The sequence below is a fragment of the Perna viridis genome, chromosome 5 (assembly GCF_037379345.1).
Source record: "Perna viridis isolate PV_CMFRI_1.1 ecotype Kerala chromosome 5, ASM3737934v1, whole genome shotgun sequence".
NCBI classification, from domain to species: domain Eukaryota; kingdom Metazoa; phylum Mollusca; class Bivalvia; order Mytilida; family Mytilidae; genus Perna; species Perna viridis.
In genome coordinates this window covers 45,429,441-45,487,715 of record NC_142449.1, presented here as the reverse complement: position 1 = coordinate 45,487,715, position 58,275 = coordinate 45,429,441, and the positions used below count along the sequence as shown (strand labels likewise).

The 58,275-nt window shown below is 33.5% G+C and overlaps 1 protein-coding gene and 2 pseudogenes across 2 annotated transcripts; all 3 read right to left on the bottom strand.

Moving 5' to 3' along the window:
• Positions 1 to 2,993: 2,993 nt before the first annotated feature.
• On the bottom strand, positions 2,994 to 10,989 carry LOC148617906 (uncharacterized). Of its 2 annotated transcripts, none has more exons than XM_088585558.1 (7): positions 10,877 to 10,989; positions 9,674 to 9,753; positions 7,400 to 7,477; positions 4,982 to 7,024; positions 4,562 to 4,660; positions 4,150 to 4,253; positions 2,994 to 3,195 (listed from the first exon to the last, which is right to left on the bottom strand). In XM_088585558.1, exons 2-7 carry the CDS (start codon positions 9,720 to 9,722, stop codon positions 3,163 to 3,165), a joined length of 2,406 nt encoding a protein of 801 aa, XP_088441684.1. In that variant the 5' UTR covers positions 9,723 to 9,753; positions 10,877 to 10,989; the 3' UTR covers positions 2,994 to 3,162. The 2 variants fall into 2 exon arrangements, with proteins under 2 accessions (XP_088441684.1, XP_088441685.1); XM_088585559.1 differs by lacking the exon at positions 10,877 to 10,989 and adding an exon at positions 10,677 to 10,797.
• A 3,235-nt stretch (positions 10,990 to 14,224) lies between these two features.
• On the bottom strand, positions 14,225 to 17,258 carry LOC148617905 (uncharacterized; annotated as a pseudogene).
• A 34,803-nt stretch (positions 17,259 to 52,061) lies between these two features.
• On the bottom strand, positions 52,062 to 53,796 carry LOC148617904 (uncharacterized; annotated as a pseudogene).
• Between the last annotated feature and the right edge of the window lie 4,479 nt (positions 53,797 to 58,275).

The window sequence follows — 58,275 nt, the reverse complement described above, 5'->3', positions numbered from 1 at the left end:
AAGTAAAAAAACATTTTAATGCTAGTTGGCACATAGTAAAATACTGACGAAACAAACACTGAAGCATGAACAATGACAATGGGATAATTCAAATACGTCAACATCCGGGTGAAAACAAGAAACAAAGACGATCTACATATACATTGTAGGAACCAATTAAAAATGATAACATATAAAACTGAAAACAAGATTTACAAAACGAACAAGGTGGCAAGCGATTCAGGCTCTTAGGAGCTTTCATCGGTTTCGCTTATGATTTCTTGAATCCTATTTTTCTGTTTAAAAGTTTTAAATTTTTATTTTTTCATTTATTAGCATCTATTGACTAACCGAATGCCATGCACATAAACACTGCCATGTTTTAATATCAGATCGTATCAGTCTGAGGTTGACAAACAGAAAAACGACAAATTATCCTTTTACGATTCATTACAAAAAATTATTTTAATCTGTTTGATAACTTGATTGCTAACACAAAAAGGGTGGTTTGGCTTGGTCCGGGTGAGGCGCGTCGAAGGAGGCGATTGTAATGTACCATTTCGATGCAAGAATAATGTGCATGATTAAAACAACATGTACAAAACTTCTTAACAAATTCCAAGTGCCCATACTAAATTAGGCCTTAATGTGTCAGAAGCCAATAAAACAAAAATAGAAAATGGGATTAAAGAAACATTTGTAAGATAAAGTAAACGTATAGAAAGGCCTGAAAAATTCCCAACGATGTTAGAACTGTCAAATTTGCGATGCAAAGTTTTGGTCGTTCCCTCCCTCGAACTCGTACCGATGCAAAGTTTTGGTCGCTCCTTCTCTCGAACTCGTACCGCTGTGACATCTATGGCAACACCGCCTGCTCAAAGTCCAGCGCCCTAGACCACTCGGCCAGCTAGGCTATATGAAATATAGCATTCGCTGACCGGGTCATTCCTCCTCGTAGGGTTAATCTAGGGCTGTAACTTAGTACACGATGCATGGTAGTACGGGACAGTTCACTTAGATGTTATTATGTAGGATAGAGGATCAAATTAATGATGCATGTCACAACAAATCAATATTATACAGACGTCTCAGAATGTGACGACTCTATTCACTACACTGCTCCATCGGATCAAATTGATACAGGGAAGATATGTAAACGCATAGAAAGGTCTGAAAAATTCCCAACGATGTTAGAACTGTCAAAGGAGGAAATTCACTAACTTTAGTTTCAGGCCTACTATTTTCCCAAAGTTTCAACTTACAAATTTTCTATTTGCCTTTTTTAAAGCTAAAATATTATCTGAATACTAATATACAGAAAATACAAACTCTTGTGTCATAATTTAGTCACAAGGAGGGTACAAAATGCTATTTCCACACAGTTTTCAAAGAATTTTCACAAAAAATGAGAGGATTAGGGGTAGTTTTTTAATCCAAAAATATAGAGCGCAAGCTATAAACAACAAAATCTTTTTTAATAGTATAGAAGGCTATTTTTGCATTAATATCAAAGAGTTCGACAGATGCGCTCTATATTTTCTAAATAAAAATGTCTCATTAAATTAGCTATTTTAACAAAATTCGGCTTTTTTTGCTGATTTTCTTTATTTTCATCCTCAATTTTAGTGAAACACAGTCATTAACAGCAATGAAACTTTATTTTCAACGAAGGCATATTTTCAAATAGTAAATTTTGCAATTATCAAATTTATTTGAAACACTTTAGTTTTGGGGGCTGATTTTGACATTTTCTGAACATACTCCTTTGCGATGCAAATTTTTGGTCATTCCCGGGGAGGGAACGACCAAAAATTTGAATAATATTGATTTGTTGTGACATGCATTATTAATTTGCGAGGAGGAATGACCCGGCCAGCGAAAACTATATTTTATTTAGCCTAGCTGGCCGAGTGATCTAGGGAGCTGGACTTTGATCAGGCGGTGTTGCCATAGATGTCACAGCGGTACGAGTTCGAGTCCCGGGGAGGGAACGACCAAAAATTTGCATCGCAAATTTGACAGTTCTAACATCTTTGGGAATTTTTCAGACATTTCTATACGTTTACATATCTTCCCTGTATCAATTTGATCCGATAGAGCAGGTAGTGAATAGAGTCGTCCCATTCTGAGCCGTTTGTATAATATGGCTTTGTTGTGACATGCATCATTAATTTGATCCTCTATCCTACATAATAACATCTAAATGAGCTGTCCCGTGCCACCATACATCGTGTACTAAGTTACAGCCCCTAGATTAATCCTACGAGGAGGAATGACCCGGGCAGAGAAAGCTATATTGTATATAGCCTAGCTGGCCGAGTGGTCTAGGGCGCTGGACTTTGAGCAGGCGGTGTTGCCATAGATGTCACAGCGGTACGAGTTCGAGTCCCGCGGAGGGAACGATCAAAATTTAGCATCGCAAATTTGACAGTTCTAACATCGTTGGGAATTTTTCAGACCTTTCTATACGTTTACGCATCTTCCCTGTATCAATTTGATCCGATGGAGCAGTGTAGTGAATAGAGTCGTCACATTCTGAGACCTTTGTATATATATATATGCTATATTTCTCTGCAATTCTAACAATCATGTCACTTTAAACAGTATTGAAATCACCAAATTCTAGAAACTTTTATTCATAAATTAGAAAATCTTGTTTCTAGAAAAAGAAACATCGAAGCGAATTTTTATGTGCACAATGTGTATTTAACTCCAACGAAATTTGTTGAATATTCAAATACAACAGTGTCTATCTACTCCAATGTAAATAAGTAAATAAACATCAATTTTATTGAAGTTTTTTTTTTCTAGAGAACGCTGTAAAAAAATAGGATGGTGCTATCATCATTGTCGTCGAAAACATTTTTAGCGCTATAAGAAGGCTAAACAGTTTGCTGTCGTGGATACATGTACTAAATATGCTGGTTTTAGTCTTATTCGTTGTTTTCAACGATAATTAAGAATCATTCATCACAATATACGTACATACTCACAGAAAGTATCAAAAGTGGCAATGCGAGTTTGATATTTTTAATATTGCATAATAACAAATATCATCATTCAAAGCTAGTTCTAATCAGCGGTTAAGCTACATTTTCCGAACAATGTCCTCGCTTCATTTTAGGGACATTCAACTAAATTGCAGGAGGTGATTGGAATTGATCTCGATTTTCCCTTGAGCTTCTAGCCAAGCTTTACCTTGTACCTTCCCAATACCTAAAATATAACGAATATTTTAACTAACTCATTAACAATTTAAACGTCTAACTAATGGAGATTCATTAAAGGAAAAAGACCAAATCGGGAGTTACAGGTTAGCACCAAAAGAGGAGAAGCGTAAATGATAAAACAAAGAGATAGAAACAGAAACTTTAACTGTAAAGCTACATTGAGCCATAAAAATGAATACTAAAAAACAACAAACATACTAAAAAACAAACCAAACCAAAACAAAACAAAAAACAAAACAAAAAGAAACCTCAAGAAACAGAAACAAATGAAATACAAACAAAAAATCAAAATAAAAAAAAATCAAACGGAAAGTTAAAAATAAATCAGAAAATGTGAGTTTTGATCGGCTCATGGACAATATTTTAGCTAGTGTCTTCTGATTTGAATTGATTATTCCATGCACTGAATTTTAGACCTTGCTTTTTATTTGTTGTTAATGTTACATTGGCCTTGACCTACATTAACAGACGGAAAAATATATTCAAGTTATTTCATACAAAGTAAACTTAAAAAAACCCATCTTATTGACATTTATGTTTGTGAGCAGGAAAAAAAGTCAATCACTGGTACATTAAATTAAGATCACTAAAAGGGGTATGATATATAACCGCGCAATGAACGTTTACAGTTTTAAATAAATTCTAACTAAAAAAAAAACAATATCAATGAAGAAAAAAGGACAAAAGACGAACATACAAAACTATTTGTTAGGGTTTAATTTGAAAAAAAAGAATGACGATGGAACATTCAGTATCATAAAATAAATAACACATAGCCTGGACTGCTGTTTATTGGAGTTTCTATACGTATTATTTTATTTATTTGTGTTATTTATGGTGATTTGTCTCCTCGTCCCATCGTTTAATTCCAGTTTTGTTTATTGGTAAATTTTTGAAGTGTAAGTGTTCATTATTTTCAACCTTGCATGTTCGATTTTACCTTTAAACAGGAATGAATTCCGTCTCCCCAATATTCCTTTCGGCATTTACACCGTCCATTTCTACACGTGGCGTTTTCATGACATTTGCGTGGACAAGTTTTTCCTGCAATACAGTCATTTCTTGTAATTTATGAAAAAAAAAATATTGATGCATCGACATTTAGTGTGTAAACATTAACTGCTAATGTTAACTATGATTATTAATCCAGCACTAGAAATAAAGGTTGAACATGATCGAACCTGGCCTTAACGACCGAGTTATGGTAACAAAAATAACAGTTCACTATTTTCAAGTTGTCTGCTGAAGACCTTTTGGTGATCTCTGGTGTTCCTTTTCTCTTTTTTTTCAAATATTTCAAATACTAAATGTTACTCCAACATTGGTCTTAAAATAACTGTGTAAATTCTTACGTTTACATGAAGATATTCCATTCCCGAAGTAACCTTTTCTGCATACACATCTTCCATTCTCACAGACAGCGAGACTGTGACAGAGATCGCACATTTTAGCTGAAAATAAGTTAGTTCAATTATTTTGCTAGATTTCTAAGCATGGAAATAAAACAATATTAAGATTGTGAACTAAAACGAAATGTATTGTTTTTTCGACTTACTGAGGATATTTTAAAAAAACTTAAGATATATTTGATCAATTTCCAATTAAAGAAACTTCGGCGAAATTTTAACAATAACTGTTTGCACACTTCAAATAAGATTCGTTACAATTTCAACGTAAATCAAAGTGAAGTGGTTATTGTACTATTCAAATGTTCACAAACACATCTTATATATGGTTACTGTGCATTTATAGTAAAAACGTAGTTTCTGTACCTTTTGTTTTAGTTACAGAGGGTCCTGAATCCTCCCACTGCCACAAAGTCTTCCTCCTTCTAGGGTTTATTTTCCAAGTCTTTGGAGGTTTGGTTATTGATTTTGTATTTGCTGGTGTTTTCATAATCGGAAAATAATCTCCAGATCGAAGATTTTTTAATCTTTGAAATAAACTCCTTATGTCCACTGGACTCTCTTTTATAAAAGACTCATTAGAATCATCGGATTGTTTCCTCTTTTTCATCAAAATTTCACTTTTCTCTTCTTTTCCCTCATGTGAAGTGTCTGTTTCTGTTGATTCAGAACTTGCATCTGCATCAATTTCTTCCTTATTTTTTTCTAAAGGTTGCTCACTGTCAGCGTTTTGCAGCCTACTGCCTGTCTTTTCTACTGACTTAAAATTCAATTTCCTTTTGGATTTAATCGTTCCATGTAGACTAGCTTTGTGCCTGGGAAATATTTTCCGTATCTCAACTGATTGCAAATTTTCTGGTTTCATCTTCTTGTCGATAAACGATGTGCCCTTCCTCCTTAATTTTGAAATGATATCAACCGTTTCCGAAGCTGTCACAATGGGTTTCGTATTTCGAAATGAAGAATTTACAGCGTTGATTTTTTTCACTTTTGACAATGATGTTCCTCTATGCTTTGCTTTTGAATTACTTGTTTTGTGATTCTTAGTTTCACGAGTTTTTGCTGTTAATTTTGATAGCGCTGTTGCAATTTTGCTTAATTTTTCTTCTAAAGCTTTCAAATTCTCTTCGCCCGTTTTCTGTGGGGTCCCTAATTCCTTATGGAACAAGTCTGATTTCCCAGTGTTTCTTAAATTGTTTTTTTTTATTACTGGTTTTGGTTCTGATTTCTTTGCAAAGGAATTTGTATTGCCCTTTTGTACCAAAGAATTTGGGGTTTGGTTTGATTTATGGTTTTTTTTCCTATTTAACTGGGCTTGCGACCTTCTAGGTATCAGTTTTGTGGCCCTAACTCTCTTTATTTCTGAAAAAGTTTTTCTGTTGTCTACCTTTTCCTTATCTACGTTTTCGTGTGACAAACGTTTTGGATTCTTTCTAGTAAGCGTTAATTTGTTCTCACCTTTGCTTGCTACAAAAGGGAAAAAAGTTTTTCGCGGTCGCAAATTATTCCTGTTTACTTCTTCGACAGATGGAACAGTTCGTATACTTATAAAATTTTCTTTATTGGTATTAGTTGCCCATGGAAAAACTCTTTGCTGAGGTCTTGGTTGTTTGGCTTGATTAGCTATTGGAACACTTAGTGTTATGGGCGACTCGATTACATTTAATTTTCTCCGAGACCATGGGATCAAGGGTTTTGTCAGTCGGTCGTTCCTACGATTGACAATTCCTTGGCTTTGTTGTCCCATGGATGTCGATAACAGTACTGTTTGTTCAGTTGCTTTCTTGACTGCCCAAGGAAATGTTGCTGTCGGTCTCAATTTCCTGGTGGCACTTGAGGATCGAGTCATTGTACGTCTTGAATTTTTTCCATTAATATTATTTACTGCCCACGGAATTGCGACCTTTTTTGAATGTGAATTCTGTCTAGTCAACTCTCTTGGAACCGATGAAGGTTGGGTATTTGACCTTTGCTTTGTAACGTCTTTACTTGCTTGCCGAACTCGCCATGGAAATATAGTTTCTGTCTTTCTTGTTGCGGATTGCATATTAGTTCTTTGCCTGTTTGCTTCCCATGGAATAGCATTTCTTTGCATTTGGTTATTTTCCCTTATAGTGTTTACACCAAATGTCACTTCTGTATTTTTTCGAACGTTCACATTATTTGGTCTTCTGACTCTCAAAGGTGTTGGTATATTGTTTTGATTAAATTTAAGTGAATTTGAAGCTGGCGATTGTCTTTGGAATGCCTGTTCCTTAATAACATGCCTTCCTGCCCATGGAAATACCGTCTTTTCAGGCAACTTGTCATCCTCTTCTTCGTCACTAAGGTCTCTTTCTTCTTGTCTTCTTTCAAGGAAGTCATTTCCATCAAGACGTTTTAAGATATCTGTTTTCAATCTATCTGTGCCTGAAAAAAACGATGTTGTGTAATTGAAATTAAAAACTTTGATTTGAATTGTTTACCAAAATACGCAAATATAGTATTTATATAATTATACAAGTTATTCATTTTCTCCGTTTCAAAATATGGTTAAAATGTAATTCACAGAAAATAGTCCTCTTCCTTTTTTTTTTATCTATGCCATTTTGCACTTTTTTCCTTTCCTTGACTTTATCATGTTGTCTTGATGGATGAGGTTGGAGTGTTATGTTAAAAATAAAAAAGTAGATGTAAAAGTGATTTTGCACGTTTCAGTGAACGTAATATTCCTGTCAACACGATTAAGAGTTTAATGACGGAACAAAACAGTAGTGTTCTTTTAAATTTTTGGCTTTACTTTACCCCCGATGAAAGATGTTCTGTCAAATCTAGAATTGAAGTTGTTGTTTAGACGGTTGTCTAGTTGTCCAGTTGCGGTTTCTAAAAAAGAAGAAAAAAAAACATAACAAATATGGTTAAATGCTCGACAAATGTACTCCCAATTAAACTATTTTTATCAAATCAATAATCTGCAGTTGCAGTAACCAGAGAACGATGACCCTACACGTATATCTGTTTGAAGTTCATAACATTGTTTCTGCCCCTGTTTTTCTTTCTTGCGTTTTACATATAAAGTTTGAATATAACTCAGACTGTAGCCTATATTACTTCACTATAAAACAAACATGTAAAATATCTGCCATTTATAAATTATATGCTACAACAAACTGTATTTGTATTCCAATACATCAACAGAACCGAGCACGAGTTGTTTATACTTTGGCCCTCTTATATAATATCATTCTTGAAACATGTTTCTTTTTGGTTTTGGTTTTGTATTTGTTTTTGTTTTGTAAATGAATCACAGCTTGAATGGAGAAACTATCTACATCAGAAATACATTCTCTATTTAGGTTTATTTTTCGGTTTTTAGGTCTTTGAATTTAATCTTATCAATTTAACCTTTACCATTTTGTTTTGTTTTTGTTGTTGGTTATTTAAAATATTTTATTTTAAAATATGAATAAATGTTCAACTTATGTTCTATTCATAATATTTTTTTTATTTCTTATAATTTATCTAATATGGAGAATGAAACTTATTTCTATTGCAATAGAGTGATTCAAACATTTTATATTGCATTTATTTACGCTCAAACATAACATTTATTTCAATGTTGATAGTTCGTAATACGTTCGCTTATGTTCGTTTAATACACAACCACAGACGTTTAATAAAACAACACTCAATCATTCCATTTGTAAAATTAATAATCCAATCGTCCATTATTTTATTAGATAAGCCAACATGATTTTGTTGTCGTAGAACAATTTAAAACAGTTTTGACCAGGTAATTCACTACTCAATCATTACCACCTTTTATTATATCTTTTGATGGTTGATTAATGAGAATGTAGATGTAAGAGGTGATACGATATTTCATGTACTTTTTGTTAATGAAATGAATTATAATGGATAGAAATTAATGTACTTTCTGTTTCGTTTTTTTCTGTCGTAAATTTTAGAAAATTTACACACATGTCAGGTTATCTTACAAATTGTTCTTTTTCGTTTTAAGTTACATCTAATTCAAACAAGTAAACTGTTCTTCAAGCCAATGTAAAATAAATGATTGTGTGATCAATGGAAACTTACAAGTAGTTAGTTAACTTTACCTGTCCATTTATTTTGACAAATGTGAATGTCCTGATGTAACTTTGTGTACAAACAGTAGCAAACAGACTATAGTTAATTTTTGAAAATTGATAAATAGAATGTGTATTGACGATAATATTTTAATAAAAAATCTTTCTTCTTTGATTACAGTATACTTTTAATATAATATAATGTAATCAACTATTTAATAAAACACGGGAGAGAGATGCTGTGTTGGTAAATGGACGAATGGGTCATCCGGAATGATGTATAAAATTATACAGGAACTAGGAAATGGGCAATGATGCTTTTGTATTATGAAATTGAAAATAGTGATAACGTAAGGGACGGAACAATAGGGAACAAGAGCTGATATGTGATGGTGTGTCAGAGTGGGACTATATGATATAGGTAATGATGTTTCCTGGACAGAGTAATCACGGGAACCAAGGTTATAGCGGTAATCAAAATAATGTAATCCAGGGACAAAGACCAGACATTGAAAACAGACATTCACAACAAAGAATATAAAGTAACTAAAATCATACATAAAAAGTAACAAAAGCAAAAGAGTAACTCGGACTCGGAGCATGGACCAGGTGCACAGGTAGGGTAAGCGTCCTTTGCTTTTCTAGAAACACTAGGGAATGGAGTGTAAGTAATGAATGTAGTGATGTGGGTCAGCATTTTTGTGAATATTTATTTGATGGTATAAGGGAAGGGCAATAGGGAATGGTGAAAATGGATTTTGGGAAGACCAATTGGAAATGAATATTTTGTAGACTATGGGGATGAAAGACGTATTGTATGGGTGTGGAACAACCGTGTTGAAAATGTCTAAGACGAATCGTACCATGCTAAAAATGAGTAATCCACCATTTAAGAAGCGTATTGGTGTTCAAAGGTTAAAGTTCAAACCAAACAAAACATTTCAGAATATGCCAATAAAACGTTATGTAAGCATCTATAAATTCAACATACCTATTGAATTGAATAACACATTTAGGAGTACTATAACAGGTGTTACCATCTTTCTTGCCGCTAAGGGCTAAGCCAATAAACTGAAATATTAGGGTATATTCATACTTTTATTAAGCCTACAAAGCTATTTGTAATGAATGGTTGACACAAATGTTCGTTTTTAATTCAACGTACAAAGTCAGTAAGCAAACAAATATGAATCATTTCCATAAAAACAGATAATATACACATGAGTATACAACATTAACTAACACTTTATTCATTTCATATTTGAATTTAGAAAGTAAAACAATCCTTTGGTTGTCTTATGTAAATTAAAAAAGTAAGCAATAAATGTAACTGTAAAAACTAAATCTACAAAGACATTCAAAACAATATTGAAGTAGCAAAGAATTAAAATAACGATAATAGAAATAACGGTAACATGTATCATCACGTAAAACTAAGAAGAAAATGATATAATTATAATAATAAGGTAAGTACTCGAACTCCGACAAATGCTAAGCGCTTTGACTATACTTACGTTTTTCGTGGAACCTGACATTTTTGCGGGCTCTTAATTTTCGCTATATAAGCAAGGTTCGAGAAATCGCGAATACAAAAGCTCACAGAATTTAAGTCCTGATATTTAACATATAATTTCCATCCATTAAATCAATCTGAAAACGCGAAAAATAAAGACCATAGAGCAAATTGCAGTATTTTCACCCGCGAAAATAATCAGTTATACGGTATCTAACGTTTTAATTATATAACCAAGGAGAAAAAAAAATCCGAATAAAACTAACCAGGCTCCGAAACAGCGTCTGTCGTTCACTCTAGACGCTGCCGCTAGCCCTCTCAGAAAATGCAAGAACCTAGCGAATAAATGTACGCTAAGTTATTCGATTGTAAACCAACGTATGCTTTAAATAGAATAACGCTCAAATATTTCGAAAAGCCTGTTTACAGCAGCGGTAAGTAAGAGAGGAAACGAATGTCTCCGGCTGCATGGAAAACTAACCTGTATTCATTGTTGATGCAAAACTCATGATTTATCATAATACGACATGGAATCGAGATATACTTTTGTAGTAACTATCCTTTTTGAACAAAAAATGCCATGAAAAACAAATTATCCAGACAAACAGGTTCGAGAGTCTGTTGCATTAATTGAAGTCGGTAAACAACAATTTTCGTATTGTGAAAGGCTATAAAACATACCTTGTAAACACCAAAACTGTCTTTTGATAAAGACTTTAAACGGAATTATGTCTTCCACGCATACATTCTTTTTGAAGACAAATTAGATCGTGCAGGTTCAATGACTCAAATAGACAATGCATCACTTTAATAAGTTTTAATTTGTCTCTCTTTCCTTTTGTGATAAAAAAAATTCCTTAAATTCGTTTTCCCTACGTCATAATGGATTACACATTTTCGTAATTTTCGGACATCAAGCATGACATGGTACATATGATGCTTTGTCGATGTTACTCAATATTCGATTGTGAATTTTGTTAGAAAATTAAAGTCATTTTCAAGTGTCTTAGAGGCTTTAGTTTGCATCCAAGATTTGATTAAGAGGTGCATCACAACGAAAACCATCTATGCGTAAACATAGATAGTTATTGTTTGAAAATTGTATAACTTTATTTTTTTATTTGAGCCAAACATTGCTAGTCGGCTGTCCAGACTGATGTGCCCGCTTGTGTTTTCCTTTCCATTTGTAAATATAACTACTTAAATGGATTTACCCCCACATATTTGGCAACGTTAAAAAGACGTGTTATTGTTTCTTAAATTAGTCTTTTTATAATGAGTTTTAAATTGTACTGTAATTTAAATATTTGACCATTTTATGAGGACTTCAATCTTATTATGGAAGAATAAGACAAGTTGTCTTGAATATGATTCCATTTGTATTTTACACAGACGGAAAAGATAAAAGTTCTACAAAACGTGCCAAAGACCACGTACGTTTAAGGTTTCTCTGACGTCAAGGAGAAGATTGTTTAAATGCAAGCCATGTATAAGAATTTTACCGATTCATCTGCTTTGTACAATTCCGGATTTCTGTTTGTTTTTCTTCTTGTCTTGTGTAAATTGTTATTCCTCTTTTCGCTTTTATTTTTGCTTCAATCTCCATTACTTCATTTTTGGTTTTTGAATTTTCTGTTTAGTCGTCTGAATATAGCTGAAATATTGCTGTTCGAACGTTAAACCCTAACAAACAAACAAACAAACTGTTTAGTCTTTTAGTCTGGCTGTTTTGATTTTACAGCACATTGACACAGAAGAAATTTAAATGACAACAAGTTTAAAAAGGGATACAGAAATAATTTCATACCGGATTATTACAGAATTATTACCAGATTATTCTCACTTGCAATATGGCGGGTGCCGCTAGAGTAGCAAGACAAGCTTACCCTTCCGGAGCACCTGTTGTCACTTCCACTTTTTTTCGTGGAATTTCATAATTGCTAGTGCATTAGTTTTCCGTGTGACGTCTTGTCTCCCTTATCTTCGGTTTTTATGTGTAATATTTTTCATTTTGTTCGCCACATTGTGGATGTTTGTCTTTGTGTCATGTGTTTCTTCTTAGGCCATGTACTTGGACTTTGAATCATCACACTGGAGGCGCTTCGGTATTGTTTTTGAATAATCCCACTGCTGGCGCGTCGGTATTGTTTTTGAATAATCCCACTGCTGGCGCGTCGGTATTGTTTATGAATCATTCCACTGCTGGTGCTTCGATATTGTTTATGAATCATCCCACTGCTGGCGCTTCGGTATTGTTTTTGAATCATCTCACTGGCGGCGCTTCGGTATTGTTATGAATCATCCCACTGCTGGTGCTTCGGTATTGTTTTTGAGTCATCCCACTAGTGGCAATTCGGTATTGTTTTTGTCGATAAACGATATGGAGAAATACCTTAGCTTAACGTTGTATTTATATGTAAAACTAGTGTAATTAGGTTGACATTTGTCTGTGAAACGGTATATGTAGTACTTGCATGTTTTAGATGCTTAGAAAAACAAATGACCTTAAAAGTTTCAACTATCAATAGATGACTGTTTAAAACTACAAAATAGCATTATCAAGATTCATACGAGCAGTTCTTTTTGGTTTAATGCGGGTTATATTACGATTATTCTTTAACATCCACATTCACGACGTGATGCAAAAGGACAACAAACAAAACAGTCCATCAATCGTGGCCTCAATTAGTATTTGCAGGGTAATAACAAAAAGAGTAATCAAGGGAACCAGGATTCTTGAGGAAATAAAAAAGAATGTAATCCAGGGACAAAGACCAGACAGGGAAAACAGACACACACAGCAAAGAACATCAGATAATAATACGTACAAAGCAGCAAAAGTATATGACTAACTCGAACTCCACTTAAAATTGCACCGGTAGAGTAAGCGTCCTCTATTTTTCTAAAAAAAAAAACAATCACCGAGTTGCCTCATAAAACGTCAAGCTTGGGGTAGACCAAAGAGAAAAGGCACCGAACTGGTTAAGTATCAGAAATAACCAAAAAGATTAGTCAAATAGAAAGTCCGTATAACAAATGGCACATTATATTACGATGTGTAGATAAGTAATAGAAGAAATCGTTTGAATAAATGAAATTAATACTAGTGTACAGATAATCATTCATCATCATGTAAACACGGAGCACGTGACGTGAAGTGTCTTTTCCGTTTTACTTCGACCTTTCTGAAAAAAGTAGTACTGACTGGCATACATTATGCAGAAGAGCTTTTTCAGCATATTTGACTGTGACTAATTTACGTTGTTTTTTTCTTTTCTACCATTAATTTCTATAATTAAGCTATTGTTTTCACAGTTGGTACGCTTGTATTTCAAATATCGGTTTGACTCATAGATAATTTAGGCAACAAATATAATTGCTACCCCCTGCTGACCGGTTTTATCTTGTATTCACTTTCCGATGCTGGTTTTGTGCACCATATATAAGCAAGGCATAAAGAAAAATATATAACTATAAACCACCGTCAATAAGTTTTGTTTTCTTGTATTGTAATACAATTTCTGAAAAATGCAACAATCAATTTCTACCACAATGAATTGTTCATAATATTTGAAAAGTCACTTTTTGTATTATATTTATGTTTTCATTCTAATCAATATCAGTCTTATAAGAGAAGAAAAGAATGGACTGAATTTTGTTAAAAAAAGAATCGAGTAATTTTATTTAGAATTTGAAGAATAGCGTGACCTAGTTGCAAATAAGACGGTTTTATCTAATTGAAGACAGGCAAAAATGGTAACCAATTATAAGTACTCAATGGTAGCTTTTGTTTAAAATCTGAACGATTCGACACCTGTCTAAGCTGAAGAAGTTCTCAAAATGGAAAAGTTAAGATTGGTTTCACTATAATCGATATTGGAACAATGCGTTTCTTTTACTCAAAAATCTCAAACATGATTACAGATCATTTTAATGGTTATCGTTTATTTTTAATGAAACAGAATTTCGAAACATGTGAATCATAAGAGATCAGTGATTGAAATAGGAATCATAAACTGAGACATCGTTTTATGGGAAGCCATGTTTGATACACGATTTGGAATCATTTAATCGTGATTCTAAATTAGCTTCACCTAAAAGAAATGCAAACATGATTCGTATATATTCCAGATGAATCATTTTAAACGACTAAGATCGATTATTAATAGATCCTACGTAAAAAGAGCGCATTTTACCCATTATTCATTTTACTTATTGTAATAGTTCATCATTTTCAATCAATTTATAGACACTGATAGTGTCATAACAGTGAAAAGGTGAACTATGCATGTTATTAGTTATAATAATGTAAAACGGGAGGTAATACATAGCTAAATTATGGCATTCATAATGGATATTTAAATAAAAATAATCAGTATCGACCAAATCAATTGAAACTTGGGAAATTGAAAGATTAATATTTAAATAATGTTTAAGAAATATATTCGTTCAGTTTCAAACTGTTAAAACATTTGGACAATGCAAAGCAATCATTTGGCTGTTTATTTCAGAAATATGTTGAAAAACTTCTGATAATAGGTAGATTACATTATAGTGTCAGAGTTAAAATTTGAATAAATACGCCTGTGATCGACAGACAGGTTTTATGTTTCAAAAGGAGATTAGTAAGTGCATCATAATTTCATGATACATTACCATTCTAATCATAAAAAATCAAGTTATAACACTAGTAAATGCACTTTAGTACCTTTCTAAAAAATATTTAAGGCATTTTAAATCCCTTTTTTTTCACGTAAAAGAAACGCACTGTTCCAATATATTATAGTGAAACCTATCTTAACCTATCCATCTTGAGAATTTCTTCAGCTTAGACAGGTGTCGAATCGTTCAGCATTAAAAGATAGTGGCCGTGAAGGAGTAATCAAGGGAACCAAGGTTATAGCGGTAATCAAAAGAATGTAATCCAGGGACAAAGACCAGACATGGAAAACAGACATACACAACAAAGAACATAGAGTAACTAAGATATACATACAAAGTAACAAAAGCAAATGAGCAACTTAAACTCCACTTAAAACTGGGAGCATGGACCAGGTGTAGTGGTAGGGTAAGCGTCCTCTGCTTTTCTAGAAACACCCACCGAGTTGCATATAAAAAGTCAAGTCCGGAGTAGACGACAGAAGAAAGGAAAACTATGACACGTTGAACAAATCAGTTTTCATGGCGCAGATGGATACACCGGAACGATCCCTGAGTTCATGATGACGGCCAAAAAACTTTTGCAGTGATGACTTAAATCTTGTAGAAACATAACCCTGCTCCAAAAGTTTATTTGTTAGAATTCTAGCGCGATATAAAAAGTCTGCGTAGTTTCGGCAAGCTCTGGCATAACTTATGAGTTTTGATATGAACACTCCATACGCAAGTGCTGAAGGAAAGTTGCCACAGATGAAAGTTGACAATTTTGAATGAAAAGTCATCACGTTTGTCGTAAAGTTTGGTCAAAAGTTTTCCTTTACCATCGATTTCTAAGTATAGGTCAAGATATGAGGCTGACTTCACAGTGTTTGTAGTATCCTTTGTCTCAAGTTCTTTGGGGGTAGATGCGATGTATCAAATCCCCAAAATTAGGATTGTTTAAAGATAATACGTCATCTATATAGCGGAAACTGAGATTGAAAGATCTAGCTAAACGATATTCTTTCTTTGGGATCAGATCAGCTATAAAGTCAGCCTCATAAGAGTAAAGGAATAGGTTAGCAAGTAGAGGAGCACAATTTGTTTCCATAGGAATGCCGATCGTTTGTTGAAAAACGCGTCCACCACACTGGACAAACATATTGAAGATGTATTGGATGAGATCAACCAGGACCATTTCATATGTTTGTTAAAATAATTTGGGATTCCCTGGAAAAGCGAAGTTAAACACTTCTCAATTTTATGTCCTCTAACTTCGGCTATGTTAGACTTAGGATCTATGGTCGTAACATTAATCCAGGTCAAGCGGGTTCTGTTTAGATACTTCGCATAATATTATTTTACAAATGTATATGGATTATCTGAACTACATTTGTTAGGTAAAGTTTTTCTATGATTGTAGGTAATTGAATTTTCGAAAGAATAATATATTGTTGCTTCTGTTGCATGATATTGATCGCGTGATGTTGGCTCAATCTCAATTTCCTCGGCAACAAATAAGTAATCTTTAGCTCTCTGATCTGTAGTCAAAAGGAAGTCAATACTCACCTGGATGCATGATAAAGGGGGATTCCACGTTCCTCGACTTAACTTCGAACCCGTCTTAAGCAACTACTCTGATTTGTTTGTGACTTTCAACGATTACGCGGAAAGGGTAAAGAGTTAATAAATCAAAAGCGGTAAACAGAGTTTTGAGCCACGCCGTACCTTGTTAAAGGTGCCAAATTATGTCGAGTTGTTGTAGAGCATAATCGACCTCTGCCATTTATAATTCCAGGATGGAATCGGCTAGATTTGGCTCCAGGTATGTCATAAGTAATATTAATAACTTGAATGTCTTCAAGATCAAGTATTCTATGTATCTTGAATCATAACAATGTATGTTCAGTATTGTCGTCTTGAGGCTTGGATATAGGGGCAGATATATAGGTATGACAATTAATGGACCGTAAAGTCTTGCACTTCTCTGATCACCGATGTGAGTAACGTAAAAGCTTGTTCCAAAAGGCTTAGCTTTGAACCTGACCGTGCATATCTGTCCAGGTAGTATTGCACACTGCAAAACAAATGCGACGCCATCTGCCCATGGGGAATCATTTTGGTCCATTCCATGGAGGTGTATTATTGTACTGTCTGTGTGCATTTCATTCCTTATGTGAAGAATAATTTCAAGATTTTCATGCGCAATGACGGAGTCCTGGAAACATTCGATAACTGCAATTACCATTCTCGAACCTTATCCATCTGCAGAAATAAAGTCTTTCTCTTCATCTTCTGAATAATATTTTTGTGAATCGTTGTATGGAGAAAAGCGTCTCCTGTTAGGACGAAGAAGTATTTTGTTCATCATTATGAACCGATGCTCTATTATTTAATAACATTCGTATGTCGAATCTGTTTTTCTACATGTACACGATGTACAATTAGGGGCACCAATTTAGGGGCACCAATTAGGTATCATGTACACGATGTACAATTAGGGGCACCAATTAGGTATCATGTACACGATGTACAATTAGGGGCACCAATTAGGTATTCGCCAAGTTCCTCATAAAATGTTAAATCTGGGGTAGACGAAAGAGGAAAGGAAAATTATAACAAGTTGAACAAATCAGTTTTCATTCGGTAGATCGATACACCGTAACGATCCAAGAGGTATAATGACAAATCCATGTGAAAACAATGGAAACCATTTATGGACAAATCTTTGTCAATAGAAAAACAGTTTGAAATTTGATTTTTAAAGAACATTCCGAAAGAATGTCATATATCTTGCTTTAGTTATCAGCCCCAACGGTATAATCGGTGATGCATGTATCTGATGTTTACTATCGAGCCAATCCACATATCTGATAAAACATTCTAAGGTCACTGAACCTGTGTCAAAGTAATGATGAAACAAAAATTCACAAGTCAACATGTGTTATTGAAAGTAGGAAGAAAAATTGTATTTTTAAATCACCAAATTATTATGTATTAATTTGTCGTCATGTTTACATGTAAATTGGGACAGTAAGAACGGTATTTACAAAAATTAAAATAAATACATTTCAATATATCAAAATATACAACAAGTGTATAATTAAGTATCATTCTGTGTAAGAATGCGGCAATGGATGGAACATCATAATTTTCAATTTGGTATTTTTTCCCTTAGATATATTCAACACATCTAGAAAACAACTGGAAAGCTAATTAAATCTATCCTGAAGCATCTTTCTCGTAGATACTGTTTATCGAAGGAAAAACTGTGGGTGAATTTTCCCGCCATTTTTCCATAGTGTATTTTAACTAAATTTGGCCTATCAATATCTTTAATGGTTATTTCTGGAGCTTTTCAGATATAAATACTTGGTTAATGCAATGAAATGTCTGTGTTGTTGCATGTGCCACACCTTATACACATTTTGCTTGATTCTTATACGGAGAAGTACTTCGTCTTTCAAATGAAACATAGCCTTTGACCGATATTTTATTCAATGCATTAATTAAACCTAGAAGTAAAACATATTTGCGAAAGTCGAGTCTCTTATGTTTTCACATGATGCTTTTATGGCTGCTTCGAGTGACCAAACCCATCAAAGAACTATTCAAGTGCCATCAATAAAGGGCCATTTTTATAAACAATTCTATAAGATTTTTAAAACATTTGCATTAATAATTTCAATGTAGATTAGCTTTGAAACTAAGCCATTCAGTATCAAAAAACGCATTTGGGTGATCATTTTCGTCATGTAAAAGGACCCAAAGAGATCCGTTTATAGAGGGCGAGTGAAACATGATAAATTAGTATTTTCCAAGTTTTTGAGCAATAAACTAAGGGTACATGGAAATCTGCGCGTATATTATCTAAATACGTGTAACATGCTCCAATGGAGCGAATATCTGATAATAATCCACAAAATATTCTGAATAATATAAGGAAAATCCTTATAAATAAAAATTAAGTGATTAAACCATAAAAAATAAGAAAAGACAATTGAGTAAGACACAATTTTCTATTCATAGACGAGTAAATCTTAAATGCATGTGAAACATTTGATTTTCAGTAAATGACATAATACTCAAGTTAAAGTTAATTAATGTTACACAGGCAAAAATAATGTAGATATCCTTTCTGTTTATAAAACGAAAATAAGAAGACATTGGTTCTCTATCAGAGTGGTTAAAGGCCGTTAGGTCCTTAATTTTGAAAGGAATGAAAGTTTTAAGTAGGTCAATGAGTGCCAATGCGACATCAGTTTTCAAAGACCCTGATGTATCAAAAACATTGCCTACTATACATGACAAATATATTGTCATATCAGCAGACAAAGCCCAAAACAACATTGTTTTTGTCTGCAAAACGTTTTACATCCAATGTTTATTATCAGAGGTAGAAAACAATAGTAGTGGTAAGACCTATACTGCTACCACACTCTCTAAAGGAGAAATTGTGGAAAACCATAAATCTGTGCTATCCTCTTTTTGTTTCTTTACCAAGGATGATGACCGGGATTTACCCTCTTTATACTGGATTCCTAAACTCCACAAGAATCCATACAAACAACGTTACATAGCTGGATCTGCAAATGTACCACCAAACCTCTTCCAAAATTTTTAACTTCTATACTCACGGTTGTAAAAGAGAGTTTGCAGTCCTACCACAACACTTGTTACTCCCGAAGTGGTATTATTTCAATGTGGATCCTGAAAAATTCGAAAGATCTTTTGGAGACAATCAGTTCAAGACTATTATCTGAATATGATAGCATTAAAACCTATGATTTTTCAACACTGTATACTTCTATTCCACATACTCAGTGAAAATCCCGACTTAAAACATAATACATCGTTGTTTTCCAAAAACAGATGGTACACCTAGATAGAAATATATAGTTCTTGGTAGAGATTCTTCATACTTTGTAAGAAATAATTCTAAATCATCTTCCAAATATACAGAAGAAGATGTTTACAAAATGCTGGAATTTTTAATCGACAACATATTTGTCCAGTGTGGTGGACGCGTTTTTCAACAAACGGTCGGCATTCCTATGGGAACAAATTGTGCTCCTCTATTTGCGGACCTATTCCTTCACTCTTTGAGGTGACTTTATAGCTGATCTGATGCGAAAGAAAGAAGGTCATTTAGCTAGATCCTTTAATTTCAGTTTCCGCTATATAGATGACATATTATTTTTAAACAATCCTATACTTAGAAATCGATGGTAAAGGAAAACTATTGACCAAACTTTACGACAAACGTGATGACTTTTCATTCAGAATTGTCAACTTTCCTTTCATTTGTGGCAACATTCCTGCAACACCTGCGTATGGAGGGTTCATATCACAACACATACGTCATGCGTGAGCTTGCCGAAGTACGCAGACTTTTTGTAACGCGCTAGAATTCTAACAAATAGGCTTCTGGAGAAGGGTTATGTTGCTACAAGATCGAAGTCATCACTACAAAAGTTTATGGCCGTCATCATGAACTCGTGGATCGCTATGATATATCAATCTGCGCCATGAAAACTGATTTGTTCAACGTGTCATAGTTCTCCTTTCCTCTTTCGTCCACCCCGGACTTGACTTAATTTTTATGAGCAACTCGCATTTAGGTAATAGAAAAATATATGAACCACAACCACTTTTATCAAACATAAACATTTATCAAAAAATTAGTTTTTGCACATTAAACTGAATGAAGAGCATGACATAGTAGTTAACACAAATATGTTTAGGTCCAGTTGTGTAATCGCTTGAGTTGTGTAAGCTTTTCTGTAGCGGTAGTTATCGAGCGCCCTGTTTGCAATATTTGAAGCATTTCATTGTACAGCCAAGATCGTAATAATTTACTGTTGTTGTTACAATGCATGTCATGTCTTCCATTTTAGGTTTTGATGGTATGATTCGTTTACGTAATAAGAATTTTACAAATAACTGGCCTTAATGAATGATCAATTAAACAGCCAAGATTCATGTTTAACAAAATCAAGAGGCAAAATTTACATGTATTAAATAAAAAAAAATACTGAGAAAGCTTAATTTTATTTTATGTACATACGTAAATTGGGTGTACTATCAAGCGTAAGAGTCAAATGCCCTTACTAATAAAAGAAAACTCAGAATACTTTCAGGAATTCCTGGTTTTAACGGAAAGGAAGACAATATGACGAACAAAGTTAACTTGTTCTTATTATGGAAGTCGATGGTCAAATTTACGGTTGTTTTCTTTTTTTATTCCCATGTATTTATTTAAAGTAAAGAATTTTAACGAATGATTTCCTTTGGCTATAATCCCTGCTTTGTTGGCTTGGCTTTCAGTATAACTGCTTATCGAAGTCACTCGATATTTCGACTAAAGCTTTATATATGTATGTTATGTATGTTATGCAGGTTAAAAAAAGTTTGAACAGAATTTTTTTAACAATAGGAAGAATCCGCAAATAGTGTTTTTTTTTTTAGAAGGAAGCGGGTACTTTGGTATCCTTTAGTGAGATTTGTTCACATTTTTTTTCTCGTCTTAAAATCATTGTAGTCATGTTTAGACCCATTGTTTTCTAATTTTAATTTATTTATTTTGTTAGCTAAAAATTATAATTTAATTCCATTTTAAACGTTGCACGTTGCGTTTTAAAAAAAAAACGAGTTTTGAAACGAGTTAATTCACAAACATTCAATAGCATATACTACTCAAAAGAGATGTGCACACTTTCTTTTAATGAAATTTAAAAAAAAATATTGATGAGTTGGCAAAATGTTCAGAAATAAAGAATTATATGTAAATTGATCTAAGTGATCTCATTTAATTTTGTAACAAGTTTTTCTTAAATTCATAAAACTTTCCTGACATTTTATAACTTTGCAATCACATTTTTCAGTGTATCAGTACGGATATGGCTCCCGTAGAAAAATAAAAGTTTTCCTATTTAAATAAATTTCACAATTAAGAGCGAAAAAGAAATTACCATACAATAAATTTTGAACCATTTCGGTGGTTTGTATAGACGCGTTAGACTTCTAACAATTAAGCCTTTCGGGCATGGTTATGTCGCTACAAGTTTGAAGTCAAGACTACAGAAGATTTATGGGCGTCATCATGAACTCGTGGATCGTTACGGTGTATCCATCGGCACTATGAGAACAGATTTATTCAACGTGTCTTAGTTTTCCTGTCCTCTTTTGTCTTCCTTGATCTTGACTATATATGAGCAGCTCGGCGGGTGTTTCTAGAAAAGCAGAGGACGCTTACCCCACAGGTGCAACTTGTCTATCCTCCCAGTCTTTAGAATCCGAATTTCCGGGGTAGTTGAAAGAGGAAAGGAATTCTATGACACGTTTAGCAAATCAGTTTTCATGTCTCCGTAACGATCCACGAGTTCATGATGACGATCATAAAACTTCTGTAGTGATGACTTCAATCTTGTAGCAACATAATCCTCTTCCAGAAGCCTACTTGTTAGAAGTCTAGCGCGATACAAAAAGTCTGTGTAGTTTCGGAAAGCTCTGGCATAATGTACGAGTTGTTATATGAACACTCCATACGCAGGTGCTGAAGGGATGTTGCCACAGATGAAAGGAAAGTTGTCAATTCTGAATGAAAAGTCATCACGTCTGTCGTTAAGTTTGGTCAATAAAGTTAGGAAGTTAAAAGTAATCCTATATAGCGGGTGTGTTGCTTTTTTTTTAAATATTGTTTTTGTAATGTCTTGTTTATTTGTGTATAGTAAATGAACATTTTTAATGGGAAATGTTGTTAATTATGACAAACATCCTTTCAAAAAGAATATTGCTTTTTTATTGATAAGAAATAGTAGACGCAAGTAAAAAAACTACAGCAGGGATTGTATATTTATTTCAAAAACAAAGTATACCTTTTTTCAGGAAACATGCATCAAAAACAAAGTATACCTTTTTCAGCTAACATGCATCAAAAACAAAGTATTCCTTTTTAAGAAGACATGTTTCAAAAACAAAAGTTTCCACTGTGATATTTTAAAAGTTCTTATTTCATTATGAGTCAAAGATATAATAATTAGGGAAAAATGTGATAGTCTGAATATATCTCAACTACTCTCTTTCCAACACCTAACTATTGCGTTACACATCTCAACTGCACCAACATCAAATATCTGATTCAACGACACCAAGGTAAATGTAAACTTGACTACGCCGATTGTAAGTTTTTTTTGTACTTTGCAGTATATAAAGGGTTTGTGGCTAGATATATGTCATCTTTAAACTCATAACTACTAATTGCAATAGATAACCATGAAATAATTGTCCAGTTGTCCATCTATTAGTGTTCGTCCTTGAAGAAAATTTACGTTTTCTTTCCGTGAGTTAAAATCTGTATGGTAGGCGAACAAAATGGACCAATTCATAGTAGATCACATATATGGGATATCCGAATGATCATTTAAAAGCATCAAAGAATTCAAGTTTCTCGTATTCATAAGCTAGGAAGAAGTTGTTCAGACGAACTTTTTACGATAACAACGATCAAAACTACGACCAAAACAAGCGCAACCGTTTTTCGGTATCGCAGTGTCAGTTTCATCATCTTTTTGTGCATCTGATATCGTTAGGTCACAAAAGTGACGGAATTATTTTTTTCCATCTTTGTTCCCCATTTACACGGAATGACAAAGAAGCTGATCTTATTGGAAAAAGGAATGGATAACCTCGAGCTGCTTATTTAAATTTATTTGTGTAAGTGATTGTATATTTTTTTATGTAGATGCCGGGTTCATCGCTTACCATTGACTTTTGTTATTATTTTTTTGTTTCTGTATTGTGTTTGTTGTATATACCATACCCTAGTTTGTATTTATTGATATTATTATTTTGAATTTGGTTTTGTCTACATTTGTGAAAGATGTTGCTTTTCTGCTTGTATGGAATTTGTTATTTCAAACTTCGTTTTTTCATAATGAAAAACTCGTCCTGTCATTATCTTTCCTTTTCCTGTGTCTGCTTTGTACTTTTTTTGCAAATAGGTTATGAATAATAATTTTACAAAAATAGCTCTTTGGTATTGTTAACAGTATATTGTCTTGTTTAAATTGATGAAAAGGGAAGACTCAATAAATAGTGCCATGAATACTTGATTTGAACATAAAACAGCTCGTGAAAGAGTAATCAAGGAAATCAAGATTCTAGCGAAAATCAAAAGAATGTTATCCAGGGACAAAGACCAGACATGGAAAACAGACATACACAACAAAAAAATAAAATAACTGAAATAATACATACAAAGTAACAAAAGGAAATGAGCAACTCGGACTCCACTAAAAGCTGGGAGCATTGACCAGGTGCACCAGTAGGGTAAGCGTCCTCTGCCTTTCTGGAAAATAATTATTTTGTTAACATTTATAACTAGTCCAAGATGTGGTATATTTTAAGAAATAAGTGAAATTCATTTATTTGATAATTTAAAAATTATTTTTGTAATGGAAAACGCTTTATTTCTGTTTTTTTCATTTGTACGTAATTGTATAATGCCAAGACTTACTTAGGAATTTTCAGGGAAATCACAAAGTATGAAATGCATGTATGTTTCAATTTGTCAATAAATCATAAAATTTAAATGTTTATTTTTCGAAAAAATCAATTGCAACTTAGCAACAGAGCAAAGAAAATAGAAACAACATACAAGAAACAGAATGTGAACGTACAAAGAAGAAAACTTTCAGTCGTAAAAAATAAATATTTTGAGAACGGCCTTGCAATATCAAATATTAATTTGTTGACGGTAGCAGATAAAGGGATAACTACTCGTAAGACATACACTTACATACCCTGGTCTATAAGCTAAATTCATGGCAAGGAACAAAATGTATAAATATTCTCTGCAAGCTTTAGAAAAAAAAAATTTGAGTAATTAAAACTTGAAACACTGTTTGACCAGGGGTCTGTTGTTCAACTTGTCATTAAAATTAATCCGTATTTAATGAGTCATTAAAACTGAATTTGGGTGATTAGTAAATCAAATGATTAAATTGTGTTGCTCAACTTTTTTTAATCATTGCATTTGTTAATCATCAAATTAAATTTTAATTATGATTAAGAAGCAGGTACTTCCCATAATGCAATACTAACCACAGCCTTCGGCACTTTCTGTTATGTTTTGTTTACAGACAAACATGGATAGTGTTGGATCCCCTCACCCTAAAAATACCGCGAATGAGAAAGGCAACATATTCCGTTGCGAAAGTTACAACGAGTTAGTGGAACAAAACCTAAATTTACTTAGGGACAAGCACAGCAATGATGTCACAAACAAAATGAAAGAACGGGTTTGGTTACAAATTACAGAAAAAAAAATATATGCTTTAGGTAATGCATATCGCACCCCTTCCGTGATAAGAACAAAATAGAGGAATACGGTATCGGAGGCAAAAAAAAAAAACAAAACAAAAAACGTTCAGCCAAAATAAAAAAAGAAATGAGAAAAACTGGAGGAGGTCCGGCACCAAAGCCTGTTCCTTCCCACTTCGAAAAAGTCATAAACCTCCTCATGAGAGAGACCGCCAGCTTAAGTAGTGTTACCGGCAGACTTGAAACCAAAAGCTTTGAAACTGGTATGAAGTATCATTTATAGAAGTTCATATTAGTTTTATTACAGTAATTTTTTCTTCAAACCGCGACTCCAACCATTCAAGTATTGCAGCATAAATATGTCGTTTGCTACAAAAGTGGAATTCCTAATTCTATTCATATATCCGACCTTCACCTTTTTGTATGGAACTATGTCAACATACTGACATAGTTTTCTTTTTGTCCTCGCTCACTGCCTTTAAACATAATTCATGCTTTTTAGATACACATGGCAGCTGTGTACACCGTGTAGAATACATTTATTCTCAATCCTTTGATAGAATCTAGTATCCGATGCTTTCTTATATCAGGACCAGAGATATGTGATGTCATTACGCGGATAAAACACAAACACACTATATATAAGAGCTACGAAAGAGTCACAAATCCTTTTCAATCTCAGATGAAAAATGTTGAAAAAGTTTAAAAAAAAATACATTATTTCGTATTATATCACAATCACCGTAACACCCATAAGTAATTTTATATACTCTCCGTGTAAGCTTGATGACGTTCCGCTGAACACATGTACCGTACATTTGTATTACCGAAGCCTTTGGTTACTGATGCTTGTTGATCCAGAAAAAATTCTGCTACAAAACAAAATAATAATAAAAACTTACTATTTTTAATGCAATAAAGTTACCTGTAAAAAGTCTTAAAATGAAATAAATCCAGGTAATCATGACATTGGCTGAGACATTTTTTAAAATCTGACGTTGATGCCTAACAAATTACTTATATCAATCGCTTGTAATTCTAAACACTAAAACATTTCATTGAAACCAACGAAAGCCGCTACAGATCATTTATAATAACAAATCATAATTAGCCACTTGCGATGTATTTGAAAGGATATATGTTAAGCATGTTAGTAGGTCAGTAAGGAATGACCCCGCACACATATTTGTTTTTAGGCCGTGTAAATTAGATTCTCTTCTTGAATTCGAACTTACCTTTATGTAAATGGTGTATTTATGCCGGTAGCATGCATAACTTTCGCATTTGTCTTATCAAGTACAAACTGCCCAATCCGATCCATCTCATGAATGACGTCTGTTTACTACAGGTTTCCTGACGTTTTAGTTTCCCTTATGACGTCAAGATCGATTATTTATGTTATGATAGATAAGGATTTACATTCTGTCAATTTTGAAATTTGAATGAACTGAGTATAACTTGTTTGTACCCAAAAAGTTCTTGTGCGTTATTTTCACAAGTTTTAAAGGTCAACCCAATATCACCGTATGCAAGTTCAATATACATGTATTAATGAACTTTACATGATATGATATATAAATGTATTATATTGTGTTATTTTGAAAATTTCATGTATTTTCCTTTGTAACTTAATCATAATTGTTTTGTTTCGTGACTATGCCTTTTATGGGCACTATGATCGGAAAGTAAACATTCTTCTTCTTTTTCTTCTTCAAAAATATTTAGTTAGCCTTTGACTAATACCGAGTATTATTTTAATTGATTATAAGCTCTCATGTGGACGGAACACGATATTTTGGAAGGGGACTTTGCTTCGCAATTGTGCACAAAATCAACAAAGCGGGTTAAGGTCTACCGCCCTTGGCCTTTATATAGAATTACACGCGTGAATTGTGCGACAGCAATATTCTTGACCTTCATCTAGTTAACACATTTCTTTGTATATAAATGTACATCAAGTAAAAATGTTATACTCTCTCTTCAGAATATTCTACTTGTGAACAGGAAGATGAAGATTTGTTCAGGACACCTACCACCAGCGCTGAAAAGGGTTTAGAACCCCCTACACACAGAGAGAGATATGGTTGTTGTTCTACTCAACACAGAGCGCTGCTTTCATCAAGTAGCAAACCAACTTTGTCAGCAGTAGACAAAGCTGAGATATTTTCCTCAACTTCTATACAAAAACTAACTTCTTCCATTAAACCAGTCTCTTCCCAAAGTATTAAGCTGACAGGCAAGGCTTTTCCAACAAAAACGCCAAAACGCATTACACAGGCTGACATATTTAATTTACAAGCTGAAATATTGAAAGGTCAAATGAGGGACCAGAAAATAAACAATCGTAACATGAAACTCAGTAGTAAAAAACTAAAGCTTCAGATACAACTGCTACAAACAATGAATGAAAAAGATTTCACTCTTACTTCGTCTCAGATGGCTCTTCTCAGCACATTTACATAATTTTTGCAACTGTTTTTTAGTTCATGTCGCTTGATGTTCTTTGACAAGTTTTATTGTTGCTTAGTATGAGTCTAGTATCAATTTTACTAAATATGATTAATTTATTACAGCGTTCCAAAAATAAAACGTGGTTTCATTCAAAGTAGCTATCTATCTACACGTACATTAGTTGGCTAATTTGTTTTTTTTTCTAGGAATAGCAGTATATATGTTTTCAATTTAGTAATTGTTCATGGTAAATACATTTCTATATCCAGAGCATTTTCACAGATACGAAATACTACAAATATCAATTTAAACTGGGGAAAGTCGGTTTATTGGAAATAATTTAATGTGATATGATCTCTGATTCCTCTACCGTCCCTTTGAGCATCTAATATATATAGGTATTTGACCAGGCTGGTTGTTACTGACAGGTTCACCATCAACATCTGGCTCATTCAATCTTATTGCTATGTTATGGAGAACAGCACATGCAATAATAATTCTGCAAGATATTTCTGGTGACATCCTAATCCGAAATTGTAAAACATACATCATGTACGTGCAGGCTAAATGGCCTAGAGTTTACATCATATAGAGTAAAACGAGAAAAAAAAACTATAGACAGCACAAACATTATGGATTGCAATCTTACACATTCACCAAACTACCATATTTTTTTCCTCTAAAATTAGATACAAGTCATTTGCAAGTCATTAATATCATCATTACATCACAAAGAAAGTTCAATAAAAATGATCCTGTTTTATGCTGGGCCGATAAGCTATATCAGATTTCTTTACATGTACGTGCCAGTTTACAGAAGCAGCATGTTTCCCAACCAACTCTGACATACTGCATCAGACTCAGAGACAACCAGCCGGGAAAAGGGGCCTGCAGCTAACCTGATTCTGATTTGAAATACTTGTAATCATTCATACCAAATTTGAACAAATCAATACCTAAACAGAACAGCAAAACATGTCCAAAAAAGGGCAAACACTTCAATATGGGTCGACTGATATTCACCAAAATTTGACCACAGATAGATCTCTTCATGTTGAATACTTTTTCCATGTCAGAATTCGGCTAAACCTAATGGTTTTGGAGATATATGCAAAAATCTGCTGTCTGACCCCTACGTTCTATTTTACGTAACGGCGGTCATGTTTTTAACCGATCAAAAATCCAAAAAGTAATTTTGTGCAGAATACTCGCTGGAGCAACCCTTATAAGTTTCATGCAAATCTGTCTAGTAGTTTCAGAGGAGAATATGTTTGAAAAACTGTTAACGACGACGACGGACGACAAAGATATGGAAACGTTTCTTCCAGACACCAAATACTCTTTCCACAATGAAACGCCAATGTATGTTTCACCCTGTCTGTCTGTTCGTCTGTCTCTTTAGTTTTTAAGCAGCTTGCACCATTGTTATGGGACTTTGTGGGAAGTAATATAACCATAAGGAGACGTGCATATTGTCAGGAATTTATGTTTGCTTAAAACATATAGAAATAGCGGCTGTTAGAACTAAGGCATTTTAATAAAACTTGGTCTGTTGCATTGTCCGCAAATCCTCCTCAACAACTTGCAGTATTGTCACGAAACTTAATGAGGTGTTAGATTACCAGAGTAAGATGTGCATGTTGTGAGGACTTTACGTTTGGGCAAAAATTGTAGAAGTAACGGCTGTTCGAACATAGGCGTTTTTTTCAGCAAAACATACTCTCATGCATTGAGAGGTGTTAGATTACTTAAGTGAAATGTTCATATTGTGAGGATTTAATGTTTTGTAAACAAAATGTAGAAATGACGGCTTTTTGAACTTTGGCATTTTCAGCAAAACTTGGTCGAATGCGTTGTCCGCAACTCCTCTACAACAACTTGCAGTGCTGTTATGAAACTTGATGGGGTGTTAGATTATCATAGTGGGATATGCATGTTTTCATTACTTTTTGTTTGGGCAAAAATCGTAGTAGTGACGGTTGTTTGAACTTGGTCATTTGTCAGTAAAACTTGGTCTGATTCCTTGTCCGCAATTCCTCAACAACTTGCGGAATTGTCATGTACATGAGTAACTTAATAGATTATTAACATAAATTAATATATTGGAACGGGCATACTGTCAGGAATTTGTTTTAACTACATTTGCAGTAACAGTTTGTCATTGTGTAAATATTGCTCATTGCGGCTTGGATCTGGGTGTTTAGAAATGCCTGCAAAGTTGCGGTGTGTCAAAAGTGCTTAATTTATCTCCAATAAAAATTGTGTCCAATATGACATTGGTCTTCAAATGTAACATGTACATTTTTCAACAGGCTGCGGGGGTGTAATTAGTCACGTTAGGGACAATGTCTAATTATTAAGTCAGTTTAGCGTTATTTACTTAATTCAACATTTGTTTCATTATAGATTGGCCGGTGTCAGAGTATTTCACATTTCTCAAGATTAATGTCCAAGTAAAAGTATTTCGACTTAGAATTTGCGAATCCGAGGTAACCCTGTTGATGGAAAATTGTTTTTGTTTTGTACATTATGAGCAAATGACTGTCTGAATCATCTTTGAATTCCTTTCAAGATTAATCTATCTGCGTTTGCATGTCGATGTGATTTATTAACCCCCCTTCCCCGGAGATATTCCATGGTGTTTTCATACATGCCAACCTTTTTGGAACCAAAAGTGGTAGGGGGTCGGGGGGGGTTGTCCCACCCCAGAAAATTTGTTTTATCCTAGAAACAAAATGCTGCATCCTGTGCACATTTTGGAGGATAAAAGACACCTGATAAGGCGATTTTTTTTCCGATAAAGAAAAATGCTGCATCCTGCTGGGAATATTTTTGAAAGAAAAAAGGGACAAAATATAAGAACTGTTCTACAGTAGAATTTACTTTTTTCTTTTTTATATTTGTTCCCCGAATTTTATTTCAAGTGAGCAAATAGCCGCAAAGGAACAAAGAATAAGAAGAGTGAAGAAAATTTAATACATATTTAAATAGCCCTTTATTAAACTCCCCCAGTAATGGCAAAGTCGTCCTATTATGGACTCGACCATAACGTAGAGTTGAATTAAAAATCGGTAATCACTTTTGACATCGATAGAAAAGTTTCTGAAGTCGGTAGGCGGTAGAAACACCAGAAAATCGGTAGACTACCGTCTAAAGCAGTAGGGTTGGCTTGTATGCTGTTTTGTTAACTTTCTGCTTCTATATAAATAATATAAATAAATTAGATGTGTGATTACAAATCATATTTGAGTTGTCTTCCTTGATCCCTTTATTTTGGTATGATTAAAAGAAGGGGCGAAAATTAGATTCGAAATGTCAAGGTTGCTATTACTTACAAAGCATTGTCCGAAGAATAGCGGTGAAGTTGCAATATAAATAAAATAACTAAAGTCACTCACCATCATTGTCACAGATAACCTGAACATTTATACTGTGATACCCCTTTCTGTTCACGAAAGAAGGCTCATCCTCAGTCGGGGCTTGAATTCTAACATGTATTCCGTCCACGCAACCAATGACATTCGGAAATCCTGCTATGCCGTAAACTCCTTGCCTAATCCGTTGCTGCTTTGCATTAGATGGCCATTTTATAAAATCATCATTTATGTCAACCAAAGCAGAGGTAACCCTATCAACGACTCTTGACACAGTGTTTTTGTCAAAGCCCATGGTGTCCCCAATAACTGGAAAAATTGGCTACCATTGGCATAAAACCCAAGGGTAATTATAATTTGCTGCTCAACTGATAGAGCTGTGGTCTTCCTTGTATCGCGTTCTAACACTGGTCTAAGAATGTTTGCTAAATACAAAATAGACTTCCTGCCAAATCTATACCTTTGTCTCAACTCCTCATTGCTATAATCTCTTAAAAGGGAATTGAAACCTCTAAAATGACGCTCTCTACGTACTCCTGCCAAGTTCTGTATAGCGAGGGCGGCCATATTTAATGATTTTAATTGTCTGGTTAAAATTTAATTTAAGTCCAGTGGGTGAATTAAATTTAATGACATAATTAGCATTTGTAATGATTCATTGAAATAAATGACAAGTTTAACAACATGTTAATTACATAATTAATTTTAATTAATTGATTAAGGTATTTTAATTACTAATTAAGATTAAGACAAGTTGAACAACAGACCCCAGGATGAAAAAGGTTATCTGAAGATTGGCTTGCAAAAGGTGTTACGTTGTGTTGTGTCATAAAGATTTGTAAATTTTTAAAAGGGGACAAAGGTAAATATATGAGAAATAGGGTTATTGCTTACTATGCAGGCCGTTATTTAGTAGCAGTCTATTTTTTATCAGACAGGATGTGGTTAATGCATGTGAACCATCCAAACAATTCACTTTTATTTCTGCTGCAAATAAACTATATAGAAAATTAACTTTAAATAGAAACAAAATATTGTTAATCTAAGTAATTTAAGAATCTCCATGAGAGAAATTTTTGTACGTTACGGCAAATAATTTGTTAACACCGATTCCAATAAAGTTAAAAAAGTTCGCAGGTAAACATTTTTTTACCTATTTTGTTTTAACTGGGAGCCCAACATAACCTGGATTAAGTGCAGTATTAGGTCAGATGAAGCAAGACTTGAATCATTATCAAGGCTAAACTCAAACTTTTTATGTTATGTTATGATGCAATATATATTGGAATGCGGTTACCACTTTGATGGTTTACCCTTATGAAAATACGGCTTTCATTAGATTAGCTCGTCCTACAGTAATTTGACTAATTGTCAAATTTGTTATAAAAACCCAATACAATTGATATAAACGACGCGTAATTTCTTTTGACATATATATATATCTGAAGCAAGCTTTTAGATCAATAGTTTGACCTGTCCTCGATTTTTGCTTTTTTAAAGGCTGATTTATATTCGAGGAATGAACATAGATTTTGTTCTAAACATCTATAAAAATATTCCATATTTATATGGAGTACATTATTCTTTAAAAATCTTTTTGTTTGGGCTGAAACAAAAGCTGTGCTCTTTCTGGGGCATCTCTTAGACTCCTTGGTCTATTGAATGCCAGAACTTTACAACTAAACAGGAAAACCAGGATGTTGACCCTGATAGTTCTTACATTGACCTGGAAGAAAGTGATCAATACACTGAAATATTAAAAAAAAAGAAAAATCCATGGGCTCCTAAACCTGATAACTGTCCCACGCTAGAAATGCTATTTACAAAATAAAATATCAGATATCACGCACTTATCCAACAAAATAATACCACGTTTCTTCAACATCTAAGTCTTTTGGAAAAAGCCATACAATCAATTAAAAACCGTGACGATATGGTTATCAAACCAGTGGACAAGGGCAGTGCCTTAGTAGACTACTACAGAAGCATTGCGTCAATTTTCCTCCTGAAACATTTGCTCATCTGACGATACATGTACTGCAGATGAAAGTTTAGATGAACTCCGTATTATTTGTTATCGTGTGGATACAAACTAGCAGGAATTTGATTGTGCTATCAATATCAGCCGAAATAATCTTCTAGAGTACAAACGCAAGAAAAAGAAAAAAGAGTTCCTTATATGTGGTAGAAAAAAAAAACAACTGCTACTTGTTTTATCTCACCATTTCAGCATACTAATAATGGCATGAAATATATGTGCATTTATAGTGAACTTCAAATATTCATTGCATTATACAATAAGTATACAATTGTGCATTGAACAATAAACCATAATATAAAAATCAAAGACGCTGTGGTAAGTTCAATGTTCAATGGTACAAAAAATAAAAGGACAAAGGCGTAAAACGTTTCTATTAAGAGATATCTAGTTCTGCGGTAAATAATGGTCACATGTCACAGTTTTTTAACTTTGAAAAGGGGAGAGGGGTAGACAAGGAGATCCGTTATTCCTTACTTATTTATTCCTGTTTTAGAACTTCTTAATGCACTCCTAAATATGATCAAGAGGTAACTGGTGTTGCAATTGATGGCTCTGGGTATTTGCTAAGTCAATATGCGAATGACTCCACTTTATTTTTGGATGAAAGACCTAGATCATTAGAAAGGGCATTACACATATTTGATTGCTTTGCTATTTGTGCTAGTCTGAGAGAACGATTCGAATTCCAAATTAGTCTATCGCTTTTTGGTCGTTTTTGTGTGATGTTATTTGTAAGCATTATTTCGGACATCATTATGTTTTATAATCATTTGTATCAGCAGTGTATCTGTTTTATATCTTCAATTCACTTTCAGACATTGTGTGTTACCCAGGTAAAATTCTAATGGACTCAGGATGTGAGCCGTTGCTTCAATTCACATCAAAATTAGGATATATAATATTTGGGAGTATAAAGGTGGCAATGAATGGTCACATAAACAACACATAAGAGTTTATTGCGTTCATTGATTCCAAATTTAAAGAGCACGTGGTTCGAGGTATGACTTTAAGTTCTAGAAAGTCTCCTTTTGATTCAACTTACCATATTTCAGGCTAGAAATGTCAACAAAAATTAAAAGAAAGAGGTGAAATCATCGTCAGTGTGTATTACGAATAATTTCTTTGAGTTTAGTGTTAATCGTACCAATGTGGAGGAAGCCATAGGTAATTCAATTACCTCAAAATTCTATTCTAATGCATTATTTTTGGCTTGCAACGTTTTCGTGTCTATGTGTTTGTTCTTTTCATAGGTACCGTATATGTGTATTTTCTAACAAAACAGTCGCACAATTGTCGAAAGGAAATTGAACTCGGTTTGCTAACTGTGTATCGTTTTATGCGCCAGTCGTCGTTATCTTAAATGTGACAATCACCCTTCCAGTAACAGACAATATGATTGGCTATGGTGGTAACACATGCTTTCTTATCGATCGAATGGCTTTTATTTTTTCTTTCGTAGTACTGATCGAATTAACTTGCTGCTTAAATATTTTTTTCTTTATATCTACCTCACTGACTATAGCAGGGAGACCAAAGCTGAAAAATAATTCCAAAATGAAGACAAACTAAGTGCAGTTAGTAGTTTATACTAAGTTATTTTGCTATTACGGGCATTACATGGTTACTGCAAATCATAGATGCCTTTGTTCCCAAATCGGCGTTTTCAACAATAGTTGTCATTCTCAACGTTCTTCAAGCTTTTTTTATTTTCTTGTCTTCTATTTGCAATTACCGAGTATTCAACCTATATCAAATTTTTTGGAAATTGTCGAGCGACACCTTCACTATACAGATAAGACATCAGCAACAGAGGTTTCTTGATCTAAATCTCCAAAGATTGTCACAAGACTTTGATAGTGCAGTGAAACCTGTCTTAACCGAATGTATTGTTGATTTTAGATTTTGATCTGTTAAGGCTTGTGTTCGGTTTGATTGACGACAGGTAAAACTGGGAGCTTGGACCAGGTGCACCGGTAGGGTAAGCGTCCCCTGCTTTTCTGGCAACATCCGCCGAGTTGCTCAAAAACAAGTCATGTCAGAAGACAGGTCAAGCCTAACGCGATTGCAAATTAGTCTCGGTGCTACTTGGTCTAATTGAGTCTTGGTCCGATTTTATTTCTCTCATACATGTATTTTGTTTGAACTTCATGATATTCATGAATTTCACATGCCAGAAGTCCATCTCTCAGGCTGTAGGTTTTTTTTTTTGGTTCATAGAATATCAGAAGCATCCTTTTATTTAATTTCCTCAGGAGCATAAGAATTAATATGTATTATTAAAATTCTTGCATTGTATTAATCGTTATGATGATCTGTTGCAATAAGTACATACTTCTGAAGCAGGATAACAGCCAGACAATCAGATGAATGGTTTGTATATATTATATGTACGATAAAGGGAATCAAGGAAACCAGGATACGAATAGAAATAAAAAAGAATAGAGAAATGACCAAACAAAGAAAATAAACACACACAACAAGAACATCAAATAGCCAAAAATAACAAGTCCAAAGAAACGAAAGGAAGTAAGCACCTAGATCCCGCTAAAACAGGAAACATGGAACAGTTCAACTTGTTGGGTAAGCTTTTCAAGACATCCCTTAATAAAATATCATAAGTAAAGTTACACAAACAAATCTAACAGAATATATTATTTTATCAATTAGACTAACTTGGTAAGAAATGACTTATTTAATTACAAAACAAATTTTAACGAAAAAATGACATTGTTCACTTCCTCAATGCTGTCATATACATAAACCAATTCGCAAAATGAACTTTAAAATATGGAATAATAGATAAATGTTCCTTAATCCTCATTCCACCTTAAGTAAAGGGTAATTGCGGAATTACTGAACTGACAGGCGAAAACTTTGGACAATCATGTGTCTTATAAATGTGGAAAAAGAACAATGTTTTCTCTGCAATGGAATACCTGCAAAAAGTAACGAAGCGTAAAAATTGGGTATTTCAGATACATCAGAAACATCAAAATTCAAGCACACAAGACCTGACCGTGAAACCTTGAACCATAGAATACGATCTGCATATACAATGTAGCGAGAAAAATAAAATATATTTCATATAAAAACTGAAGATAAAGAAAATAAGTCAGGACACAACAAAAACTTTCGTACTTGCACTATGAACTCCAACAGAAATAGGGAGTGACAATAGATGTTCTGCATATAAGCATTTCTTGCCTTTAGAAATGGCACGAGTACAATCCGCTTTTAGTAGGGCAACAATAGTGCAGCTCCGCGACACGAGTAACAAGGGAATCACATAAAAAACAACGAAGCAATTCACACTTAAATACCATAATCAAGGTAGCATGGGTAATTCATCTATTTATTATCTTTAAGTAATTTTATTAGCATTGAGTTGTTAAATTTATCATATGACAGTTGTTATACCAATGACAATATTGTAGAAATTTGTATTGGTAAATATTTCTTCGTTATAGTTTTTATTCTATGACGACATCCCATGACAGAGATATGCACGCGACCGTGTCTGCCTTGGGAAAAATATCCAATTGCAACACGCAATAAAAGTTTTCCAGTACCTTTCGGAGTGTCAATGAATAAATTACTTTTATATATAAATAAACTTTTTGTACGCACGTCCACATCTTTGTGTGAGAATGTATGTTTTTTTTTCCAAATCTTCAATAGAGCCTCGTATATGAACCTATTTGTCTGCACCAGGTCAGGACCATTATTTATTGACATAGACGGTTTTGTTAGGAAATTATTTACGGTGATGTGACCTTACCTACGAGTGAATATCACGAGAAATCCCTTTAATTACAAACAAAACAACAGAAAAACTGGGCGCATATCAATATTGGATTGAGATCAACACCGCCTTAAAAAAGACTAATTTAAAAAATGCAAACATCTTTTGTTCACAATTAAAATAATGTACTTAGCTTACATACGTTTTCTTATAAATAGCCCCATGCGAGTCCGAGTGTCAAAATGATAGGCCCTCAGCAGCGGTAATCATGTCTTAAAAGGTGCTACAGAGCAATTGGGTTGTGTCCTCATGTGGTTGAATGGAGTAACAATGGCATGCTACAGACTGGGGTCGTCAGGCCATAATACCGAAAACCTGACGGCAAACCACAGTTGTGCAACGTGTTGGAAAAATGCCACATTCCTCGCACATTAAAGAACCCTACTATGGTATTCTATCGGAGTAGGAACATTTGTGTCCCTTCCACATAAAGATAAATTGTCCGACCCTACCCACCTCTCCCTATTTTTACAGTTGCAATCAAAATTCGTCGACCTTTTAATCCCTGTGTCCCATCCCATTGTTCATTTCATGTTCATTTTATCGTCAATTTCATGTTCATCGCCTGGATATACCTGAAATATTAATGCATGTGCGTTGAACATCAATAATCATTCAATCAATCAATCTTATAAGTACAGACATGATACGTATTTATGAACATGTGAAAGATCTCCAATCAAGCAGGACGACTAAAATGATAGAAAAAAATCGTCACAAAATCTCGGCTCCACGGATGGATTGGTTTCAAATATGGCTCGTGACCTGATATAGACAATGCATACGTTGGAGACGAGGTATGGTTGTATCCAATATCAATTTTCTTAACGAGGTGGCTATAGCTAGTACGACAACGTGTGCAAATTCATGGTGTTCGTGTAGAACGAGACAATCACGTAACCTTGATCTATTAATTTAACTGATGCTTATATTAGAATACAGCGGTTTCTCTGTGATATTCAAATTCTATACTGTAACATTCAGTTGATGTCTATCACTTTTGAATATATCTGATAGCGAAGTTACTAAGACGACCTTTACACGGCTTCTTTATTGTAAACGTATATCAGTAAAAGATATCACAAAATCAAAAGAGATGCTGCTGGGAAGTTTAAATACAACAACAGCATTTGTGGCACTTCTTGCAAGAAAAAAAAAAAAAAAAAAACACACACACAGAGTTAAAAAAATGTAGAAAATTCTGATAAAAATGAATTGTGTGTGTGTGTGTGTGTGGGGGGGGGAGGATACGATTATTACGGATAGTTATGAATAGTTCATAAAAGTGTTATTTTACAGTTTGATATCAAATTTTTAATAATTTTTTTTAATATCGGGTTAGGATTTGCCTTTTAGTTGTATATAAAAAAGATCAATTGAATCAATCATTGAAATATGTCATTAATTATTTATGATCTTTCATTTTTACTTAATTTTTTTTATGAGAAATAGATCTAGAATTGAGAAGGAAGATTATTATTTCTATTCATTCATCAATACATAACTATTATTTGGAAATACTTTTGAACCTTTAAAACGGCAGACCTTGGCAGTCCAATTAAACTAGGACCAAGCTCTACTTAAACGCAGCACTAAGTATCATTAAAGAATGCATAATATGCCAAACTATAACTCCAGAAAAAATTATGCGTTTTTACCAATAAAAGTAAGAAGACACTAATTTTCCCTCTGGAAATTCGGAAGCTTACTTGATTATCGGTCCATAGTTAAAAAGACATCAGCATTGACATTCTATATTACCATTCTTGCTTCAAATCATATTCTAGCAAACACAATTTAAGTTCCACCAAATTTAGTTGTGATGAATAAGGCGGGGACCAAAAATACACGAAACAGAGGGAAGAGACATAAACATTTCCTCACTTGGTTGGGTAATAACAAGATATTTTTGAAGCAAATGTTTGTGTAAGAACAAGAAAAAAAAAATAAATAAAAAATAAAAAGCTCAACAAAGTAGAATCACATAATTGTCAATATATTGTTGTAGCAAAAAGTCTGATTTTGAAATATTAGAGTCGACTGTTTACATGTGCATTTGAGAAACAATGCAATATATCATTCAGGGTGTAAGTTCAAATATGTACTTAAAACACTAAGAGCTATAATATAGAACGAAGTTGCTGCTGACCTATGTGACCATAATCAGGCATTTAAAAACCTGATATCAGAGATTTCCAAAGACCTGATAGACAAAAAAAAAGGCATTTTTGCTTTCAGTTTTATTGGAAAAATTCAAATCATATCTACCAAAAGAGCGAGTATACTGCATTTTAATTAAAAAGCCGACTGCTAAACCATTTTTTAGATTCTATCGTAATACAGTCTCAAAAGGGTAAAAGTAAGTAAAACGTTGTTTACAATAGTCACATTTCTGATGTATTAAACCGGCTTATGAACTGAAATCTGAGGTTTTCACATATGAAATGGGCGTATCCGGCGCAGATAATGATTAACAAATTTTGCATAAAACCGCCAAAATTTTACGCCGTGACATAGAAAAGCTTCACGTAAGCAACCAGTTTTATCCAACTGCAAGCGAGTTTTCACTTTCACTTGCAACTGAAACTATGCTTGCATTTATTTTGGTTTGTATGATCTTTGGTGTCTCAACTACATAATGTTTTTCTCATAGTCATCGTCCGTCATTTGCAAGTATGGCATGCAAAGTTGCTTTCCATTTTTCATATCATTACATAGAAAATGAATATTTTTTCTGCTTTATATTTTCAACTTGCTCATGTCTTGTGAACAGTTAAGTGGGACCAACATTTTTTTTATTTGATGTTGATATGAATTTTGTTGGAAGCATTTTGTGTTTTGCAATACCATTGAACCTTGTACATAGTTGTTTATTATTAGGTCGGACAAATTAAAAGGCATTATATCTTTTGATATCTGTTTTGATATTTGGTTTAGTTGTTTCGTTTTAACAATTTTAACTTACTGGTTGTCAGTTGCTGATTTAGTTTGTCTTTATAATCTTTGGTGCTTATTTGTTACCTTTATGCAGGATTTCATTGCTTTGATAAAATTATTTGGCATGTTTCTAATGTTTGTCATTTGCATTATTTTATTTTATAAGATTTAGTTTTATACTTCTCTACTGTTGTTGAACCAACGTTTGTTAAGCGTTATGGAAAAAGCACAACAAATACAGAGTAATTATTTTCTAATGGAAATAACATATTTTAATTATAATTCTGATTAATAGATTTCTTGTAAATAATGTTGTAATGTAGATATATAATTGTTATATATATTACACATGTAGATATGACAACACCTATCGAAATATTATTTTGTTTCTCATTTATACACCTTTTACTAGTTTTAATTTAGGTATACCTAACATGTCCTATTTAAGTTACAAAAACACGTATAAAGGCGACAAACTGCTTTTTTAATGAATTTCTATATTCGTTCATTGATTTTTTTTCTAAATTGCAAAAGTTGGTGGATTAGTTGATGAATTCTATCGGCTCAGGTCTTTAATTTGCAGTTATATCAAATAAATACAGAATAAGCATACAAATCCACTACTTTTTACAACCATTTGACGGAGTAGTAAAAAAACGAACGTTATTTTGAGTGGTGTATGACATTCAATTATGTCATACATAAAACATTTAATATTGCATTCAATTCACAATGGTAGTTGTTTACGATATGTAAAAAGGACATGTTTATGCGCTTTCATTGTCATGGAAATTATATCTTAAAAAAAAAATTGTATTTTTTCATGAAATTACCCTCCCCATTTTACCCCCATTTTTCATGAAACTGGACAATCTCCGACCTTTACGACAAGTTTTATAATAAAGTAAAAATATTGTTCTTTTAAATCATGTATAGATTAGATGTGTGATCTTATTTTTCACACTTAACTGCTCCACTAGTAAAAGTTCATCATTTTCCATCAATTTATGGAAGCAAATCGTGTCATAACATTATAGAGTAGAAGTCTACTTGTTATAAGTCATTATAATGTACTTTTAATTATAATTATTCAAATTATAACTGTGGTGAATGCACCATAGTACGTGTTATTTATATATTATCGTTGAAAGAATAGGACATTATGTAACCAAACCAAATATTTGTTAATACACTTCAAGTTTTCATTAAAATAACGATTGATTTTAATTTTTAGTATTATTGAAAATGTTCAATGTTTATGACATTTGGTGTATTGGTTTTCGACTTCAAACAAATGTTATTTTAAAGCCCTAAAATACCCACTAAAATTTAAAGAAAAATAGATTAAATATAAAAGACATATAAAAGAAAAGAATATCATTTGAATTTGAAACGAAGACTCCTGTAACAAACAGCATTCGAAGATATCATCATGAACTTACGTTACATCATCGTCACGGTACATCAATCTGCATCATTAGAATCATTTCCTCAACGTGTCATAGTTTTCCTTTCCTCTTTTGTCTACCCCGGACTTGACATTTTATGATAACTCAGCAGGTTTTTTCTAGTAAACCAGAAGACGCTTACCCTACCGTGCACCTTGCCCATTCTTCCAAACTTTAGTGGGGTCTAAGTTGCTCTCTTACTTTTGTTTCTTTGAACGTATTGTCACGGTAATAGTATGTTCTTTGTTGTATGTGTCAGTATTCCACCTTCTTTTAAAGGGCAATTTTAGCAGGGTTTATTCCGCATTAAGGCGTTCATATTACTTAAAAAAGGATCCAAAACAATTAATTCGGATCGAAACTGGATATAATGACATTTCTTATTTATGTTCATTTGTGCTTGGTCATCTACCATTGTTAAGGGTCTTGAGAAAGGAAACGTGAAACGTTCTTTCCAATTGCATGTAGTTCTCTTTTATTTAAGGTATATGTAGTCGTGTCATGTCAAATGAATTGAACTATGAACTACCTGCAAGGACTATGTGACATAACCTTTCTTTTTACTTGCGTCATCAACGGTTAAAGCAGGTCTAGAAGCTGCTCGACTTCATTCGTCCGTCCGTACGTCACGTTTAGTGGAACCTACTTTATGTATTCTGTAACTCAAAAAGTAGCAAACCCATATTAATTATACAACTTTTGAACCAATATTACATTGGTATATACAAATTGAAGAAGTGGTCATCATAATATGGAGAAGTTTGATTATTTTTTCCTTACATTTTAAGCATATAGCAAACGTAGCAACTGTTTAGCATTATATGCTATCATTTGGACATTACATAAATAGCCTGCTTAGTCTTTATATTTATATTAAAGACACTGACAAGTATATGACAATGGCGTAGGTCCAGACATGTAATGGTCTTGATCGTTCAACATTATTATATGATAATAATATTATATATATATTATATGATTATATTATAATGTACACAGCGATCTTTTCGATGGGGTAAAAATGTTGTGGCATTTACCTTACATATTAAGAATTGCACATTCAGCGTTTTTTTGTAATGGCTTTGTTAAAATCTCCGTTATTTCATTTATTTATTTATTTATTTATTTAAAATGCTGAATAATAGTAAATTTTGTGTTTATTTTTTTGGGATTTCTTCCAAAGAAATTTTGTAAGTCACTTTCTAAATGAGTTGACATTTCGAGCAATTACTGCGTAAGAAAGACATTTTTGTTCCATGGTAAAAGGGTGCACATTGTATCAAATTTACCTTAAAGGTCTTTATTTTCCAATGTTTGGTGAAAACTGTCAAACTTTGACAAATCAAAACTGAATCGGAAAATCTTCATTTTCATACAATTTGCTGCTTCGGATTACAGTAACACAAAGTCGATAATTTAAACCACATATCTGCATTGATACGTGATTGTTGTGGTTCTTTTTCATTGAATACATTTCCAGATGAATTTTGTTTTAATAGTTTACGATCGCAAGGGAAGTAAATCTGACTAAAAAATCAAGCTACATTAACCAATCTTTCATTCGACAATATTGTAAAAAATTATCATATTCCATCAATCTATAGAAACATAACGTCTACATGTTATTAGTCATGATAATGTAATAAAGATAACTCAAGAATAAATTATGACAGTCATGTTCTTCAGTCTGACAAAACTCATATTTACTTCTGTTGCAAGTTAAAAGTTTTTGAAATTTACAACCATCGGTATATTTGATTGATGATTTGTGAATCATTTTTTACAAAGTATGAGGAATCTCTACCAAAATACCACATATCTATGTCTAAGTGTACCGTCTTTTTTGGAGTAACAACGATGCATAATTTTTTGAGTTGGAATTTAACTAAGTATAGGGAATATAAGTAACTTCTTTATTCGTTATAACAGTGATCGAAGCGATATGACATTTAAAATAGGACTAATCCTGAGCAACAGCGATATCCATCACGTAATGTATGAAAAACATGCAATTATGCTTCAAAGATTTTTAAATTAAAACAATTTTGCATTTTTAATTCGAATGGAATTGGTTATTGGTTATTCCAGTTTTAATTTCTAAAGCTGCTGAAAAATATTGGAAATTTAAATATAAATATTTAAATGGCGTTTAATAGATCTGTTCATCAAGCCTTTAACTCATAAGAAATAGATGTGGACTAATGCAAAATAATTATACTCTACAAATTTTAGAAATATGCTGAAAGCTCTTGGTTATATGTAGATTTAATTAATGTTGTTTGTTGTTGGGGTTTAACGTCCGAGCAGCAATATTTCAGCTATATTCAGACGATGAACATGAAATTGATGATAAAAAGAACATGAAATGATGATGAAATGAAAAAGGGATGGGACACAAGGACAAATTTTGATTGCCACTGCAAATAGGGAGAGGTGGATAGGGTCGGGCAATTTAACCTCCTGTGGCGGAGCCCTATGGTTCCTACTCCGGGAGAATACCACAGTAGGGTTCTTTAACGTGCGAGGAACGTGGCATCTTTCCCAACACGGTGCACCACTATGGTTTGCGGTCAGGTTTTCCGTATTATAGCCTGACAACCCCAGCATGTAACACACCAGGGGTACCCCATTCCACCACCTGGGGCACACATCCCAGTTGCTCTTTTGACAAAGCGCCCTAGCCCCCGGCTAGGTTTCTGAGCACTATTTAGTCGCCTTTTACGACAAGCTTAGCGCTGCTGCAGGCCTATTCTTTTAACACCCGGACCTGCACGGGACAGATTTAATTAAAATGCCTAACTATTCATAAACTCAATAGTCAGATCACGAATCTTTTCATATATTTATCGAAATTTGCAGTATTACAATTTAAAAATTCATAAAACATCGAGGCGTCATCCCTTGTCTTGCACAGAGTAGAACTTCTTGGTTCTGGATTTGACTTTCTATTTCGATACCTTTGGTTTTTAGATGTTCTTGTATACAATTGTTGTCGATGTAGATCCTCTTTTGCATATGATTTTGACGCTGCTGATGATAGTTTACTTCTTGTACACATGTGCACAGTAAATCGAAATTTGCAATAATATATTAGCGGTACTTTTGTACTAAATAGCTACTGGGTTGATGTCACTGCTGGTGGGTCAAAGATCCAAGAGGTTATTCATCAACCCAGTTGTCAAACCATGAATCATTTGATATATTTATCACAATTTACAGTATTATAAATTTTATGTATTGTACATCGTAGAGTTTCTTTGGACTGAAATTGGCTTACTATTTCCATACGTTTGATTTTTAGATCTTCTTATATACAGTTTATTTGGATTAAGATATCCCTTTGTTTTTGCTTTTAATCAGCTGATGAGAGGTTACTACTTGTACACACGTATACAGCATATGTACATGATTAATTTTATATTACTTTTGTTATATCAACTAACCTATATGCTGTGAAGCATTTGGTAAAAAAAAGAATAGAGTAGAATATCAAAATTTTCAATATTATATGATCGAAACTTTTGTATTAACAATCTGCTTTTAACAAATACGCCTGTGATCGAATGAAAATATTCATGAGACTGATTGCATTGTGCTCTAGTGTTACACTACAATTTTAAGTAGCACTCCAGCTAAGGATCATGCAAAATGTTATTCATGGGTAAAAAGCCTACATATTTTTATTTTTGATATTTTGTTTGAAATGTCATAGTAAACAGAAATTAACATATGGTTTTTCATATAACCCGTGCTTTTAGGAGATAAAAATTATATAGAATGCAATGTAGATTTCAAAATTAATGGAGATAACTCTATAAATGGCGCTCAAATACAATAGAATTTACTGGATTTTCAATGTGGATAATCTCCTAAAGAGCAGGCAGATTTTAATGAATAATTACACATTTCATAGTATAGACCCTTAAAGCAACTTAATTACAAAAATAAAAATATGTAGTCTTTTTTGGGTGTATCACATTTTTCAGATTTTGCATGATTCTTACAAAGACAGCTACTTAATAACAATAATTTAAGTAATAATTCTACTGAATGCACTTAAGCACTTGCATTTTTTTCTGATGAATATTTTGAACATTTCATGAACACTTTAAATATGTAATTCTGTGACGAACTGAAATACCTAAGTATCTGAGTTCAGTTACACAAGCGTTTTTGATATTTCTGGGCGAATTATTATGAAAGTTGTTTGGATAGTTATATTTCACTCTATAAACGACCAATTGGATGAGCTTCTATTGTCAGTAATTCAAGTATTATATTGTCAGTAATTCAAGTATTATATTGTCAGTAATTCCAGTATTATATTGTCAGTAATTCAAGTATTATATTGTCAGTAATTCAAGTATTATATTGTCAGTAATTCCAATATTATATTGTCAGTAATTCAAGTATTATATTGTCAGTAATTCCAGTATTATATTGTCAGTAATTCAAGTATTATATTGTCAGTAATTCAAGTATTATATTGCCAGTAATTCAAGTATTATATTATTTTTTGAGTTAATTGGTTATTCTGATACTGATTTGATGGTCGGCTGTGCTGGACCTACATCACGAATACGATTTAGGATAAAAGAGACGACTTTAGCTTTAAAATTAAAAATTGTCTTTTCATGTGCAGTAATATACCTTCATCTCCTGTATATGGTGCTAATATTTCACAATTAATTCGCTACGCTAGAGCATGTACTAAATGCAGTGATTTCCTTGAACGCCATACATGTCTACATAACAGACTTCTGACTCAGGGATATGAGGAAGTCTCTTACCAAATTTCTTTTCAGTCCTTGGTTGAAAAAGACTCGATTTCCCCGGTCCAAATGTACATTTAAACATACGTTATGACAAAGCTGGCCGAAATATACAGACTTTGTGTACAGTGCTAGACTTCTTACAATTAGTCTTCTGGAACAGGGTTATTTTCTACAAGATTAAAGTTATTATGAACTCGTGGATCGATCGTTACGGTGTACCCATCTGTACCATGAAAACTGATTTCTTCAACGTGTCATAGTTTTACTTTCCTTTTCCGTCTACCCCAGACTAACTTTTATCAGCAACTCAGTAGGTGTTTCTAGAAAAGCAGAGGACGCTTACCCTACCTGTGCACCTGGTCTATCCTCTAAGTTTTTAGTAGAGTCCGAGTTTCTCATTTACATTTGTTTCTTGGTACGTATTATTCTGGTTATTGTAAGTTCTTTGTTGTGTGTGTCTTTTTCCCTGACCGGTTTTTGTTTTGTAATTGGATTGCATTCTTTTGATTTCCGCTAGAATCTTGGTTAACTTGATTACTATTAATAATCTTAATGAAGCAATATCGGATTCAAACACCAAATTCATTATAGGATTGAACAGCTATTTTCGGTCGTTTATGCATGTATGAAGGGATTTCGGAGCTCCCAAACTCAATGAACGGCCGAAGTGGGGCGCGAACGAATATTTACACATAATCGTCTGCACAACGACAGTGGAGGCGGCATGGATGAAGTGATTGTTGGCATTGAAAAATACGATATGTAAACAATTCAACATGAATATAATTATTAAGGAAATACAAAAACAAAGAAGGAAAATTACAACAAGGTTTTTTCAAGGGTTCAGTCAGACTCAGTTATAAGTTTCTTTTCCCGAGCTGAAAATTACTCAAACTTGACCGGTGAAATCATTGTGCATGTAATAAACTATTCTTTCGGCTACATCATGCCGTTCAGTTCGTTGCCACCCTCTTTCGAACTATACGGCCGCCATATTGGTTTCAAGTTGACTGGCGTTCATGCATGTATGAAAGATCTGGCAAAGTTCATGCATGTATGAATTTCTGGCAACGACGTTCTCGACCAATCAAAAACGGCTATTAGCATGAGGAATCTCATGATTAGAATTATTCCAGTATAACAAACTTTTTGATTTTCTTGTTGTAATTACCATATGCCAGTTGTTGTTCTTTGAAAAACAAACAATTTGTGTACAGGGGGAAGCCTATCATTTTGTTTACCCTTTCTATACGTTGCGATACTAATAACAATGTTATTCTTTCTGTTGTCCATACTACGTAATACTGTTGTAAAAATATAAAATTAAGCAGAATTTATTTTTATTTACACAACATGAAACATATCTTTACAATAATGTACAATTCATCTACACAGGATTGTCTACACTTTAAAAAAGTGACATGAAAGTTGATAGCAATTCTTTTTTTGTAGTAATGATTGGATTGACATTACAAAAATATATATCAAGCGTAAACAAGTTCTTAAACAGAGATTTACAAAAATTAACGTTGTTAGCGAATTAGATGAAAAGCAACACTCATGTAGGCTTCACTAATTATAAATGAATTTAACTGCAAATACTGATGTGACATGTGCATTTGTCTGTACTCGAGAAATAATTTTTGAAAGTTTCGTTTGACGTCATAAAAAAAAATAACCTTATGACATTTCACAAAAAGGTTTGGATACATTGTACTCCAATTATAATTTTCGTTGTTTAAAAGAGGTTTCGTTTCAAAGGAATCATGATTCTAGCGGAAATCGAAAGAATGTAATCCAGAGACAAAGACAAGACATGGAAATCAGACACACACAACAAAGAACATAAAATAACGAAAATAATACATACAAAGTAATAAAAGTGAATGAGCATCTCTGACTCCGCTAAAATTAGAGAAAGAGCTTACTACATTATAACTCGTGAATTATCAGGATTCTCCAATCTCGATTGGGCAAATCTGATAATTCATCCGTTATATAAAGATAAGTAATATACAGGAAATATATCATACACAGAATAATGCTATATTTATAGGCAATACCGAAAACCTCACGATGAGTGCAATAGAACGAGAAGCAATGTTGTAAAAGTTTCAATAAAACTAGATTTAGTGATGTAAAGTGAAATACAGATTATAGCATATTAATTGAAAGAGTTTACATAGATAGGTCACTATGGGAATACATGATAAAAATGTAAATATTTTATTAAATTCCATTCAGTAGTGTATAGGGTGTGGGATACAGATATGATCCCCTCCCATTGAAAATGATTTAGTCCTTTTTTAATATTTCCCATGTGTATTCCCGACATTGATTTGGAAATTAGAATAGTATGTGGAAATATATAACTAAGTTTCTGTGAAAGTTTTACTCAGTTCCATTCAGTAGTTTAGGAGGAGTAACGGGTATGAGGAAGGTACCCCTATGTGTAACGGAGGAGAGGAAGCAATTATGGGCGAATGGAAAGACCGATACCACTATCATTACATATCGCCACTTTATAAGTTGGTATATTATATAGAACCTGTATCACAAACATACTGTGCTAGTTGTAAAGTGCAAACTGCATCAGGTATGCAAATACTCATTTAAAGTTTAATAACTCAGGAAAGATTGTTTGTTTGTCTGTTGTTTGTTGGGGTTTAACGCCCGAACAGCAATATTTCAGCTATATTCAGACAATGAACATGAAATGGATGATAAAATGAACATGAAATGAAAAAAAAAGGATGGGTCACAAGGATAATAGGGTCGGCAAATTTTGATTGCCACTGGAAAAAGGGGGATGGGTAAGGTAGGGCAATTTAGTCTCCTGTGGCGGAGCGCAAAGGTTCCTACTCCTATCGAATACCACAGCAGGGTTCTTTAACGTGCGAGGAACGTGGCATCTTTCCCAATACGGTGCACCACTATGGCCTGTTGTCAGGTTTACCGTATTATAGCCTGACAACCCCAGCATGTAACACGCCAGGGGTACCCCATTCCACCACCTGGGGCACACATCCCAGTTGCTCTGGGCAGAGCGCCTAGCCCCCGGCTAGGTCTCTGAGCACTATTTAGTCGCCTTATACGACAAGCTTAGCGCTGCTGCAGGCCTATTCTTTTAACACCCGGACCTGCACGGGGCAAGTCAGGAAAGAGAAAGATTGACTCTGTTTATTCTGACTGAACATTCTTTTTATCTTAACACCTGGGTGCTCTGTTGTCTGGCAAGTTAAGCCAACAAAAGCCATAATTGATTTTCTCAATGTTCAAGTTTGGGAGCTGAGGGTAGAACATTAAATGCTTATTCAAAAAAATACTCTAGATATAATTTTCATGTTATAACACCTTACATAATCTTTTAACACAATTGAGAAAATTCTGAAAATACTGCATGCATTTTATTATCGCAACTTTGTCATTTAAGGGTAAAATGCAACTTTGAGTTTTGCGATAAATTAGAACGTCATGTTAGTACATGGAAAAAGCTATATCCAATTTAATGTGAAAGGCCATTGTCGAGGATATAAATGACAATTTCATTTTTATTTTCCTATTTACAACAGGAATTACACTATGGTTCTGTGAAAGTTGGAACTCCATTCATTGGTGCATGAGGAATAAGATAAAAGATAGTTCTTTCATGTCCTCATATTCAACAACGACGAAGCACATTTTTATCTATGTGAAATCCCAAAATTGACTTTAGGACAAGAGATGGAAATACATAACTTAGATGTTATGATTTGTTATTCAGTTCCATTCAGTAGTGTAAGAGGAGAAACGGATATAATATAGAACCCCGTGTCTGTTCCTATATTTATACATGAAAGAGTCTGTATTTTGATATGTGAAACATCAAGTTGATTCGGATCAATATCTAAAGTAGGAGATGCCCAAAAAAATAACATGTTACAGATCCTGTAAAAGTTTAATTTAATTCTGTCATGTGACAGATGCTGTAAAAGTTTAATTCTGTTACGTGGTGTAGGAGGAGTGAGAGACAGGCTTCCCTCTGCGTAACGAAAAAAAGGACGGAAACACTTACCACGGCATAGCTCCATTGTGCAAAGGGGTATAAAAATAAACTATATAGTTGGATTTATATTTTTGAAAGGCACCCTGCACTGGTTTAGAACTGGCAAGTTTGACTTTCATATAGTGGATTGTAGGTACTTGAAGTTGACATTTATTCAGCAATTTAACTCCAGACATGACATTACCCATCTAAATCCTCTAAAATACAGATCCATTTAAGAATCACTTAAAAGTTGATAAGAGTAAATGGTTCATCATTATTTTTTGCACAAAATATATTGATTAACAACCTTTCATAATGCCTAAAAACACAATACTTTCAACAACAATAATGTGAGTGTAAGGTTGATTAAGCAGATTTTTGCATCTAAACTTAAGTTAGCTACTACTATGAAAACATACGGAAAAATTCCTGCAAACATTTGTACAACATTTCACACTGTAACAAGTCCAAACAGATTACGAATCAACTTCTGCATAATTTTAGACGGAACATACAAACGTTTCGACGTAAATCGTTTCACCAATCATTTGTTAGCAAAGCTTATATGATTTAAAGGAGACGTGACACAAAAAAAATATTTTTTTAAAAATTTTTGGTTTATTTGATTTATTACACCTAATATATACAATCAAAAGTAGTAACTTACGTCGTTTAATTGAAGATAAATTGATTCAAAATCGACGATGACCCAAGAAATACGAATTTTAATTAGCCATGTGGTCACGTGACCGTGTTCCGTCATTGGTTCTCAATCCATAGATCGAGTGGTTGAAATGCATGATTTTAACAATTGAGAGTGAACATTTCGAAAGTTTTGGTTTGCCAGCGAGTATGTAGTTACAGTTGTAACAATTTAAACCACTTCGAGAAGAAAATGATAAACACTCTCAGAAATATTACACTATCACATGTATCATAAACCTATGATTACTAGACTATCCACAGCGAGACACCTCTTCTGTTCAAAGATTACATAAAAATAAGTAAATTAAATGCATATTCTAAGATCTAGACTGTTTTGATATCGATCTTCAATGAAAATATTGATTTCACCCCTTTTTACGGAACGTTTATACTGACAAATGTACCAGTACCAGGGAGTGTTATATGAGGTTCCTGTCAGTACAGCGGTAATACGAACCTGTATTTATTGATTTTTGATAATTTTATTATATACCCCATAAGGGTTTCATCGTGTTGTAAATTTGTATTGCTAAAATTAAGTATATAAACTAACCTATAAAAATATTGTCCGTACCAGAAAAGGTCCCTTAAATTCACATGGGATTACTTATTATAAAAGAAGCCGCCAATGCTATCTCGTGGTCATAATTAAGTCTACCAGGCCCCAGCGGCAAAGAAGGAACGATACACAGTATCATTTTTATAGTTGTACATTCCTGTTCAAGTCCTAAAATATTGTGCACAGTAGCTGTGTATTCTCCACAGGGATGTATGCTTAACGAAATAAAAATAAAAACCTGACAGAAAACGAAATGAACTATAGTCTTTTAACTTTCTAAACACGATTATTGCTCTCATACACAGATCAGTGGACCACTCCGCATCATATATACAAGCTATTTTCGAAGATGTATTAATTTTTTCGGGCACATGGAGATTGAGAATCAATGACGTAACATTTCCATATATGATAATTGAGCGTTACTTCCGCTTTTCATATATGCATATTAATTAGGTCGTTGTGAAAACATAAATAAATCGTTCTAACTTTGTTTAGCGCCAACCTGAAGAGAAAACGTTTGTTACACTTGTATCTAAACACACTATAGTTTTATAAATGTAAACGTTAATAGAATGATATTGTTGGTGTCATGTCTCCTTTAAGGCTATGCCAATGTCAACGTGACCTCAAACTATTTCGTTAAAACACTCCATTAACCTGTTAAATATTTGTTACTGGTGCACCGCTATGTTGCTATGGCCGAAGTCTCATTCGGTGAGGAGAATGTGTGATTTCTTCTGGAAAAGCTTAATACATTTCTGCACAGCCAATAATTTCCCAATATTATTAAATAAATACATAAATGTAAAATCGTATCCATCGACGTATTTTAAGACAAAACAGCGGCTCCGCACATACGCAGTTGTCTACTCTGTCAGAATATTGTACAGCCATTTATAGTTCTGATCTTACATTCTAGATATATAGGACTTCGCTGACGCTTCGTCCATATCAAAGTTTAGTATCTTTCCTAACATTTGGAGATTCAGATCGAGCTACCGTTGTTGATAAAGTCTCGTCGGAAATATTTGATCCAGTAGAAGTGTCTGTAAACGATTTAAACAAATTCCGATAAAGGTTTAATACTCGCTTCTTACAAATATAAGACAAAAAAATAAAGAAACCTTGAAGAGCGTTGAGTATGGTAGCGATTGTAGTAAACGCTGACACAGGAAGAAAGGCATCTATGATTTGCAGTAGCCATGTTATGCCTGTAATGGCGAATAACTTTAGGTAAACTACAAAATACACTTGGTTTCTTCTTGTTTTTGAATTATTTGTCAGCTTTGTAGATGTAGAAATAAAGAAAAAAATGTTACAGCAGCAAATCAAACCGATCAGTACTACTAAAGTAAAAATAAATGCCATTCGTCCACTAAGAAAGCACGTGTTACCTCCACAGCCAATCATATTCCTGTTTCTGTAGCGGTGATTAAAACATCAAGGATAATAACGGTAGCTGGAGTGCCAAACGAAAAAACGATATACAAAATCAAATTATGTCTTTCCGATATTCGTGCCGTTGTTTTCTTAAAAGAACAGACACCTAGACACAAAAACGTTACTAGCGAAAAATAATGCATAATAATACCAACTGTTTTACAGCCAATGTGGGACTCGATACCCCGCTTTGCCGAAAGAAGAATAATATTGAAACAAAACATGGTAAATATCAAAAACATGTTGTTTTTCCCAGGTAATTGTTCTCAAGGTTTTAAAGAGACAATACGTAACGAATGAAATAAACAAGCACAAAAGTGAGAGGATAATACATATAAGCGTCAAAACATTCCAGATACTGAATTTGTGACTAATTGTGGACTGTATATTTGGAATTAGATACTTCAAACAGAATCTTACCTTTTCAGGAGTAAACAATTTGTAATTTTATGGAGAAAGCTCGATCCTACTGCCACCAATTTTTATAACATGTGTACTGTTGTTTATTTCGAAATCATCTGAGAACAGTTCAACTTGCTCACATAACAATAAGTCACTAACATCAGAATAATTATAAATGTTTCTATTGACCCGATATTTAGATTTGGATTTCTCTTTTTTAACGTGGCAGTTTTGTGATTTAGCTTTAATGTTTACTGTATTCATAGCAGATGAATCAAGAGAAACTCCGATAACATGAGTGATATTGTCAAAGATAATGTTGAAGTTTGATGAAATTGATTGAACTAAGGCTTCCTCCACATTGGTGCGATTAACCTTTAAATACAAAAAATAATTCGTAATGCACACTGATAGTTATTTCTTCGCCTTCTATTATATCTTTCTGACAGTTCCGGTCTGAAATAAGATTGGTTGAATCAAAAGGGTCCTCATAAGGACTCAAAGGCATGCCTTGAACCACGAGGTCTCTGAATTTGGCGTTAATTAACACAATAAATCCCTTTGTGTTAATTATGTGGCCCTTCGTAATTACCTTTATACTTCCAAAAATTCTATATCCTAAATTAGATGTCAATTGAATCAATGAGTCTCCAAGCTTTTTACCCGGGTAACTCATAATATTAAGGCATTTATTCTGAAAGTGAAACAAAAGGCGTCCAATGTAACACTATTTATATTGATCATTAATAAAGAACTTAAAAATCTCTGGCGTAGTGCATATAAATGCCATCATACAAAACAAATATAAAACGACAAATGCAAAACGAAGAATTATATATTTATTATTAAGGTGTGTTTGAGTGATGTGTGAAGTCAAGAAAAACAGAAATTGTACGAATATACAACTAAATGAAACGCTAAAATGAGTTCTTCATGAACAATCTATGTAGTGTATCTTGCACAACTCAGTAGTAAATAGTGTCTTAATAAATTGAAAGCTCATCAATATTAAAAGCGTGCAAGAATTGGTTTTCAAAATGAATTCCTTGTGGTTCAATTACTGAATTTGTCTCGTTTTTTTTTCTTCCATCAATTTTGGTACATGTAATACAGTTACACGACATGAACTTCTTTTGTTAGTCTTCGGTTGTCAATGTTTTTTTTTCTTTGTCCCCTGAAAAAAAAATAAATTTATGATATCCCTGTTAGAATTCGTGTTCTTGTTCTTTCTATTCTCTTGAACTTTTTAAAAATGATTGACATTCGTGCTACTTTAAATACCAGTGAGCCTCCATTTAAGGCAAAATATTTGAAATCAAATTTATCAGTTTGAATGATTTCATACATATACTAGCTTATATTTAAACAGATCGGAAACGCTACTTCATTTGGATTCCGACACAAGCATCGGAAAAAGACTAGAAAGGAACACGCAGGTAAAAGTAAGCAAACTTATTTTAAAACCGGGAATAAAAGGGTAAGAAATTGTTTTTCACTAAACATGCGTAGTGTTTTAAAAGCACCCGTTGCATTAATAATAAGCAAAGTCAGCTAAATGGAGAAGATAAAGGTAGTCTATGAGAAATATTATTTAAGGTCATGTTAAAAATCTATATATCAATGAGGTTTTTTAATTGGTCTAGAAATTGTAGGGGGTTTTCAAACAATGGCCTAATCTTATATGTTAACTGTGCATGAAAACGCCAAAAACAATGCGTGTAATATTTGATATTCCACAATAGTTTTAAGTAATATTGAGCCTCTTGCTTGACCAATCTCTGAGACTAATGAAATGAATTTATTTGCGGTTACAGAGTACAAATTTTGGTTAGTACATGTTAGTAGTAAATCGTTTCGCGTCAAGTATGAAAAGCGAACTCAGTTATTTAGTAGTTATCGAGGGTTTAATTTGTGTTTAAAGATTAATATTAACACATGTACATTATGTCAGGTAATGAACGCGATGTAAACAAAGGAAGTGATAGATCTGATTTTCAGGATTCAGGAAAATTTTCTAATGCTGATTGTTATCTTTGATGAAAGCTTACATGAAAACGGAATGAACCGGATTCACGTGCAATTTTGCTACTACATGAAAGACAGTTTAGCAAAAGGTAAAGAAAATTGAAAATTCATTTAAATTTAAAGGCAACAAAGGCAATTTGAATTAAATTCTGACATTATTGACAAATTAAGTATCGCTGATGATTGAATTGAGCAGAAGATGAACGCAAGGGCGTATCCTTCTGTGCAGATTCACAAGCTTTTCTTAAGAAGCTTCACAAGCTCATTTAACAAACAAGTCGCACGGAGCTGGAAGTATGAATATATGAATATTTGTTTGACCACGTTGCAAGCTGTTGGAAGTATGAATATATGAATATTTGTTTGACGACGTGGCAAGTTGTTCGGAGGGTGAAAAGCGCATCAGACAAGCATAGAGTCATGAAGTTGAATTCAGTCAAATCGGGGAAACAAATTCAACGGAAAATCGGCAGAACCTTCTGAATGTACTTCTGGTGCCGCTTATAATAGTGGATCTTACCAGCAGCCCATTCGAGCAGTCGGAGTCATGGACTCAACTTCCAAACGTCTTCAATAACAAAGCAGGGAGATATATGATATGCCTGTGGCCTCCACGGGCACTGGGCAAAATACTGTAAATAGAGTTACCAACACCAGATGAACGTCGACTTAAATATCATTCTTCTACGACGTTGATGTACCAGATTATTACAATATGATGTCTTATTTTGAATATGAAGCAGGATTCCATATTAACGTTTAAAATATGTTTAGAGTTCTTTAGATTTTTGGAAAATATTAACGCTTCTATTTTTATTCTTGATGTCATACAATTTGGTTTTAAAATTCCTTTTATTAATGAGGCAAGATGTATTTTCTTAAGAAATAATAAGTCTGCTTTCGAAAACAAAGATTTCGTTGAAAAGGCTGTAAACGATGTGGTAAAATCAAATCTAGTTCTACAGTTATTAAACATGACCCATGCAGCTAATTTATTAAGTATATCGATCAATACTTTAGCTAGGGTCGTTTAATTTTAGACCTGGGTCGTGTAAACAATCAAATTATTCGACAAAGGTAAAGTTTGAGGATTGGAAAACTGGTAGTCAAAATTTACACCAAATTGTTATGATTTGATATTTGATTTAAAATCAGGGTATCATCATATAGATATTTGTTCTAATCATCAGAAATATCTTGGTTTTTTCTTTGGTTTTTGACAATGAAGTAGGGTATTTTGTGTTCAATGTATTGCCGGTTGACTTGTCCTCTGCCGGATATATTTTTACCAAAGTAATTCGCTCTTTCTTTGCGCACTGGTGCAAGTATGGTATTCGGGTAACAGTTTATTAAGACGCTGGACTAGTTTTAGCCGAGGGCGAAGAGGTTTGTAGTAAACATTCTTCCAGGGTGAACAGAGATTTAATAGAATGGTATTTTGTACCGAATAAAAATAAATGTATTTGATGTCATTCAAGGAATTAGTTTGGCTTGATTTTAAGACGGATTTGAAGTGTATTTTACAGTTACCGAAAGGTAAGATTGACAATTTGTTTAAACGTATTGAGATTATAATGTCTTCTGTCAGTACCATTGTGATTAGATTGATAGCAAAGTTTTGTGGTAAGATTATTTCCGTCACACCAGTGATTAGTCATATATCTCAGATTATGAACAGAAGTGTTTTTGCGTGTGAAAGTTTTGGGATGATTGGGGGTAAGTTTTAAGTTTGAACTATTTTTAAGATTGTATTAGAGAATTTTATTTTTAGAAAAAAAAACAATATTTGTTCTATTAGATCTATACCTTTATTAAGGAAAGCGTCAGATTTTACGGTTTTTAATTATGCTAGCAATGTGGCGGCAGCAGGTGGAACCGATTTATTTATGCATTATCACTATATTATAGCTCCACGTGGAGAGAATAAAGGTTAGAGAATTGTGTTTAGAAAGTTTATCATTTAAGTTACAGAACAGTTCTTTTACTTTTCATACTAACAATCAGAATGCAGTGAGCATTGTTAAGAAAAGGGGACAAAGTTCCTAAACTGCAGGTTTTAGCTTTATCCGATTTTAGTATATTCGTGAAATTTAATATTTCTCTGTATGCATAATTAATTCCTCTGGTATAAAACGAGCAAAACTGATTTTTACACCAACAAATATTGACATAGACGATTGGGGCATATCAAATTAGTTTTTTTTTTCTGATTCATAATTTCAATGTCGGGTCCATTTCCTGTAGATAGATTCGCCGTGCAATGCAAAATTTTCAAGATTTAATTCGTTTGTTTGGAATCCCAAGACAAGTAGGGTGTATGCTTTTTGTTGCAGTTGGTATGGTTATAATAATTTATTGGTACCACCAATGTCTTTAGTGGTGTGGTGATAATAATTGATTGGTACCACCAATGTCTAAAGCTAGTCGACGGTATGATGGTAATAACTGATTGGTACCACCAATGTCTTAAGCTAGTCATTGGTTTGGTGGTAACAGATTGGTACCACCAATGTCTTAAGCTAGTCGTTGGTTTGATGGTAGTAACTGATAAGTACCACCAATGTCCTTATCCAGTCGTTGGTATGGTGATTATAATTGATTGGTACCATTAATGTCTTTAGCTAGTCGTTGGTATGATGATTATAATTGATTGGTACCACCAATATCTTAAGCTAGTCGTTGTGTTTACCATTTGTTGGTAAGTAAAGCATCAGGGATTCTGATTGTTTCAAAGTGGCCATCCGTAGCACATTGGTCATTGTTGTTCCCATACAATTTATAGTTTTGCCCTGATGTGCGAAATGTTTTAGAATTTCATGAAGTGTATAAGATTGTTAGTTCCCAGGTCGAATTTGAATTATTGTAAACGTACTAATTTTCGCAGTGTTCTTATTTTCGTTATTATCGCGATGGACAGAAAACAGCAAAAAATAATGTCCGTGATTTTAACACTTTTTAACGATTTTTTTTTCTGAAACTGCGAAAATTGATAACCGAGAATTTGTTCACTTGATAGAATTTCCGCTAGTGGTAGCTTCAAAGGTAAAATGTTCGAAGTATGCCTTGATGCTTCATGTTGGTAATATCTTAGATTTTTTTTACAGATTAAGCGTATGGGTACCATTGGGTT

Excerpts from the sequence above, each read along its gene's own strand:
- LOC148617906 (XM_088585558.1), bottom strand. The coding sequence starts at position 9,722 with ATGGTAACACCTGTTATAGTACTCCTAAATGTGTTATTCAATTCAATA. Across the intron at positions 4,661-4,981 it reads CTCTGTAACTAAAACAAAAG|CTAAAATGTGCGATCTCTGT; the intron begins GTACAGAAACTA and ends ACTTATTTTCAG. Across the intron at positions 3,196-4,149 it reads GAATTCATTCCTGTTTAAAG|GTATTGGGAAGGTACAAGGT; the intron begins GTAAAATCGAAC and ends GTTATATTTTAG.